The sequence below is a fragment of the Haematobia irritans genome, chromosome 2 (assembly GCF_050003625.1).
Source record: "Haematobia irritans isolate KBUSLIRL chromosome 2, ASM5000362v1, whole genome shotgun sequence".
Classification (NCBI taxonomy): Eukaryota; Metazoa; Arthropoda; class Insecta; order Diptera; family Muscidae; genus Haematobia; species Haematobia irritans.
The window spans coordinates 153,449,315-153,521,163 of NC_134398.1; the positions used below are offsets into that span (position 1 = coordinate 153,449,315).

The 71,849-nt window shown below is 33.4% G+C and overlaps 1 protein-coding gene across 1 annotated transcript; it reads left to right on the top strand.

The window, feature by feature from the left end:
• Positions 1–18,699: 18,699 nt before the first annotated feature.
• Positions 18,700–23,999, top strand: LOC142225121 (uncharacterized). Its single transcript, XM_075294895.1, has 2 exons — positions 18,700–23,901; positions 23,955–23,999. The coding sequence occupies exons 1-2, from the start codon at positions 18,700–18,702 to the stop codon at positions 23,997–23,999; spliced, it is 5,247 nt and encodes a 1,748-aa protein (XP_075151010.1).
• Positions 24,000–71,849: the final 47,850 nt, after the last annotated feature.

The following is a 71,849-nucleotide window of genomic DNA, read 5'->3' on the forward strand; positions in this document are numbered from 1 at the left end:
TTTTCATATAAAAATTTCAATAATTTTAGATTTGGGTGGATTTTTCAATTTTTTTGAGGTGGTCACGAATTAAAGTCCTTTTCGCTCTAGGACGCATATTTAAGGAGATATGGGCAAAAGAAGTTTTTCATATAAAAATTTCAATTTTTTTGGTTTTTGGGTGGATTTTTCAATTTTTTGGGGGTGGTCACGAATTAAAGTCCTTTTCGCTCTAGGACGCTTAGTTTAGGAGATATGGGCAAAAGAAGTTTTTCATATAAAAATTTCAATAATTTTAGGTTTTGGGTGGATTTTTCAATTTTTTGGAGGTGGTCACGAATTAAAGTCCCTTTCGCTCTAGGACGCATATTTAAGGAGATATGGGCAAAAGAAGTTTTTCATATAAAAATTTAAATTTTTTGGGTTTTGGGTGGATTTTTCAATTTTTTGGGGGTAGTCACGAATTAAAGTCCTTTTCGCTCTAGGACGCTTAGTTTAGGAGATATGGGCAAAAGAAGTTTTTCATATAAAAATTTAAATTTTTTTAGGTTTTGGGTGGATTTTTCAATTTTTTGGGGGTGGTCACGAATTAAAGTCCTTTTCGCTCTAGGACGCTTAGTTTAGGAGATATGGGCAAAAGAAGTTTTTCATATAAAAATTTCACTTTTTTTGGTTTTGGGTGGATTTTTAAATTTTTTGGGGGTGGTCACGAATTAAAGTCCTTTTCGCTCTAGGACGCATATTTAAAGAGATATGGGCAAAAGAAGTTTTTCATATAAAAATTTCAATTTTTTTAGGTTTTTGGTGGATTTTTCAATTTTTTGGGGGTAGTCACGAATTAAAGTCCTTTTCGCTCTAGGACGCTTAGTTTAGGAGATATGGGCAAAAGAAATTTTTCATATAAAAATTTAATTTTTTTTAGGTTTTGGGTGCATTTTTAAATTTTGTGAGGGTGGTCACGAATTAAAGTCCTTTTCGCTCTAGGACGCTTAGTTGAGGAGATATGGGCAAAAGAAGTTTTTCATATAAAAATTTAAATTTTTTTAGGTTTTGGGTGGATTTTTCAATTTTTTTGGGGTGGTCATGAATTAACGTCCTTTTCGCTCTAGGACGTATATTTAAGGAGATATTGGCAAAAGACGTTTTTCGTATAAAAATTTCAATTTTTTTAGCTTTTGGGTGGATTTTTCAATTTTTTGGGGGTGGTCACGAATTAAAGTCCTTTTCGCTCTAGGACGCATATTTAAGGAGATATGGGCAAAAGAAGTTTTTCATTTAAAAATTTAAATTTTTTTAGGTTTTGGGTGGATTTTTCAATTTTTTGGGGGTAGTCACGAATTAAAGTCCTTTTCGCTCTAGGACGCTTAGTTTAGGAGATATGGGCAAAAGAAGTTTTTCATCTAAAAATTTAAATTTTTTTAGGTTTTGGGTGGATTTTTCAATTTTTTGGGGGTGGTCACGAATTAAAGTCCTTTTCGCTCTAGGACGCTTAGTTTAGGAGATATGGGCAAAAGAAGTTTTTCATATAAAAATTTAAATTTTTTTTAGGTTTTGGGTGGATTTTTCAATTTTTTGGGGGTAGTCACGAATTAAAGTCCTTTTCGCTCTAGGACGCATATTTAAGGAGATATGGGCAAAAGAAGTTTTTCATATAAAAATTTAAATTTTTTTAGGTTTTGGGTGGATTTTTAAATTTTTTGGGGGTGGTCACGAATCAAAGTCCTTTTCGCTCTAGGGCGCATATTTAAGGAGATATGGGCAAAAGAAGTTTTTCATATAAAAATTTCAATATTTTTAGGTTTTGGGTGGATTTTTCAATTTTTTTGGGGTGGTCATGAATTAACGTCCTTTTCGCTCTAGGACGCATATTTAAGGAGATATTGGCAAAAGACGTTTTTCGTATGAAAATTTCAATTTTTTTAGGTTTTGGGTGGATTTTTCAATTTTTTTGGGGTGGTCACGAATTAAAGTCCTTTTCGCTCTAGGACGCATATTTAAGGAGATATGGGTAAAAGAAGTTTTTCATATAAAAATTTCAATATTTTTAGGTTTTGGGTGGATTTTTCAATTTTTTGGGGGTAGTCACGAATTATAGTCCTTTTCGCTCTAGGACGCATATTTAAGGAGATATGGGCAAAAGAAGTTTTTCATATAAAAATTTCAATTTTTTTAGGTTTTGGGTGGATTTTTAAATTTTTTGAGGGTGGTCACGAATTAAAGTCCTTTTCGCTCTAGGACGCATATTTAAGGAGATATGGACAAAAGAAGTTTTTCATATAAAAATTAAAATTTTTTTAGGTGTTGGGTGGATTTTTCAATTTTTTGGGGGTGGTCACGAATTAAAGTCCTTTTCGCTCTAGGACGCATATTTAAGGAGATATGGGCAAAAGAAGTTTTTCATATAAAAATTTCAATATTTTTAGGTTTTGAGTGGATTTTTCAGTTTTTTGGGGGTGGTCACGAATTAAAGTCCTTTTCGCTCTAGGACGCTTAGTTTAGGAGATATGGGCAAAAGAAGTTTTTCATATAAAAATTTCAATAATTTTAGGTTTTGGGTGGATTTTTAAATTTTTTGGGGGTGGTCACGAATTAAAGTCCTTTTCGCTCTAGGACGCATATTTAAGGAGATATGGGCAAAAGAAGTTTTTCATATAAAAATTTAAACTTTTTTAGGTTTTGGGTGGATTTTTCAATTTTTTGGGGGTAGTCACGAATTAAAGTCCTTCTCGCTCTAGGAGGCATATTTAAGGAGATATGGGCAAAAGAAGTTTTTCATATAAAAATTTCAATAATTTTAGGTTTTGGGTGGATTTTTCAATTTTTTGGGGGTGGTCACGAATTAAAGTCCTTTTCGCTCTAGGACGCATATTTAAGGAGATATGGGCAAAAGAAGTTTTTCATATAAAAATTTCAATAATTTTAGGTTTTGGGTGGATTTTTCAATTTTTTGGGGGTGGTCACGAATTAAAGTCCTTTTCGCTCTAGGACGTATATTTAAGGAGATATGGGCAAAAGAAGTTTTTCATATAAAAATTTCAATTTTTTTAGGTTTTGGGTGGATTTTTCAATTTTTTGGGGGTGGTCACGAATTAAAGTCCTTTTCGCTCTAGGACGCATATTTAAGGAGATATGGGCAAAAGAAGTTTTTCATATAAAAATTTCAATAATTTTAGGTTTTGGGTGGATTTTTCAATTTTTTGGGGGTGGTCACGAATTAAAGTCCTTTTCGCTCTAGGACGCATATTTAAGGAGATATGGGCAAAAGAAGTTTTTCATATAAAAATTTAAATTTTTTTAGGTTTTGGGTGGATTTTTCAATTTTTTGGGGGTAGTCACGAATTAAAGTCCTTTTCGCTCTAGGACGCTTAGTTTAGGAGATATGGGCAAAAGAAGTTTTTCATATAAAAATTTCAATAATTTTAGGTTTTGGGTGGATTTTTCAATTTTTTGGGGGTGGTCACGAATTAAAGTCCTTTTCGCTCTAGGACGCATATTTAAGGAGATATGGGCAAAAGAAGTTTTTCATATAAAAATTTCAATAATTTTAGGTTTTGGGTGGATTTTTCAATTTTTTGGGGGTGGTCACGAATTAAAGTCCTTTTCGCTCTAGGACGTATATTTAAGGAGATATGGGCAAAAGAAGTTTTTCATATAAAAATTTCAATTTTTTTAGGTTTTGGGTGGATTTTTCAATTTTTTGGGGGTGGTCACGAATTAAAGTCCCTTTCGCTCTAGGACGCATATTTAAGGAGATATGGGCAAAAGAAGTTTTTCATATAAAAATTTAAATTTTTTGGGTTTTGGGTGGATTTTTCAATTTTTTGTGGGTAGTCACGAATTAAAGTCCTTTTCGCTCTAGGACGCTTAGTTTAGGAGATATGGGCAAAAGAAGTTTTTCATATAAAAATTTAAATTTTTTTAGGTTTTGGGTGGATTTTTCAATTTTTTGGGGGTGGTCACGAATTAAAGTCCTTTTCGCTCTAGGACGCTTAGTTTAGGAGATATGGGCAAAAGAAGTTTTTCATATAAAAATTTCACTTTTTTTGGTTTTGGGTGGATTTTTAAATTTTTTGGGGGTGGTCACGAATTAAAGTCCTTTTCGCTCTAGGACGCATATTTAAAGAGATATGGGCAAAAGAAGTTTTTCATATAAAAATTTACATTTTTTTAGGTTTTGGGTGGATTTTTCAATTTTTTGGGGGTAGTCACGAATTAAAGTCCTTTTCGCTCTAGGACGCTTAGTTTAGGAGATATGGGCAAAAGAAATTTTTCATATAAAAATTTAATTTTTTTTAGGTTTTGGGTGCATTTTTAAATTTTGTGAGGGTGGTCACGAATTAAAGTCCTTTTCGCTCTAGGACGCTTAGTTGAGGAGATATGGGCAAAAGAAGTTTTTCATATAAAAATTTAAATTTTTTTAGGTTTTGGGTGGATTTTTCAATTTTTTTGGGGTGGTCATGAATTAACGTCCTTTTCGCTCTAGGACGCATATTTAAGGAGATATTGGCAAAAGACGTTTTTCGTATAAAAATTTCAATTTTTTTAGCTTGTGGGTGGATTTTTCAATTTTTTGGGGGTGGTCACGAATTAAAGTCCTTTTCGCTCTAGGACGCATATTTAAGGAGATATGGGCAAAAGAAGTTTTTCATTTAAAAATTTAAATTTTTTTAGGTTTTGGGTGGATTTTTCAATTTTTTGGGGGTAGTCACGAATTAAAGTCCTTTTCGCTCTAGGACGCTTAGTTTAGGAGATATGGGCAAAAGAAGTTTTTCATCTAAAAATTTAAATTTTTTTAGGTTTTGGGTGGATTTTTCAATTTTTTGGGGGTGGTCACGAATTAAAGTCCTTTTCGCTCTAGGACGCTTAGTTTAGGAGATATGGGCAAAAGAAGTTTTTCATATAAAAATTTAAATTTTTTTTAGGTTTTGGGTGGATTTTTCAATTTTTTGGGGGTAGTCACGAATTAAAGTCCTTTTCGCTCTAGGACGCATATTTAAGGAGATATGGGCAAAAGAAGTTTTTCATATAAAAATTTAAATTTTTTTAGGTTTTGGGTGGATTTTTAAATTTTTTGGGGGTGGTCACGAATCAAAGTCCTTTTCGCTCTAGGGCGCATATTTAAGGAGATATGGGCAAAAGAAGTTTTTCATATAAAAATTTCAATATTTTTAGGTTTTGGGTGGATTTTTCAATTTTTTTGGGGTGGTCATGAATTAACGTCCTTTTCGCTCTAGGACGCATATTTAAGGAGATATTGGCAAAAGACGTTTTTCGTATGAAAATTTCAATTTTTTTAGGTTTTGGGTGGATTTTTCAATTTTTTTGGGGTGGTCACGAATTAAAGTCCTTTTCGCTCTAGGACGCATATTTAAGGAGATATGGGTAAAAGAAGTTTTTCATATAAAAATTTCAATATTTTTAGGTTTTGGGTGGATTTTTCAATTTTTTGGGGGTAGTCACGAATTATAGTCCTTTTCGCTCTAGGACGCATATTTAAGGAGATATGGGCAAAAGAAGTTTTTCATATAAAAATTTCAATTTTTTTAGGTTTTGGGTGGATTTTTAAATTTTTTGAGGGTGGTCACGAATTAAAGTCCTTTTCGCTCTAGGACGCATATTTAAGGAGATATGGGCAAAAGAAGTTTTTCATATAAAAATTTAAATTTTTTTAGGTGTTGGGTGGATTTTTCAATTTTTTGGGGGTGGTCACGAATTAAAGTCCTTTTCGCTCTAGGACGCATATTTAAGGAGATATGGGCAAAAGAAGTTTTTCATATAAAAATTTCAATATTTTTAGGTTTTGAGTGGATTTTTCAGTTTTTTGGGGGTGGTCACGAATTAAAGTCCTTTTCGCTCTAGGACGCTTAGTTTAGGAGATATGGGCAAAAGAAGTTTTTCATATAAAAATTTCAATAATTTTAGGTTTTGGGTGGATTTTTAAATTTTTTGGGGGTGGTCACGAATTAAAGTCCTTTTCGCTCTAGGACGCATATTTAAGGAGATATGGGCAAAAGAAGTTTTTCATATAAAAATTTAAACTTTTTTAGGTTTTGGGTGGATTTTTCAATTTTTTGGGGGTAGTCACGAATTAAAGTCCTTCTCGCTCTAGGACGCATATTTAAGGAGATATGGGCAAAAGAAGTTTTTCATATAAAAATTTCAATAATTTTAGGTTTTGGGTGGATTTTTCAATTTTTTGGGGGTGGTCACGAATTAAAGTCCTTTTCGCTCTAGGACGCATATTTAAGGAGATATGGGCAAAAGAAGTTTTTCATATAAAAATTTCAATAATTTTAGGTTTTGGGTGGATTTTTCAATTTTTTGGGGGTGGTCACGAATTAAAGTCCTTTTCGCTCTAGGACGTATATTTAAGGAGATATGGGCAAAAGAAGTTTTTCATATAAAAATTTCAATTTTTTTAGGTTTTGGGTGGATTTTTCAATTTTTTGGGGGTGGTCACGAATTAAAGTCCTTTTCGCTCTAGGACGCATATTTAAGGAGATATGGGCAAAAGAAGTTTTTCATATAAAAATTTCAATAATTTTAGGTTTTGGGTGGATTTTTCAATTTTTTGGGGGTGGTCACGAATTAAAGTCCTTTTCGCTCTAGGACGCATATTTAAGGAGATATGGGCAAAAGAAGTTTTTCATATAAAAATTTCAATAATTTTAGGTTTTGGGTGGATTTTTCAATTTTTTGGGGGTGGTCACGAATTAAAGTCCTTTTCGCTCTAGGACGTATATTTAAGGAGATATGGGCAAAAGAAGTTTTTCATATAAAAATTTCAATTTTTTTAGGTTTTGGGTGGATTTTTCAATTTTTTGGGGGTGGTCACGAATTAAAGTACTTTTCGCTCTAGGACGCATATTTAAGGAGATATGGGCAAAAGAAGTTTTTCATATAAAAATTTCAATTTTTTTAGGTTTTGGGTGGATTTTTCAATTTTTTGTGGGTAGTCACGAATTAAAGTCCTTTTCGCTCTAGGACGCATATTTAAGGAGATATGGGCAAAAGAAGTTTTTCATATAAAAATTTCAATTTTTTTTAGGTTTTGGGTGGATTTTTCAATTTTTTGGGGGTGGTCACGAATTAAAGTCCTTTTCGCTCTAGGACGCATATTTAAGGAGATATGGGCAAAAGAAGTTTTTCATATAAAAATTTAAATTGTTTTAGGTTTTGGGTGGATTTTTCAATTTTTTGGGGGTGGTCACGAATTAAAGTCCTTTTCGCTCTAGGACGCATATTTAAGGAGATATGGGCAAAAGAAGTTTTTCATATAAAAATTTCAATATTTTTAGGTTTTGGGTGGATTTTTCAATTTTTTGGGGGTGGTCACGAATCAAAGTCCTTTTCGCTCTAGGGCGCATATTTAAGGAGATATGGGCAAAATAAGTTTTTCATATAAAAATTTCAATAATTTTAGGTTTTGGGTGGATTTTTCAATTTTTTGGGGGTAGTCACGAATTAAAGTCCTTTTCGCTCTAGGACGCATATTTAAGGAGATATGGCAAAAGAAGTTTTTCATATAAAAATTTAAATTTTTTTAGGTTTTGGGTGGATTTTTCAATTTTTTGGGGTGGTCACGAATTAAAGTCCTTTTCGCTCTAGGACGCTTAGTTTAGGAGATATGGGCAAAAGAAGTTTTTCATATAAAAATTTAAATTTTTTTAGGTTTTGGGTGGATTTTTCAATTTTTTTGGGGTAGTCACGAATTAAAGTCCTTTTCGCTCTAGGACGCATATTTAAGGAGATATGGGCAAAATAAGTTTTTCATATAAAAATTTAAATTTTTTTAGGTTTTGGGTGGATTTTTAAATTTTTTGGGGGTGGTCACGAATCAAAGTCCTTTTCGCTCTAGGGCGCATATATAAGGAGATATGGGCAAAAGAAGTTTTTCATATAAAAATTTCAATTTTTTTAGGTTTTGGGTGGATTTTTCAATGTTTTGGGGGTGGTCACGAATTAAAGTCCTTTTCGCTCTAGGACGCATATTTAAGGAGATATGGGCAAAAGAAGTTTTTCATATAAAAATTTCAATAATTTTAGATTTGGGTGGATTTTTCAATTTTTTGGAGGTGGTCACGAATTAAAGTCCTTTTCGCTCTAGGACGCATATTTAAGGAGATATGGGCAAAAGAAGTTTTTCATATAAAAATTTCAATTTTTTTAGGTTTTGGGTGGATTTTTCAATTTTTTGGGGGTGGTCACGAATTAAAGTCCTTTTCGCTCTAGGACGCTTAGTTTAGGAGATATGGGCAAAAGAAGTTTTTCATATAAAAATTTCAATAATTTTAGGTTTTGGGTGGATTTTTCAATTTTTTGGAGGTGGTCACGAATTAAAGTCCCTTTCGCTCTAGGACGCATATTTAAGGAGATATGGGCAAAAGAAGTTTTTCATATAAAAATTTAAATTTTTTTAGGTTTTGGGTGGATTTTTCAATTTTTTGGGGGTAGTCACGAATTAAAGTCCTTTTCGCTCTAGGACGCTTAGTTTAGGAGATATGGGCAAAAGAAGTTTTTCATATAAAAATTTAAATTTTTTTAGGTTTTGGGTGGATTTTTCAATTTTTTGGGGGTGGTCACGAATTAAAGTCCTTTTCGCTCTAGGACGCTTAGTTTAGGAGATATGGGCAAAAGAAGTTTTTCATATAAAAATTTCACTTTTTTAGGTTTTGGGTGGATTTTTCAATTTTTTGGGGGTGGTCACGAATTAAAGTCCTTTTCGCTCTAGGACGCATATTTAAGGAGATATGGGCAAAATAAGTTTTTCATATAAAAATTTACAGTTTTTTAGGTTTTTGGTGGATTTTTCAATCTTTTGGGGGTAGTCACGAATTAAAGTCCTTTTCGCTCTAGGACGCTTAGTTTAGGAGATATGGGCAAAAGAAATTTTTCATATAAAAATTTAAATTTTTTTAGGTTTTGGGTGGAATTTTAAATTTTGTGAGGGTGGTCACGAATTAAAGTCCTTTTCGCTCTAGGACGCTTAGTTGAGGAGATATCTGCAAAAGAAGTTTTTCATATAAAAATTTAAATTTTTTTAGGTTTTGGGTGGATTTTTCAATTTTTTTGGGGTGGTCATGAATTAACGTCCTTTTCGCTCTAGGACGCATATTTAAGGAGATATGGGCAAAAGAAGTTTTTCATCTAAAAATTTAAATTTTTTTAGGTTTTGGGTGGATTTTTCAATTTTTTGGGTGTGGTCACGAATTAAAGTCCTTTTCGCTCTAGGACGCTTAGTTTAGGAGATATTGGCAAAAGAAGTTTTTCATATAAAAATTAAATTTTTTTTTAGGTTTTTGGTGGATTTTTCAATTTTTTGGGGGTAGTCACGAATTAAAGTCCTTTTCGCTCTAGGACGCATATTTAAGGAGATATGGGCAAAAGAAGTTTTTCATATAAAAATTGATTTTTTTTTAGGTTTTGGGTGGATTTTTTAATTTTTTTGGGGTGGTCACGAATCAAAGTCCTTTTCGCTCTAGGGCGCATATTTAAGGAGATATGGGCAAAAGAAGTTTTTCATAAAAAATTTCAATATTTTTAGGTTTTGGGTGGATTTTTCAATTTTTTTGGGGTGGTCACGAATCAAAGTCCTTTTCGCTCTGGGGCGCATATTTAAGGAGATATGGGCAAAAGAAGTTTTTCATATAAAAATTTCAATATTTTTAGGTTTTGGGTGGATTTTTCAATTTTTTGGGGGTGGTCACGAATTAAAGTCCTTTTCGCTCTAGGACGCTTAGTTTAGGAGATATGGGCAAAAGAAGTTTTTCATATAAAAATTTCAATTTTTTTAGGTTTTGGGTGGATTTTTCAATTTTTTTGGGGTGGTCACGAATTAAAGTCCTTTTCGCTCTAGGACGCATATTTAAGGAGATATGGGTAAAAGAAGTTTTTCATATAAAAATTTCAATATTTTTAGGTTTTGGGTGGATTTTTCAATTTTTTGGGGGTAGTCACGAATTATAGTCCTTATCGTTCTAGGACGCATATTTAAGGAGATATGGGCAAAAGAAGTTTTTCATATAAAAATTTCAATTTTTTTAGGTTTTGGGTGGATTTTTCAATTTTTTGGGGGTGGTCACGAATTAAAGTCCTTTTCGCTCTAGGACGCATATTTAAGGAGATATGGGCAAAAGAAGTTTTTCATATAAAAATTTAATTTTTTTTAGGTTTTGGGTGGATTTTTCAATTTTTTGGGGGTGGTCACGAATGAAAGTCCTTTTCGCTCTAGGACGCATATTTAAGGAGATATGGGCAAAAGAAGTTTTTCATATAAAAATTTCAATATTTTTAGGTTTTGAGTGGATTTTTCAGTTTTTGGGGGGTGGTCACGAATTAAAGTCCTTTTCGCTCTAGGACGCTTAGTTTAGGAGATATGGGCAAAAGAAGTTTTTCATATAAAAATTTCAATAATTTTAGGTTTTGGGTGGATTTTTCAATTTTTTGGGGGTGGTCACGAATTAAAGTCCTTTTCGCTCTAGGACGCATATTTAAGGAGATATGGGCAAAAGAAGTTTTTCATATAAAAATTTAATTTTTTTTAGGTTTTGGGTGGATTTTTCAATTTTTTGGGGGTAGTCACGAATTAAAGTTCTTTTCGCTCTAGCACGCTTAGTTTAGGAGATATGGGCAAAAGAAGTTTTTCATATAAAAATTTCAATAATTTTAGGTTTTGGGTGGATTTTTCAATTTTTTGGGGGTGGTCACGAATTAAAGTCTTTTTCGCTCTAGGACGTATACTTAAGGAGATATGGGCAAAAGAAGTTTTTCATATAAAAATTTCAATTTTTTTAGGTGTTGGGTGGATTTTTCAATTTTTTGGGGGTAGTCACGAATTAAAGTCCTTTTCGCTCTAGGACGCTTAGTTTAGGAGATATGGGCAAAAGAAGTTTTTCATATAAAAATTTCAATTTTTTTAGGTTTTGGGTGGATTTTTCAATTTTTTTGGGGTGGTCACGAATTAAAGTCCTTTTCGCTCTAGGACGCATATTTAAGGAGATATGGGTAAAAGAAGTTTTTCATATAAAAATTTCAATATTTTTAGGTTTTGGGTGGATTTTTCAATTTTTTGGGGGTAGTCACGAATTATAGTCCTTTTCGCTCTAGGACGCATATTTAAGGAGATATGGGCAAAAGAAGTTTTTCATATAAAAATTTCAATTTTTTTAGGTTTTGGGTGGATTTTTAAATTTTTTGAGGGTGGACACGAATTAAAGTCCTTTTCGCTCTAGGACGCATATTTAAGGAGATATGGGCAAAAGAAGTTTTTTATATAAAAATTTAAATTTTTTTAGATTTTGGGTGGATTTTTAAATTTTTTGGGGGTGGTCACGAATCAAAGTCCTTTTCGCTCTAGGGCGCATATTTAAGGAGATATGGGCAAAAGAAGTTTTTCATATAAAAATTTAAATTTTTTTAGGTTTTGAGTGGATTTTTCAGTTTTTGGGGGGTGGTCACGAATTAAAGTCCTTTTCGCTCTAGGACGCTTAGTTTAGGAGATATGGGCAAAAGAAGTTTTTCATATAAAAATTTCAATAATTTTAGGTTTTGGGTGGATTTTTCAATTTTTTGGGGGTGGTCACGAATTAAAGTCCTTTTCGCTCTAGGACGCATATTTAAGGAGATATGGGCAAAAGAAGTTTTTCATATAAAAATTTAAATTTTTTTAGGTTTTGGGTGGATTTTTCAATTTTTTGGGGGTAGTCTCGAATTAAAGTCCTTTTCGCTCTAGCACGCTTAGTTTAGGAGATATGGGCAAAAGAAGTTTTTCATATAAAAATTTCAATAATTTTAGGTTTTGGGTGGATTTTTCAATTTTTTGGGGGTGGTCACGAATTAAAGTCCTTTTCGCTCTAGGACGTATACTTAAGGAGATATGGGCAAAAGAAGTTTTTCATATAAAAATTTCAATTTTTTTAGGTTTTGGGTGGATTTTTCAATTTTTTGGGGGTAGTCACGAATTAAAGTCCTTTTCGCTCTAGGACGCTTAGTTTAGGAGATATGGGCAAAAGAAGTTTTTCATATAAAAATTTCAATTTTTTTAGGTTTTGGGTGGATTTTTCAATTTTTTTGGGGTGGTCACGAATTAACGTCCTTTTCGCTCTAGGACGCATATTTAAGGAGATATGGGCAAAAGAAGTTTTTCATATAAAAATTTCAATTTTTTTAGGTTTTGGGTGGATTTTTAAATTTTTTGAGGGTGGTCACGAATTAAAGTCCTTTTCGCTCTAGGACGCATATTTAAGGAGATATGGGCAAAAGAAGTTTTTCATATAAAAATTTTAATTTTTTTAGGTTTTGGGTGGATTTTTCAATTTTTTGGGGGTGGTCACGAATTAAAGTCCTTTTCGCTCTAGGACGCATATTTAAGGAGATATGGGCAAAAGAAGTTTTTCATATAAAAATTTCATTTTTTTTAGGTTTTGGGTGGATTTTTAAATTTTTTGAGGGTGGTCACGAATTAAAGTCCTTTTCGCTCTAGGACGCATATTTAAGGAGATATGGGCAAAAGAAGTTTTTCATATAAAAATTTAAATTTTTTTAGGTTTTGGGTGGATTTTTCAATTTTTTGGGGGTGGTCACGAATTAAAGTCCTTTTCGCTCTAGGACGCATATTTAAGGAGATATGGGCAAAAGAAGTTTTTCATATAAAAATTTCAATATTTTTAGGTTTTGAGTGGATTTTTCAGTTTTTGGGGGGTGGTCACGAATTAAAGTCCTTTTCGCTCTAGGACGCTTAGTTTAGGAGATATGGGCAAAAGAAGTTTTTCATATAAAAATTTCAATAATTTTAGGTTTTGGGTGGATTTTTCAATTTTTTGGGGGTAGTCACGAATTAAAGTCCTTTTCGCTCTAGGACGCTTAGTTTAGGAGATATGGGCAAAAGAAGTTTTTCATATAAAAATTTCAATATTTTTAGGTTTTGAGTGGATTTTTCAATTTTTTGGGGGTGGTCACGAATTAAAGTCCTTTTCGCTCTAGGACGCATATTTAAGGAGATATGGGCAAAATAAGTTTTTCATATAAAAATTTAAATTTTTTTAGGTTTTGGGTGGATTTTTCAATTTTTTGGGGGTGGTCACGAATCAAAGTCCTTTTCGCTCTAGGGCGCATATTTAAGGAGATATGGGCAAAAGAAGTTTTTCATATAAAAATTTCAATTTTTTTAGGTTTTGGGTGGATTTTTCAATTTTTTGTGGGTAGTCACGAATTAAAGTCCTTTTCGCTCTAGGACGCATATTTAAGGAGATATGGGCAAAAGAAGTTTTTCATATAAAAATTTCAATTTTTTTAGATTTTGGGTGGATTTTTCAATTTTTTGGGGGTGGTCACGAATTAAAGTCCTTTTCGCTCTAGGACGCATATTTAAGGAGATATGGGCAAAAGAAGTTTTTCATATAAAAATTTAAATTTTTTTAGGTTTTGGGTGGATTTTTCAATTTTTTGGGGGTGGTCACGAATTAAAGTCCTTTTCGCTCTAGGACGCCTATTTAAGGAGATATGGGCAAAAGAAGTTTTTCATATAAAAATTTCAATTTTTTTAGGTTTTGGGTGGTGGATTTTTCAATTTTTTGGGGGTGGTCACGAATTAAAGTCCTTTTCCCTCTAGGACGCATATTTAAGGAGATATGGGCAAAAGAAGTTTTTCATATAAAAATTTCAATTTTTTTAGGTTTTGGGTGGATTTTTCAATTTTTTGGGGGTGGTCACGAATTAAAGTCCTTTTCGCTCTAGGACGCCTATTTAAGGAGATATGGGCAAAAGAAGTTTTTCATATAAAAATTTCAATTTTTTTAGGTTTTGGGTGGATTTTTCAATTTTTTGGGGGTAGTCACGAATTAAAGTCCTTTTCGCTCTAGGACGCTTAGTTTAGGAGATATGGGCAAAAGAAGTTTTTCATATAAAAATTTCAATATTTTTAGGTTTTGGGTGGATTTTTCAATTTTTTGGGGGTAGTCACGAATCAAAGTCCTTTTCGTTCTAGGACGCATATTTAAGGAGATATGGGGAAAAGAAGTTTTTCATATAAAAATTTCAATAATTTTAGGTTTTTGGGTGGATTTTTCAATTTTTTGGGGGTAGTCACGAATTAAAGTCCTTTTCGCTCTAGGACGCATATTTAAGGAGATATGGGCAAAAGAAGTTTTTCATATAAAAATTTAAATTTTTTTAGGTTTTGGGTGGATTTTTCAATTTTTTGGGGGTGGTCACGAATCAAAGTCCTTTTCGCTCTAGGGCGCATATTTAAGGAGATATGGGCAAAAGAAGTTTTTCATATAAAAATTTAAATTTTTTTAGGTTTTGGGTGGATTTTTCAATTTTTTGGGGGTGGTCACGAATTAAAGTCCTTTTCGCTCTAGGACGCCTATTTAAGGAGATATGGGCAAAAGAAGTTTTTCATATAAAAATTTCAATTTTTTTAGGTTTTGGGTGGATTTTTCAATTTTTTGGGGGTAGTCACGAATTAAAGTCCTTTTCGCTCTAGGACGCCTATTTAAGGAGATATGGGCAAAAGAAGTTTTTCATATAAAAATTTCAATTTTTTTAGGTTTTGGGTGGATTTTTCAATTTTTTGGGGGTAGTCACGAATTAAAGTCCTTTTCGCTCTAGGACGCTTAGTTTAGGAGATATGGGCAAAAGAAGTTTTTCATATAAAAATTTCAATATTTTTAGGTTTTGGGTGGATTTTTCAATTTTTTGGGGGTGGTCATGAATCAAAGTCCTTTTCGCTCTAGGGCGCATATTTAAGGAGATATGGGCAAAAGAAGTTTTTCATATAAAAATTTAAATTTTTTTAGGTTTTGGGTGGATTTTTCCATTTTTTGGGGGTAGTCACGAATTAAAGTCCTTTTCGGGACCCACCGTGGTGCAATGGTTAGCATGCCCGCCTTGCATACACAAGGTCATGGGTTCGATTCCTGCTTCGACCGAACACCAAAAAGTTTTTCAGCGGTGGATTATCCCACCTCAGTAATGCTGGTGACATTTCTGAGGGGTTCAAAGCTTCTCTAAGTGGTTTCACTGCAATGTGGAACGCCGTTCGGACTCGGCTATAAAAAGGAGGTCCCTTGTCATTGAGCTTAACATGGAATCGGGCAGCACTCAGTGATAAGAGAGAAGTTCACCAATGTGGTATCACAATGGACTGACTAGTCTAAGTGAGCCTGAAATATCGGGCTGCCACCTAACCTAACCTAACCTAACCTTTTCGCTCTAGGACGCTTAGTTTAGGAGATATGGGCTGTTCATGTGAAAAACGTTTCCCATCTCTGTAAAAAACCTCACCTGCAGAGGTCGTTTAGTTCGTAAGAAAAAACTTATCTACTTCGTTAAATTACCTATGTACAATACATTGAAATGGCGTACTGAAGTATCACTAAATCAATCTTGTTAACACCTTCAAACAATAAAGTTGAATTCCGTCTTGCTGAAAAAACCTTCGCTTTTATCCGTCTTTCACTACAACACTGGTAAGAAATCCTAGAACCGCTCAACTACTATATCGAGAATTTGCTTCCCGTGCTAATCCTGCCTTTATTCGATTACATTTTTTCCGTTCCATATTTCGACCATTGGATTGGATTTTGCTGAGTTATACCTTTGGGTACAATCTTTTGGGGAACCAGATTCACCAGCTTCCATTTTCCATTTCTCTAGAACCCTTACCAATCCTGCAGATTTACAAGGTCCTTCGAGCCGGATTTGGATATCCTGAAAGAAAACTAAATAATCCTGTCCAATTTGATTCCATTGCTGTAAAGGTAAAATTCGCCCAAACGAAAGAGAAGGAAAATTTCCGTGAGTACCATACCATTTTGTGTGTTAAAGGAAAAGTGCTCTTTAAAATTTTCATAAGGAAAATCAATAAAAAAAAAGTCCGTCAGAAACTCAAACCTATTTCCCAACTTTCTATTGTTGTCCATTATTTAATTCCGTGTTTCGATAAGGATTCAATCTTCGTTTCAATAAGTGCTTTGTGTCAGAAATCCAAGACTTAGGTTATCCACACTTAAATTTCTCCTCCGTTAAAGTTCACCTTGAAAAAGGTGAGGTTTGTCATACAAATATTAAATAAGGGAAAATAAAACCAAAACGATCATTAGAAATCACATGTAAAATTGCTCAAGTTTTTTTTCGTTACTTCATTAATCTATATATACATATAGATCATATTGTCCGCTCTCACTAAATTTCAAATTTCCCTAACTCAAATTCTAGCAATTCCCCTTTTTGATTTTTTTTTTTTTTTTTTAGTTTTCTCCACTGATCGCGCAGTGTTCGTTTCGAATTCCCCACATGCATTTCCCCTTCGATACCTTTTGGTGTTAAAACTGCTATATAAACATGCAGTAGGTATAACATTCTCCGCAAACCATTGCCCAATCAGTGAGAAACAAAGGTGTCATACCATTGCTACTCCCCTACGCGTATGCTAGCTACAGCTTCAAGCGAGAAGCGTCATACGGTATCACTACACAGCAATAGACTTCCCCTCCACAGAGAACATATGTATCACAGTTTATTCGTTGCCCCTTAATTTGTTGCTCACTGGGATATTTATGTTATAAGTAGCTCTCTTGATCCGTATAACACTTCAACCTCTCGCAAGTTCCCCTTCCATACTTCTGGTAGCAAATATAGCAGCGTAGTTAATCTCATTAAGTAATACCGAGAGACCGATAATGTCACGTTTTTTGTGAAGGTGATGGAAGAAATTAATTTTTGTATTTATTAAAAGAGAAATAACAATAAGATAAATATTCTACAAAAATCCGGAGAAATTCGTGATAATCGCCCAAAAGTGAATAGAGCAGAAATACGACAAATTCGACGGTTTGTGAATAATTTGCAGTGAAATTGGGAACACGAGCTGAATTTACAGCATAACTGGATCATAAGGCACGAATTGTCAGTGAGAGAAAAAAAACTGCATTATATGTTGTTTGGTCTTTTTCTTTAAGTTTATTTATTATAAAAAACATTGGTCCCGAATTCTAACATAAATTATCTGCTTTAAAAGGGTCCCAGTGAAGGTGAAGTGAATGTATAAGGAGTGAGTTTTTTGAACAAATCTGCGAATTTAATTCCCAATATATTTGTCTGACTAGAAAGATCGTGCTATGAAAATTTAATTTGCCAATATACAGAATAGTTTTTTAAAAGCAGTGGTTCCCAAATTGTTATTACGAGGGGCCTCCTTGTCGGCACCTAAAGAGAAACTATCAAGTTACATCCAGCTTCATGTATGGTAGTTTGCTCCCTTCCTACACTGTGTAATTCCGAGAAGTGAAAGTAAATTTGGTAATGAAACCTAGTGACAATTTCTAATATTGTTATTTCTTTCGGTTTTGGTTTGCTTCGAAACCCTAATACGGAACAGTTTCTAGCCAAAAAAAAGGGGAAATATATTTCGAAATTTGTTTACATAATACCTAATTCCGACTTGGATGTAAATTGTTTTTATTGTATGTGGCATACATGAACTTCTAATGGACTATTCAACTGAAATTTAAAATTTTTGAAATTTGCTAAAATTTGAGTTTTGAAACTCAAAGAAAAACTATTTCGAAAAAGCTAATGATGATTTAAAATTCGTGTGGAAGATTTGATACCTAATCTTTTTTTACTCCTAACCCACAATTGCTTATGTTATTATTGTTCATTCTCGAATTTTTTTTCTGCGAATGAAATTTCATATTTAATACCTGACCTACTCCAAAACGTCCGTCCCATATTAAGGGTTTACTCCGCCAAATGGAATAACATTTCCACATCAGGAAAATTTCCAACCCAAGTTCGAGTGAAACATTTAAATTTCCAAAGTTCTACTAAGCTGTTATTGGCTTGTGCCATAAAATTAATTCCGTGTGTGACACTCAAAGGAAAAGAGTCTAGAATTTTCGATAGAGGTTTCGATATTTGTTTGTTTTTTTTTTTTTTTCGTCTCTCATATCCTATTGCCTATGCAAACGTTTCTTTTCCCAATTAAAATTGATATTCAACATATAGGAAATAGAAATATTCCAATACGTACGTCCGGCGTTGAGTTTTTATTTCATTTTTTATTCAAAAATGAAAAAATATTTCCAGAATTAATTCCTTCATCGTGAAATGCGATTCAAAATTTCAGCAAAATTTTCCAGATATCACGTGAGGAAAAGAAACCAATGTAATTCGTACCCGTTGTGGGAGTTCAATCTACTAAAATTGATTGGAAAAAAAATAACAAATCCTTAATAATTAAAAAACAAAAAAATTGACTATTTTTTGTGAAATTAATATAAAATCGTCGGATCAAACAAATCAAATATTTTTCGGGAAATTGAAATTAAAATCTTCTGATCAAAAAAAGAGAATTTAATTTTTTTTTTTTTTTTTTTGATCGGGGGATAAAAAGTTTATATTGGATTTCTTTCGCCTGTTCATACACAATAGTCAATTATTATTTTAAAAAATACTTTCGGATTATTTCATAATTGTCATCGAACATCAAAAATACCCTTGAAGTCCTTCAACTCTGTTAAACTTTGTCACAGTTATCGTTTTGGAAAGGTGCTCAATTGTAACTTTCGATTTTATATAAAAGAAACGGGTTCTTATCCACTCTTCGTATATATTTTCCATAATTTTTGTTTTTTTTTTTTAATTCTGTTCTAAATTTTCCCTCATATTTCTTTATTTGTGAGGTTCCATTTTCGTATTACTTGTTTCTGATTAGAAATGTCCGCTATAACCAAATTCACCCAAATTTCGGACGCCTTGATTATATTCAATGCTGAAATTTGTGGTGAATCTCTTAACACATCTTCGATCCACACCTTAGAAGTTCACAGGGAGGAACTTCGGGACATTTGGCGACAAGTTAAGCCTCAATACGAAGAAAGTGTTCAAGAACTGATGGCTTCTAAAGACGAGGATGCCAGAGCCGATCTTGAGACTATTAGAGCACGACAGCGGACTACTTATATGACTTATGTGGAATGTATGTCCAAAATAGGGGAGGCAATTGAATCTCAGCAATCCTTGCAATCACTTTCCAAATCATCTTCAGTCCGACATGAGACATCCACTTTACATCTTCCTCCGTGCGATACAGAATTATTTCACGGTGATTACCTCTCTTGGCCATCTTTTAGAGACCTCTTTACGGCCATATATATCCGAAATTCACGATTATCTCCTGTTGAAAAGCTTTTTCACCTAAACAATAAAACAAGGAATGAGGCTCGAGAAGTTGTTCGGAAGGCTCCGTTGACCAATGAGGGGTTTGACATCGCATGGAAGGCTCTCCAAGTCCGTTATGAAAACAAAAGGTTATTAATTAATAGTCAGCTAAGGGTCCTATTCAATTTAAAGAAAATTCCCCTCGAGTCCGGAGATTCCATAAAGTCAATCCAAAATACAATTAATGGGATTATATCGGCCTTAAAGTTGTACAATATAGACATTCAGACTTGGGATCCGATATTCGTTTATCTGTGTTGTACAAAACTTCCAGAAACCACATTATCCTTATGGGAACAATCTGTGGTTAATAAGACAGAATGCCCGTTTTGGAGAGAGCTCGATGAATTCCTAACTCGTCGTTATCAAACATTGGAGACGGTGCTCGATCTAAGTGATCATCCATCTAATTCGCAGCCAAACGATTTTCCCAAAAATGTGCCGAAAGTGACAGCCCCAAAGGTTTCCGCTCCAAAACGAGTGAATTCGTATCAAAATAGCCTTGCAGTTCCTTTATGCAAACTTTGTCCAAATCAATCACACTCCATCCGACTTTGTCCGAAATTCGTAAACATGTGTTACAACGACAGAATGGGCTTAATAAAAAAATACAAACTTTGTTTGAACTGCTTTGCAAAGAATCATGCGGTGAAGGATTGCAAAAGCGCTTTTAACTGTCTTAAGTGTAAGCGACGACATCATACGTTATTGTGTACATCCTCAACTAATCCTCAAACCGACTCCGTTTCCGCTTCGACATCCGGTTCTTCCGTTCAAGCTATACAGTCCACTTCCGAATCCTCTTACCAAAACGGAGAAGAATCTGTTCAGTCGTTCGCGGCTACAAGTTCTAGACAAGTGTTGCTAGGGACTGCTATTATTCATGTTCTACACAAAGGCGATATTTTCAAGGCAAGAGCATTATTCGATTCGGGCTCTGAGGCCTCCTTCATTTCCGAGCATTTCTTCCAACTTCTCAAGCTCAATGCCAACAAAATATCGGCCCATATTTCTGGACTCAATGGTTCTATTTCAGCACGTTCTCAAAAAATATGCAATCTGTGTATAAGTTCTCCAATTAACTCCCAAATTTCTATTAACACTACTGCCATTGTACTTCCACAACTCACCTCATCGTTACCAACCTTTTCGACAAACATGGAAATGTTTTCCCATCTGCCAAATATCGAATTAGCTGATCCGGAGTTTTTCAAAACATCTTATATCGATGTTCTAATTGGCGCCGATCTCATTCCACAAGTCATGCTTGACGGAATAAAGCGGCAAGTTTGTGGGTCCCTTATGGCCCAAGAAACGATATTTGGTTGGATTTTGACTGGTCCAATGCCAATTCAATCCGAAAACATTTCGTCTTTTCGCACAATCGTTTCCTATTTCAATGAATTGGCTTTGGATAAACAAATTTCTAAATTTTTTGAGGTGGAAGACCTTCCTAAAAGGAAGTATATGTCCGAAGCAGATAGGTTTTGCGAAAACTTATATTCCCAAACAACAGAAAGGGATCCGTCTGGGCGCTATATCGTTCAATTACCATTCAAGGAAGAATTTCAAAAGACTTTAAAACTGGGATACTCGAAGAAAAATGCAATTGCACAGTATTTCCGTAATGAGAATCGTTTGCTTCGTACCCCTGAACTCAAAAATCAATATGACGAAGTTGTTAGTGAATATTTGCAACTAGGTCATATGAAAGAAATTCTCTCCCATCCTTTTGAAAATGTCGATCGATACTATTTGCCTCACCATGCCGTAATCCGTCCCGACAGAGTTACAACGAAGCTTCGAGTGGTTTTTAACGCTTCAAATCCGACTTCAAATGGAATCAGTCTGAATGACGTCCTTCATTGTGGCCCTTCCTTGCAACTTGACTTAACGAGTCTTTTGCTTCAATGGCGATTTTTCAAAATCGTTTTTAACAGCGATATTGAAAAAATGTATCGTCAAATTTCCGTGGCTCCAAAACACACTCCCTTTCAAAGAATTATTTATCGAAATAATCCGACCGAAGATTTACGTGAGTACGAATTGAAAACGGTAACATTCGGCTTGAATTGTGCTCCGTACTTGGCACTTCGCACTTTACAGCAGCTGGCTACTGATGTGAAAAATACTTTTCCATTGGCCAGTCAAATCCTTATGTCTTCCATGTACGTGGACGATATCCTAGCCGGAAGTCATGATATTTCTTCGGCCATTCGGGCACAGACAGAACTGACATCCGCTTTAAATTCCGCTGGATTTTCGTTGAGGAAATGGACTTCAAATTCCACAGAATTCCTCCGCACTATACCAAAGGAATATTTGCTTAACGAAGACTTCCTTCAGTTTGACGATAGTAGTTTGGCGAAAACTTTAGGTGTAAGGTGGAACGCCAAGAACGACTACTTTTATTTCCACGCTCAGGCAATTAAATCCTCCAAATCCCCGACGAAAAGACAAATATTATCCGAGATATCGAAATTGTTCGATCCTGCAGGGTGGTTGTGTCCCTATATCGTTACAGCCAAACTGTTGATGCGAGATATATGGTCGTCCAAGGTCGACTGGGACCATCCTATACCATGTGAATTACTAGCGACATGGAAAAATTTCTTAGAAAACTATCCGTCCATTGAGAGAATAAGAATTCCTCGTTGGGTTCAATACCAACCCGGTTGCGAGGTGCAGTTGCATGGTTTTTGCGACGCATCCGAGAAAGCTTATGCCGCTGCAATCTACATTCGATCTGAAACACCTGATGGTGTCGTTCAAATACACTTGCTCACGGCAAAATCAAAAGTTGCTCCTCTCAAGACTATTTCCATTCCACGTCTTGAGCTGTGCGGAGCAGTTTTGCTTGCTGATGCTATTGAGTCCTTGATGGAGATTTTTCCCTTCCCTAATATTAAAATCTTTTGCTGGACCGATTCTATGATTGTTCTGGCCTGGTTAAAAAAGCCTGCTTTTTCTTGGAAGACATTCGTAGCAAACCGTGTTTCTAGAATATCCGAAATAGTCAATGTTGACAATTGGTTTCATGTCGAATCCAAGCACAATCCGGCTGATATAGCATCCCGTGGAGCATATCCGTCTGAAATGTTCGAGAACGAATTATGGTGGCGTGGTCCCTCCTGGTTACAACTTTCCGCAAGCCTATGGCCGAATTCAATAACCGAAGAAATCGATGAAAATCTTCTGGAGAAAAAGATTTCTTCTCATTTCGCCTACTTTCGTGAATACGATGATCCTCTAGCTCGATTTTCTTCTTTCGGACGAGCGCTAAGAGTATTATCATACGTTTACAAATTTATTTCCAAAATTCGCAAAATTTCTCCCTCATCCGACCCCATTCAATTGAAAAGAGAAGACATTGAAAAAACTAGGAATAGTTTAATCATGCTGGCACAAAAATATGCATATCCGAATGAGTATAAAAATCTAACACAATCAAAAGTCATTCCTCCGTCCAGTTCGATTTCGAATCTCAATCCGTTCCTAGACTCCACTGGCCTTATGCGAGTTTGTAGTCGAATTGCTGGATCTGAAAGTCTAACATACAACGAGCAGTATCCAATAATATTACCATATAATTCCAATTTTTCGAGATTGTTGCTCAAATTCATTCATCAGATCACATTACATGGAGGAAATAATTTAATGCTCCGAATGCTAAGGCTTCAGTTCTGGATTCCAAAAGCTAAGAACCTTATAAAGTCCACAATCCATAACTGCAAAATATGTGTCATTTCGAAACACAAACTCCAGAAGCAGTTAATGGGCACTCTACCCCCTGAGCGAACAACGCTTTCCAGGCCGTTTACAAATACAGGACTAGATTTTGCTGGTCCTTTCGACATCAAGGCATATGCTGGCCGTTCACGTCTCATTTCAAAAGGGTACGTTTGCATTTTCGTGTGCTTCGCAACTCGAGCCATTCATCTAGAAATTACTTCCACCCTTTCGACTCCAGACTTCCTGGCAGCATTTCATCGTTTTGTTTCACGCCGTGGTTGTCCGAAAAATCTTTACTCAGACAATGGCAAAAATTTTGTGGGTGCGTCCAGAGAACTTGCACAAAATGTAATCCGATGTTCGCGAGAATCTATTTCTTCTCATTTCTCTCATCAAGAAATTTCATGGCACTTTATTCCACCTGGAGCTCCGCATATGGGCGGTCTTTGGGAAGCTGGGGTAAAAAGTTTTAAACAGCATTTCCGAAAGATAGCGGGGGATCATCGATTTACATTTGAAGAATTCTCGACAATTTTAGCCCGAATAGAAGCGTGCCTGAATTCTAGACCGATTTCCCCAATGTCTGAAAATCCAAACGATATGCTCTCCTTAACACCAGGACATTTCCTAACTGGTGGTCCGATCCTTTCCGTATGTGAGCCATCTGAATCTGAAACTAATCTATCCGTTATGAACCGGTGGCGTAAAGTAAAAGCTTTGTGCCAACAATTCAGTATTCGATGGAAGCATGAGTACTTAAAGGAAATGCATAAACGCATGAAATGGCAAACACCTCAGAAAAATATCGAAGTAGGTTCCATGGTTGTTATCCGCGACGACTGCCTACCTCCGACTGAATGGAAATTGGGAAGAGTTTCGAAAATATATCCAGGGAAAGATAATTTAGTTCGAGTAGTAGATATTCTGACGGCAAAAGGAATAATTACTCGTCCCCTTGTGAAAATTGTACTTCTTCCTCCATGTTAAAATTCGTATAATATCAATCCCTATCATTACAGAATGTCTTCCGTCCAAAGCAGAGTTACGAAGATCCACCATGTTAAGAGGCAATATTCATGTAGGATTTGCAAGGGTGTCCATGGTCTAAGCAAATGCCAAAAGTTCCAGAAGATGTCGGTTGAGAAACGATTGCAAGTTGTCATTTCACACAATTATTGCACCAATTGCCTTGCCCATAAACATTCTTCCGTATCCTGTTTTTCATCACTTGGATGCAAACACTGTGGTGGCAATCATCATTCCTCGTTGCATATCCATCAAAAAGGCCATACTCAGATTCCCCTCCATAGTGAAAAACAGTTACGTGTTGACCGATCTACATCAAGAAGGAAGTCATCTTCAACTATTCCGAAAACTCTCAGTCTTGAGTCTATAACTAGCCCCAACTCAACAACGCTTTTTCCTACCGCAATAGTCGAAGTTTTACATGGCACCAAACGGCACCCAGTCAGGGCAGTTATAGACCAATGTACTTCCGTTAGCAAAATTTCATACCGCCTAGTTGAAGATCTCAATCTTCCGAAGACGACACTCGGTGAGGAAACTATATGTCCCGTAACCATTCGATCTCGGCAACCTCCTTACATATCCGTGGAAGCAATGATGATTGTCAACAATCGAATTTCTATGGACACCCCAAAGAAATCTCTGCCAAAATCGACCGCATCTAAATTTCCCAACTTGACATTAGCCGACCCTCAATTCTACAAAAGTGGACCCTTTGCGCTGGTCTTTGGCGCAGATATATATTCTAAAATAATTCAGCCTGGATTAATCACCAGTAACTCGGGTCTACCCGTTGCGTTAAACACCATTTTTGGATGGGTCCTTTCCGGTTCCTGTTCCGCTTAGATCAATTTATTTACCATTTCTCACATGTCTCATAAGTTACCAAATTTGCAAATTGAATTTCATTAACGCATAAATCAATTTTTTTAAGTTTTTTTTTTTTAATTTCAACTATTGAAGTAAAGTAATATATCCTAATTTTTGTTTTAAGAATTGCATTACTGCAAGAGGAGGCGGAAATGTTCATGTGAAAAACGTTTCCCATCTCTGTAAAAAACCTCACCTGCAGAGGTCGTTTAGTTCGTAAGAAAAAACTTATCTACTTCGTTAAATTACCTATGTACAATACATTGAAATGGCGTACTGAAGTATCACTAAATCAATCTTGTTAACACCTTCAAACAATAAAGTTGAATTCCGTCTTGCTGAAAAAACCTTCGCTTTTATCCGTCTTTCACTACAACACTGGTAAGAAATCCTAGAACCGCTCAACTACTATATCGAGAATTTGCTTCCCGTGCTAATCCTGCCTTTATTCGATTACATTTTTTCCGTTCCATATTTCGACCATTGGATTGGATTTTGCTGAGTTATACCTTTGGGTACAATCTTTTGGGGAACCAGATTCACCAGCTTCCATTTTCCATTTCTCTAGAACCCTTACCAATCCTGCAGATTTACATGGGCAAAATAAGTTTTTCATATAAAAATTTAAATTTTTTTAGGTTTTGGGTGGATTTTTCAATTTTTTGGGGGTAGTCACGAATTAAAGTCCTTTTCGCTCTAGGACGCATATTTAAGGAGATATGGGCAAAAGAAGTTTTTCATATAAAAATTTAAATTTTTTTAGGTTTTGGGTGGATTTTTCAATTTTTTGGGGTTAGTCACGAATTAAAGTCCTTTTCGCTCTAGGACGCTTAGTTTTGGAGATATGGGCAAAAGAAGTTTTTCATATAAAAATTTAAATTTTTTTAGGTTTTGGGTGGATTTTTCAATTTTTTTGGGGGTAGTCACGAATTAAAGTCCTTTTCGCTCTAGGACGCATATTTAGGGAGATATGGGCAAAAGAAGTTTTTCATATAAAAATTTCAATAATTTTAGGTTTTGGGTGGATTTTTCAATTTTTTGGAGGTGGTCACGAATTAAAGTCCTTTTCGCTCTAGGACGCATATTTAAGGAGATATGGGCAAAAGAAGTTTTTCATATAAAAATTTCAATAATTTTAGGTTTTGGGCGGATTTTTCAATTTTTTGGAGGTGGTCACGAATTAAAGTCCCTTTCGCTCTAGGACGTATATTTAAGGAGATATGGGCAAAAGAAGTTTTTCATATAAAAATTTAAATTTTTTTAGGTTTTGGGTGGATTTTCAATTTTTTGGGGGTAGTCACGAATTAAAGTCCTTTTCGCTCTAGGACGCCTATTTAAGGAGATATGGGCAAAAGAAGTTTTTCATATAAAAATTTCAATTTTTTTAGGTTTTGGGTGGATTTTTCAATTTTTTGGGGGTAGTCACGAATTAAAGTCCTTTTCGCTCTAGGACGCTTAGTTTAGGAGATATGGGCAAAAGAAGTTTTTCATATAAAAATTTCAATATTTTTAGGTTTTGGGTGGATTTTTCAATTTTTTGGGGGTGGTCACGAATCAAAGTCCTTTTCGCTCTAGGGCGCATATTTAAGGAGATATGGGCAAAAGAAGTTTTTCATATAAAAATTTAAATTTTTTTAGGTTTTGGGTGGATTTTTCCATTTTTTGGGGGTAGTCACGAATTAAAGTCCTTTTCGCTCTAGGACGCATATTTAAGGAGATATGGGCAAAAGAAGTTTTTCATATAAAAATTTAAATTTTTTTAGGTTTTGGGTGGATTTTTCAATTTTTTTGGGGTGGTCACGAATTAAAGTCCTTTTCGCTCTAGGACGCTTAGTTTAGGAGATATGGGCAAAATAAGTTTTTCATATAAAAATTTAAATTTTTTTAGGTTTTGGGTGGATTTTTCAATTTTTTGGGGGTAGTCACGAATTAAAGTCCTTTTCGCTCTAGGACGCATATTTAAGGAGATATGGGCAAAAGAAGTTTTTCATATAAAAATTTAAATTTTTTTAGGTTTTGGGTGGATTTTTCAATTTTTTGGGGTTAGTCACGAATTAAAGTCCTTTTCGCTCTAGGACGCTTAGTTTTGGAGATATGGGCAAAAGAAGTTTTTCATATAAAAATTTAAATTTTTTTAGGTTTTGGGTGGATTTTTCAATTTTTTGGGGGTAGTCACGAATTAAAGTCCTTTTCGCTCTAGGACGCATATTTAAGGAGATATGGGCAAAAGAAGTTTTTCATATAAAAATTTCAATAATTTTAGGTTTTGGGTGGATTTTTCAATTTTTTGGAGGTGGTCACGAATTAAAGTCCTTTTCGCTCTAGGACGCATATTTAAGGAGATATGGGCAAAAGAAGTTTTTCATATAAAAATTTAAATTTTTTTAGGTTTTGGTGGATTTTTCAATTCTTTGGGGGTAGTCACGAATTAAAGTCCTTTTCGCTCTAGGACGCATATTTAAGGAGATATGGGCAAAAGAAGTTTTTCATATAAAAATTTCAATAATTTTAGGTTTTGGGTGGATTTTTCAATTTTTTGGAGGTGGTCACGAATTAAAGTCCTTTTTGCACTAGGACGCATATTTAAGGAGATATGGGCAAAAGAAGTTTTTCGTATAAAAATTTTAATTTTTTTAGGTTTTGTGTGGATTTTTCAATTTTTTGGAGGTGGTCACAAATTAAAGTCCTTTTCGCTCTAGGACGCATATTTATGGAGATATGGGCAAAAGAAGTTTTTCATATAAAAATTTAAATTTTTTTAGGTTTTGGGTGGATTTTTCAATTTTTTTGGGGTGGTCACGAATTAAAGTCCTTTTCGCTCTAGGACGCATATTTAAAGAGATATGGGCAAAAGAAGTTTTTCATATAAAAATTTCAATTTTTTAAGGTTTTGGGTGGATTTTTCAATTTTTTGGGGATAGTCACGAATTAAAGTCCTTTTCGCTCTAGGACGCATATTTAAGGAGATATGGGCAAAAGAAGTTTTTCATATAAAAATTTCAATAATTTTAGGTTTTGGGTGGATTTTTCAATTTTTTGGGGGTGGTCAGAATTAAAGTCCTTTTCGCTCTAGGACGTATACTTAAGGAGATATGGGCAAAAGAAGTTTTTCATATAAAAATTTCAATTTTTTTAGGTTTTGGGTGGATTTTTCAATTTTTTGGGGGTAGTCACGAATTAAAGTCCTTTTCGCTCTAGGACGCTTAGTTTAGGAGATATGGGCAAAAGAAGTTTTTCATATAAAAATTTCAATTTTTTTAGGTTTTGGGTGGATTTTTCAATTTTTTTGGGGTGGTCACGAATTAACGTCCTTTTCGCTCTAGGACGCATATTTAAGGAGATATGGGCAAAAGAAGTTTTTCATATAAAAATTTAATTTTTTTTAGGTTTTGGGTGGATTTTTCAATTTTTTGGGGGTGGTCACGAATCAAAGTCCTTTTCGCTCTAGGGCGCATATTTAAGGAGATATGGGCAAAAGAAGTTTTTCATATAAAAATTTCAATTTTTTTAGGTTTTGGGTGGATTTTTCAATTTTTTGGGGATAGTCACGAATTAAAGTCCTTTTCGCTCTAGGACGCATATTTAAGGAGATATGGGCAAAAGAAGTTTTTCATATAAAAATTTCAATAATTTTAGGTTTTGGGTGGATTTTTCAATTTTTTGGGGGTAGTCACGAATTAAAGTCCTTTTCGCTCTAGGACGCTTAGTTTAGGAGATATGGGCAAAAGAAGTTTTTCATATAAAAATTTAAATTTTTTTAGGTTTTGGGTGGATTTTTCAATTTTTTGGGGGTGGTCACGAATCAAAGTCTTTTTCGCTCTAGGGCGCATATTTAAGGAGATATGGGCAACAGAAGTTTTTCATATAAAAATTTCAATTTTTTTAGGTTTTGGGTGGATTTTTCAATTTTTTGGGGGTAGTCACGAATTAAAGTCCTTTTCGCTCTAGGACGCATATTTAAGGAGATATGGGCAAAAGAAGTTTTTCATATAAAAATTTCAATAATTTTAGGTTTTGGGTGGATTTTTCAATTTTTTGGAGGTGGTCACGAATTAAAGTCCTTTTCGCTCTAGGACGCATATTTAAGGAGATATGGGCAAAAGAAGTTTTTCATATAAAAATTTAAATTTTTTTAGGTTTTGGTGGATTTTTCAATTCTTTGGGGGTAGTCACGAATTAAAGTCCTTTTCGCTCTAGGACGCATATTTAAGGAGATATGGGCAAAAGAAGTTTTTCATATAAAAATTTCAATAATTTTAGGTTTTGGGTGGATTTTTCAATTTTTTGGAGGTGGTCACGAATTAAAGTCCTTTTTGCACTAGGACGCATATTTAAGGAGATATGGGCAAAAGAAGTTTTTCGTATAAAAATTTTAATTTTTTTAGGTTTTGTGTGGATTTTTCAATTTTTTGGAGGTGGTCACAAATTAAAGTCCTTTTCGCTCTAGGACGCATATTTATGGAGATATGGGCAAAAGAAGTTTTTCATATAAAAATTTAAATTTTTTTAGGTTTTGGGTGGATTTTTCAATTTTTTTGGGGTGGTCACGAATTAAAGTCCTTTTCGCTCTAGGACGCATATTTAAAGAGATATGGGCAAAAGAAGTTTTTCATATAAAAATTTAATTTTTTTTAGGTTTTGGGTGGATTTTTCAATTTTTTGGGGGTAGTCACGAATTAAAGTCCTTTTCGCTCTAGGACGCTTAGTTTAGGAGATATGGGCAAAAGAAGTTTTTCATATAAAAATTTCAATAATTTTAGGTTTTGGGTGGATTTTTCAATTTTTTGGGGGTGGTCAGAATTAAAGTCCTTTTCGCTCTAGGACGCATATTTAAGGAGATATGGGCAAAAGAAGTTTTTCATATAAAAATTTAAATTTTTTTAGGTTTTGGGTGGATTTTTCAATTTTTTGGGGGTGGTCACGAATCAAAGTCCTTTTCGCTCTAGGGCGCATATTTAAGGAGATATGGGCAAAAGAAGTTTTTCATATAAAAATTTAAATTTTTTTAGGTTTTGGGTGGATTTTTCCATTTTTTGGGGGTAGTCACGAATTAAAGTCCTTTTCGGGACCCACCGTGGTGCAATGGTTAGCATGCCCGCCTTGCATACACAAGGTCATGGGTTCGATTCCTGCTTCGACCGAACACCAAAAAGTTTTTCAGCGGTGGATTATCCCACCTCAGTAATGCTGGTGACATTTCTGAGGGTTTCAAAGCTTCTCTAAGTGGTTTCACTGCAATGTGGAACGCCGTTCGGACTCGGCTATAAAAAGGAGGTCCCTTGTCATTGAGCTTAACATGGAATCGGGCAGCACTCAGTGATAAGAGAGAAGTTCACCAATGTGGTATCACAATGGACTGACTAGTCTAAGTGAGCCTGAAATATCGGGCTGCCACCTAACCTAACCTAACCTAACCTTCTCGCTCTAGGACGCTTAGTTTAGGAGATATGGGCAAAATAAGTTTTTCATATAAAAATTTAAATTTTTTTAGGTTTTGGGTGGATTTTTCAATTTTTTGGGGGTAGTCACGAATTAAAGTCCTTTTCGCTCTAGGACGCATATTTAAGGAGATATGGGCAAAAGAAGTTTTTCATATAAAAATTTAAATTTTTTTAGGTTTTGGGTGGATTTTTCAATTTTTTGGGGTTAGTCACGAATTAAAGTCCTTTTCGCTCTAGGACGCTTAGTTTTGGAGATATGGGCAAAAGAAGTTTTTCATATAAAAATTTAAATTTTTTTAGGTTTTGGGTGGATTTTTCAATTTTTTTGGGGGTAGTCACGAATTAAAGTCCTTTTCGCTCTAGGACGCATATTTAAGGAGATATGGGCAAAAGAAGTTTTTCATATAAAAATTTCAATAATTTTAGGTTTTGGGTGGATTTTTCAATTTTTTGGAGGTGGTCACGAATTAAAGTCCTTTTCGCTCTAGGACGCATATTTAAGGAGATATGGGCAAAAGAAGTTTTTCATATAAAAATTTCAATAATTTTAGGTTTTGGGCGGATTTTTCAATTTTTCGGAGGTGGTCACGAATTAAAGTCCCTTTCGCTCTAGGACGTATATTTAAGGAGATATGGGCAAAAGAAGTTTTTCATATAAAAATTTAAATTTTTTTAGGTTTTGGGTGGATTTTCAATTTTTTGGGGGTAGTCACGAATTAAAGTCCTTTTCGCTCTAGGACGCCTATTTAAGGAGATATGGGCAAAAGAAGTTTTTCATATAAAAATTTCAATATTTTTAGGTTTTGGGTGGATTTTTCAATTTTTTGGGGGTGGTCACGAATCAAAGTCCTTTTCGCTCTAGGGCGCATATTTAAGGAGATATGGGCAAAAGAAGTTTTTCATATAAAAATTTAAATTTTTTTAGGTTTTGGGTGGATTTTTCCATTTTTTGGGGGTAGTCACGAATTAAAGTCCTTTTCGCTCTAGGACGCATATTTAAGGAGATATGGGCAAAAGAAGTTTTTCATATAAAAATTTAAATTTTTTTAGGTTTTGGGTGGATTTTTCAATTTTTTTGGGGTGGTCACGAATTAAAGTCCTTTTCGCTCTAGGACGCTTAGTTTAGGAGATATGGGCAAAATAAGTTTTTCATATAAAAATTTAAATTTTTTTAGGTTTTGGGTGGATTTTTCAATTTTTTGGGGGTAGTCACGAATTAAAGTCCTTTTCGCTCTAGGACGCATATTTAAGGAGATATGGGCAAAAGAAGTTTTTCATATAAAAATTTAAATTTTTTTAGGTTTTGGGTGGATTTTTCAATTTTTTGGGGTTAGTCACGAATTAAAGTCCTTTTCGCTCTAGGACGCTTAGTTTTGGAGATATGGGCAAAAGAAGTTTTTCATATAAAAATTTAAATTTTTTTAGGTTTTGGGTGGATTTTTCAATTTTTTGGGGGTAGTCACGAATTAAAGTCCTTTTCGCTCTAGGACGCATATTTAAGGAGATATGGGCAAAAGAAGTTTTTCATATAAAAATTTCAATAATTTTAGGTTTTGGGTGGATTTTTCAATTTTTTGGAGGTGGTCACGAATTAAAGTCCTTTTCGCTCTAGGACGCATATTTAAGGAGATATGGGCAAAAGAAGTTTTTCATATAAAAATTTAAATTTTTTTAGGTTTTGGTGGATTTTTCAATTCTTTGGGGGTAGTCACGAATTAAAGTCCTTTTCGCTCTAGGACGCATATTTAAGGAGATATGGGCAAAAGAAGTTTTTCATATAAAAATTTCAATAATTTTAGGTTTTGGGTGGATTTTTCAATTTTTTGGAGGTGGTCACGAATTAAAGTCCTTTTTGCACTAGGACGCATATTTAAGGAGATATGGGCAAAAGAAGTTTTTCGTATAAAAATTTTAATTTTTTTAGGTTTTGTGTGGATTTTTCAATTTTTTGGAGGTGGTCACAAATTAAAGTCCTTTTCGCTCTAGGACGCATATTTATGGAGATATGGGCAAAAGAAGTTTTTCATATAAAAATTTAAATTTTTTTAGGTTTTGGGTGGATTTTTCAATTTTTTTGAAGTGGTCACGAATTAAAGTCCTTTTCGCTCTAGGACGCATATTTAAAGAGATATGGGCAAAAGAAGTTTTTCATATAAAAATTTAATTTTTTTTAGGTTTTGGGTGGATTTTTCAATTTTTTGGGGGTAGTCACGAATTAAAGTCCTTTTCGCTCTAGGACGCTTAGTTTAGGAGATATGGGCAAAAGAAGTTTTTCATATAAAAATTTCAATAATTTTAGGTTTTGGGTGGATTTTTCAATTTTTTGGGGGTGGTCAGAATTAAATTCCTTTTCGCTCTAGGACGTATACTTAAGGAGATATGGGCAAAAGAAGTTTTTCATATAAAAATTTCAATTTTTTTAGGTTTTGGGTGGATTTTTCAATTTTTTGGGGGTAGTCACGAATTAAAGTCCTTTTCGCTCTAGGACGCTTAGTTTAGGAGATATGGGCAAAAGAAGTTTTTCATATAAAAATTTCAATTTTTTTAGGTTTTGGGTGGATTTTTCAATTTTTTTGGGGTGGTCACGAATTAACGTCCTTTTCGCTCTAGGACGCATATTTAAGGAGATATGGGCAAAAGAAGTTTTTCATATAAAAATTTAATTTTTTTTAGGTTTTGGGTGGATTTTTCAATTTTTTGGGGGTGGTCACGAATCAAAGTCCTTTTCGCTCTAGGGCGCATATTTAAGGAGATATGGGCAAAAGAAGTTTTTCATATAAAAATTTCAATTTTTTTAGGTTTTGGGTGGATTTTTCAATTTTTTGGGGATAGTCACGAATTAAAGTCCTTTTCGCTCTAGGACGCATATTTAAGGAGATATGGGCAAAAGAAGTTTTTCATATAAAAATTTCAATAATTTTAGGTTTTGGGTGGATTTTTCAATTTTTTGGGGGTAGTCACGAATTAAAGTCCTTTTCGTTCTAGGACGCTTAGTTTAGGAGATATGGGCAAAAGAAGTTTTTCATATAAAAATTTAAATTTTTTTAGGTTTTGGGTGGATTTTTCAATTTTTTGGGGGTGGTCACGAATCAAAGTCTTTTTCGCTCTAGGGCGCATATTTAAGGAGATATGGGCAACAGAAGTTTTTCATATAAAAATTTCAATTTTTTTAGGTTTTGGGTGGATTTTTCAATTTTTTGGGGGTAGTCACGAATTAAAGTCCTTTTCGCTCTAGGACGCATATTTAAGGAGATATGGGCAAAAGAAGTTTTTCATATAAAAATTTCAATTTTTTTAGGTTTTGGGTGGATTTTGAAATTTTTTGAGGGTGGTCACGAATTAAAGTCCTTTTCGCTCTAGGACGCATATTTAAGGAGATATGGGCAAAAGAAGTTTTTCATATAAAAATTTAATTTTTTTTAAGGTTTTGGGTGGATTTTTCAATTTTTTGGGGGTGGTCACGAATTAAAGTCTTTTTCGCTCTAGGACGCATATTTAAGGAGATATGGGCAAAAGAAGTTTTTCATATAAAAATTTAAATATTTTTAGGTTTTGGGTGGATTTTTCATTTTTTTGGGGGTAGTCACGAATTAAAGTCCTTTTCGCTCTAGGACGCTTAGTTTAGGAGATATGGGCAAAAGAAGTTTTTCATATAAAAATTTCAATATTTTTAGGTTTTGAGTGGATTTTTCAGTTTTTTGGGGGTGGTCACGAATTAAAGTCCTTTTCGCTCTAGGACGCTTAGTTTAGGATATATGGGCAAAAGAAGTTTTTCATATAAAAATTTCAATAATTTTAGGTTTTGGGTGGATTTTTCAATTTTTTGGGGGTAGTCACGAATTAAAGTCCTTTTCGCTCTAGGACGCTTAGTTTAGGAGATATGGGCAAAAGAAGTTTTTCATATAAAAATTTCAATTTTTTTAGGTTTTGAGTGGATTTTTCAATTTTTTGGGGGTGGTCACGAATTAAAGTCCTTTTCGCTCTAGGACGCATATTTAAGGAGATATGGGCAAAATAAGTTTTTCATATAAAAATTTAAATTTTTTTAGGTTTTGGGTGGATTTTTCAATTTTTTGGGGGTGGTCACGAATCAAAGTCCTTTTCGCTCTAGGGCGCATATTTAAGGAGATATGGGCAAAAGAAGTTTTTCATATAAAAATTTCAATTTTTTTAGGTTCTGGGTGGATTTTTCAATTTTTTGTGGGTAGTCACGAATTAAAGTCCTTTTCGCTCTAGGACGCATATTTAAGGAGATATGGGCAAAAGAAGTTTTTCATATAAAAATTTAAATTTTTTTAGGTTTTGGGTGGATTTTTCAATTTTTTGGGGGTGGTCACGAATTAAAGTCCTTTTCGCTCTAGGACGCATATTTAAGGAGATATGGGCAAAAGAAGTTTTTCATATAAAAATTTCAATTTTTTTTTGGGTTTTGGGTGGATTTTTCAATTTTTTGGGGGTGGTCACGAATTAAAGTCCTTTTCGCTCTAGGACGCCTATTTAAGGAGATATGGGCAAAAGAAGTTTTTCATATAAAAATTTCAATTTTTTTAGGTTTTGGGTGGATTTTTCAATTTTTTGGGGGTAGTCACGAATTAAAGTCCTTTTCGCTCTAGGACGCTTAGTTTTGGAGATATGGGCAAAAGAAGTTTTTCATATAAAAATTTAAATTTTTTTAGGTTTTGGGTGGATTTTTCAATTTTTTGGGGGGTAGTCACGAATTAAAGTCCTTTTCGCTCTAGGACGCATATTTAAGGAGATATGGGCAAAAGAAGTTTTTCATATAAAAATTTCAATAATTTTAGGTTTTGGGTGGATTTTTCAATTTTTTGGAGGTGGTCACGAATTAAAGTCCTTTTCGCTCTAGGACGCATATTTAAGGAGATATGGGCAAAAGAAGTTTTTCATATAAAAATTTCAATAATTTTAGGTTTTGGGTGGATTTTTCAATTTTTTGGAGGTGGTCACGAATTAAAGTCCCTTTCGCTCTAGGACGCTTAGTTTAGGAGATATGGGCAAAAGAAGTTTTTCATATAAAAATTTAAATTTTTTTAGGTTTTGGGTGGATTTTTCAATTTTTTGGGGGTAGTCACGAATTAAAGTCCTTTTCGCTCTAGGACGCTTAGTTTAGGAGATATGGGCAAAAGAAGTTTTTCATATAAAAATTTCAATTTTTTTAGGTTTTGGGTGGATTTTTCAATTTTTTGGGGGTGGTCACGAATTAAAGTCCTTTTCGCTCTAGGACGCATATTTAAGGAGATATGGGCAAAAGAAGTTTTTCATATAAAAATTTAAAATTTTTTAGGTTTTGGGTGGATTTTTCAATTTTTTGGGGGTGGTCACGAATTAAAGTCCTTTTCGCTCTAGGACGCATATTTAAGGAGATATGGGCAAAAGAAGTTTTTCATATAAAAATTTCAATTTTTTTAGGTTTTGGGTGGATTTTTCAATATTTTGGGGGTAGTCACGAATTAAAGTCCTTTTCGCTCTAGGACGCTTAGTTTAGGAGATATGGGCAAAAGAAGTTTTTCATATAAAAATTTCAATATTTTTAGGTTTTGGGTGGATTTTTCAATTTTTTGGGGGTGGTCACGAATCAAAGTCCTTTTCGCTCTAGGGCGCATATTTAAGGAGATATGGGCAAAAGAAGTTTTTCATATAAAAATTTAAATTTTTTTAGGTTTTGGGTGGATTTTTCCATTTTTTGGGGGTAGTCACGAATTAAAGTCCTTTTCGCTCTAGGACGCATATTTAAGGAGATATGGGCAAAAGAAGTTTTTCATATAAAAATTTAAATTTTTTTAGGTTTTGGGTGGATTTTTCAATTTTTTTGGGGTGGTCACGAATTAAAGTCCTTTTCGCTCTAGGACGCTTAGTTTAGGAGATATGGGCAAAATAAGTTTTTCATATAAAAATTTAAATTTTTTTAGGTTTTGGGTGGATTTTTCAATTTTTTGGGGGTAGTCACGAATTAAAGTCCTTTTCGCTCTAGGACGCATATTTAAGGAGATATGGGCAAAAGAAGTTTTTCATATAAAAATTTAAATTTTTTTAGGTTTTGGGTGGATTTTTCAATTTTTTGGGGTTAGTCACGAATTAAAGTCCTTTTCGCTCTAGGACGCTTAGTTTTGGAGATATGGGCAAAAGAAGTTTTTCATATAAAAATTTAAATTTTTTTAGGTTTTGGGTGGATTTTTCAATTTTTTGGGGGTAGTCACGAATTAAAGTCCTTTTCGCTCTAGGACGCATATTTAAGGAGATATGGGCAAAAGAAGTTTTTCATATAAAAATTTCAATAATTTTAGGTTTTGGGTGGATTTTTCAATTTTTTGGAGGTGGTCACGAATTAAAGTCCTTTTCGCTCTAGGACGCATATTTAAGGAGATATGGGCAAAAGAAGTTTTTCATATAAAAATTTAAATTTTTTTAGGTTTTGGTGGATTTTTCAATTCTTTGGGGGTAGTCACGAATTAAAGTCCTTTTCGCTCTAGGACGCATATTTAAGGAGATATGGGCAAAAGTAGTTTTTCATATAAAAATTTCAATAATTTTAGGTTTTGGGTGGATTTTTCAATTTTTTGGAGGTGGTCACGAATTAAAGTCCTTTTTGCACTAGGACGCATATTTAAGGAGATATGGGCAAAAGAAGTTTTTCGTATAAAAATTTTAATTTTTTTAGGTTTTGTGTGGATTTTTCAATTTTTTGGAGGTGGTCACAAATTAAAGTCCTTTTCGCTCTAGGACGCATATTTATGGAGATATGGGCAAAAGAAGTTTTTCATATAAAAATTTAAATTTTTTTAGGTTTTGGGTGGATTTTTCAATTTTTTGGGGGTGGTCACGAATTAAAGTCCTTTTCGCTCTAGGACGCATATTTAAGGAGATATGGGCAAAAGAAGTTTTTCATATAAAAATTTAATTTTTTTTAGGTTTTGGGTGGATTTTTCAATTTTTTGGGGGTAGTCACGAATTAAAGTCCTTTTCGCTCTAGGACGCTTAGTTTAGGAGATATGGGCAAAAGAAGTTTTTCATATAAAAATTTCAATAATTTTAGGTTTTGGGTGGATTTTTCAATTTTTTGGGGGTGGTCAGAATTAAAGTCCTTTTCGCTCTAGGACGTATACTTAAGGAGATATGGGCAAAAGAAGTTTTTCATATAAAAATTTCAATTTTTTTAGGTTTTGGGTGGATTTTTCAATTTTTTGGGGGTAGTCACGAATTAAAGTCCTTTTCGCTCTAGGACGCTTAGTTTAGGAGATATGGGCAAAAGAAGTTTTTCATATAAAAATTTCAATTTTTTTAGGTTTTGGGTGGATTTTTCAATTTTTTGGGGGTGGTCACGAATCAAAGTCCTTTTCGCTCTAGGGCGCATATTTAAGGAGATATGGGCAAAAGAAGTTTTTCATATAAAAATTTCAATAATTTTAGGTTTTGGGTGGATTTTTCAATTTTTTGGGGGTAGTCACGAATTAAAGTCCTTTTCGCTCTAGGACGCTTAGTTTAGGAGATATGGGCAAAAGAAGTTTTTCATATAAAAATTTCAATTTTTTTAGGTTTTGAGTGGATTTTTCAATTTTTTGGGGGTGGTCACGAATTAAAGTCCTTTTCGCTCTAGGACGCATATTTAAGGAGATATGGGCAAAATAAGTTTTTCATATAAAAATTTAAATTTTTTTAGGTTTTGGGTGGATTTTTCAATTTTTTGGGGGTGGTCACGAATCAAAGTCCTTTTCGCTCTAGGGCGCATATTTAAGGAGATATGGGCAAAAGAAGTTTTTCATATAAAAATTTCAATTTTTTTAGGTTCTGGGTGGATTTTTCAATTTTTTGTGGGTAGTCACGAATTAAAGTCCTTTTCGCTCTAGGACGCATATTTAAGGAGATATGGGCAAAAGAAGTTTTTCATATAAAAATTTAAATTTTTTTAGGTTTTGGGTGGATTTTTCAATTTTTTGGGGGTGGTCACGAATTAAAGTCCTTTTCGCTCTAGGACGCATATTTAAGGAGATATGGGCAAAAGAAGTTTTTCATATAAAAATTTCAATTTTTTTAGGTTTTGGGTGGATTTTTCAATTTTTTGGGGGTGGTCACGAATTAAAGTCCTTTTCGCTCTAGGACGCCTATTTAAGGAGATATGGGCAAAAGAAGTTTTTCATATAAAAATTTCAATAATTTTAGGTTTTGGGTGGATTTTTCAATTTTTTGGAGGTGGTCACGAATTAAAGTCCCTTTCGCTCTAGGACGTATATTTAAGGAGATATGGGCGAAAGAAGTTTTTCATATAAAAATTTAAATTTTTTTAGGTTTTGGGTGGATTTTTCAATTTTTTGGGGGTAGTCACGAATTAAAGTCCTTTTCGCTCTAGGACGCTTAGTTTAGGAGATATGGGCAAAAGAAGTTTTTCATATAAAAATTTCAATTTTTTTAGGTTTTGGGTGGATTTTTCAATTTTTTGGGGGTGGTCACGAATTAAAGTCCTTTTCGCTCTAGGACGCATATTTAAGGAGATATGGGCAAAAGAAGTTTTTCATATAAAAATTTAATTTTTTTTAGGTTTTGGGTGGATTTTTCAATTTTTTGGGGGTAGTCACGAATTAAAGTCCTTTTCGCTCTAGGACGCTTAGTTTAGGAGATATGGGCAAAAGAAGTTTTTCATATAAAAATTTCAATAATTTTAGGTTTTGGGTGGATTTTTCAATTTTTTGGGGGTGGTCAGAATTAAAGTCCTTTTCGCTCTAGGACGTATACTTAAGGAGATATGGGCAAAAGAAGTTTTTCATATAAAAATTTCAATTTTTTTAGGTTTTGGGTGGATTTTTCAATTTTTTGGGGGTAGTCACGAATTAAAGTCCTTTTCGCTCTAGGACGCTTAGTTTAGGAGATATGGGCAAAAGAAGTTTTTCATATAAAAATTTCAATTTTTTTAGGTTTTGGGTGGATTTTTCAATTTTTTTGGGGTGGTCACGAATTAACGTCCTTTTCGCTCTAGGACGCATATTTAAGGAGATATTGGCAAAAGAAGTTTTTAATATAAAAATTTAATTTTTTTTAGGTTTTGGGTGGATTTTTCAATTTTTTGGGGGTGGTCACGAATCAAAGTCCTTTTCGCTCTAGGGCGCATATTTAAGGAGATATGGGCAAAAGAAGTTTTTCATATAAAAATTTCAATTTTTTTAGGTTTTGGGTGGATTTTTCAATTTTTTGAGGATAGTCACGAATTAAAGTCCTTTTCGCTCTAGGACGCATATTTAAGGAGATATGGGCAAAAGAAGTTTTTCATATAAAAATTTCAATAATTTTAGGTTTTGGGTGGATTTTTAAATTTTTTGGGGGTGGTCAGAATTAAAGTCCTTTTCGCTCTAGGACGTATACTTAAGGAGATATGGGCAAAAGAAGTTTTTCATATAAAAATTTCAATTTTTTTAGGTTTTGGGTGGATTTTTCAATTTTTTGGGGGTAGTCACGAATTAAAGTCCTTTTCGCTCTAGGACGCTTAGTTTAGGAGATATGGGCAAAAGAAGTTTTTCATATAAAAATTTCAATTTTTTTAGGTTTTGGGTGGATTTTTCAATTTTTTTGGGGTGGTCACGAATTAACGTCCTTTTCGCTCTAGGACGCATATTTAAGGAGATATGGGCAAAAGAAGTTTTTCATATAAAAATTTAATTTTTTTAGGTTTTGGGTGGATTTTTCAATTTTTTGGGGGTGGTCACGAATCAAAGTCCTTTTCGCTCTAGGGCGCATATTTAAGGAGATATGGGCAAAAGAAGTTTTTCATATAAAAATTTCAATAATTTTAGGTTTTGGGTGGATTTTTCAATTTTTTGGGGGTAGTCACGAATTAAAGTCCTTTTCGCTCTAGGACGCTTAGTTTAGGAGATATGGGCAAAAGAAGTTTTTCATATAAAAATTTCAATTTTTTTAGGTTTTGAGTGGATTTTTCAATTTTTTGGGGGTGGTCACGAATTAAAGTCCTTTTCGCTCTAGGACGCATATTTAAGGAGATATGGGCAAAATAAGTTTTTCATATAAAAATTTAAATTTTTTTAGGTTTTGGGTGGATTTTTCAATTTTTTGGGGGTGGTCACGAATCAAAGTCCTTTTCGCTCTAGGGCGCATATTTAAGGAGATATGGGCAAAAGAAGTTTTTCATATAAAAATTTCAATTTTTTTAGGTTCTGGGTGGATTTTTCAATTTTTTGTGGGTAGTCACGAATTAAAGTCCTTTTCGCTCTAGGACGCATATTTAAGGAGATATGGGCAAAAGAAGTTTTTCATATAAAAATTTAAATTTTTTTAGGTTTTGGGTGGATTTTTCAATTTTTTGGGGGTGGTCACGAATTAAAGTCCTTTTCGCTCTAGGACGCATATTTAAGGAGATATGGGCAAAAGAAGTTTTTCATATAAAAATTTCAATTTTTTTAGGTTTTGGGTGGATTTTTCAATTTTTTGGGGGTGGTCACGAATTAAAGTCCTTTTCGCTCTAGGACGCCTATTTAAGGAGATATGGGCAAAAGAAGTTTTTCATATAAAAATTTCAATAATTTTAGGTTTTGGGTGGATTTTTCAATTTTTTGGAGGTGGTCACGAATTAAAGTCCCTTTCGCTCTAGGACGTATATTTAAGGAGATATGGGCGAAAGAAGTTTTTCATATAAAAATTTAAATTTTTTTAGGTTTTGGGTGGATTTTTCAATTTTTTGGGGGTAGTCACGAATTAAAGTCCTTTTCGCTCTAGGACGCTTAGTTTAGGAGATATGGGCAAAAGAAGTTTTTCATATAAAAATTTCAATTTTTTTAGGTTTTGGGTGGATTTTTCAATTTTTTGGGGGTGGTCACGAATTAAAGTCCTTTTCGCTCTAGGACGCATATTTAAGGAGATATGGGCAAAAGAAGTTTTTCATATAAAAATTTCAATTTTTTTAGGTTTTGGGTGGATTTTTCAATTTTTTGGGGGTGGTCACGAATTAAAGTCCTTTTCGCTCTAGGACGCATATTTAAGGAGATATGGGCAAAAGAAGTTTTTCATATAAAAATTTCAATTTTTTTAGGTTTTGGGTGGATTTTTCAATTTTTTGGGGGTAGTCACGAATTAAAGTCCTTTTAGCTCTAGGACGCTTAGTTTAGGAGATATGGGCAAAAGAAGTTTTTCATATAAAAATTTCAATATTTTTAGGTTTTGGGTGGATTTTTCAATTTTTTGGGGGTGGTCACGAATCAAAGTCCTTTTCGCTCTAGGGCGCATATTTAAGGAGATATGGGCAAAAGAAGTTTTTCATATAAAAATTTAAATTTTTTTAGGTTTTGGGTGGATTTTTCCATTTTTTGGGGGTAGTCACGAATTAAAGTCCTTTTCGCTCTAGGACGCATATTTAAGGAGATATGGGCAAAAGAAGTTTTTCATATAAAAATTTAAATTTTTTTAGGTTTTGGGTGGATTTTTCAATTTTTTTGGGGTGGTCACGAATTAAAGTCCTTTTCGCTCTAGGACGCTTAGTTTAGGAGATATGGGCAAAATAAGTTTTTCATATAAAAATTTAAATTTTTTTAGGTTTTGGGTGGATTTTTCAATTTTTTGGGGGTAGTCACGAATTAAAGTCCTTTTCGCTCTAGGACGCATATTTAAGGAGATATGGGCAAAAGAAGTTTTTCATATAAAAATTTAAATTTTTTTAGGTTTTGGGTGGATTTTTCAATTTTTTGGGGTTAGTCACGAATTAAAGTCCTTTTCGCTCTAGGACGCATATTTAAGGAGATATGGGCAAAAGAAGTTTTTCATATAAAAATTTAAATTTTTTTAGGTTTTGGGTGGATTTTTCAATTTTTTGGGGGTAGTCACGAATTAAAGTCCTTTTCGCTCTAGGACGCATATTTAAGGAGATATGGGCAAAAGAAGTTTTTCATATAAAAATTTCAATAATTTTAGGTTTTGGGTGGATTTTTCAATCTTTTGGAGGTGGTCACGAATTAAAGTCCTTTTCGCTCTAGGACGCATATTTAAGGAGATATGGGCAAAAGAAGTTTTTCATATAAAAATTTAAATTTTTTTAGGTTTTGGTGGATTTTTCAATTCTTTGGGGGTAGTCACGAATTAAAGTCCTTTTCGCTCTAGGACGCATATTTAAGGAGATATGGGCAAAAGTAGTTTTTCATATAAAAATTTCAATAATTTTAGGTTTTGGGTGGATTTTTCAATTTTTTGGAGGTGGTCACGAATTAAAGTCCTTTTTGCACTAGGACGCATATTTAAGGAGATATGGGCAAAAGAAGTTTTTCGTATAAAAATTTTAATTTTTTTAGGTTTTGTGTGGATTTTTCAATTTTTTGGAGGTGGTCACAAATTAAAGTCCTTTTCGCTCTAGGACGCATATTTATGGAGATATGGGCAAAAGAAGTTTTTCATATAAAAATTTAAATTTTTTTAGGTTTTGGGTGGATTTTTCAATTTTTTGGGGGTGGTCACGAATTAAAGTCCTTTTCGCTCTAGGACGCATATTTAAGGAGATATGGGCAAAAGAAGTTTTTCATATAAAAATTTAATTTTTTTTAGGTTTTGGGTGGATTTTTCAATTTTTTGGGGGTAGTCACGAATTAAAGTCCTTTTCGCTCTAGGACGCTTAGTTTAGGAGATATGGGCAAAAGAAGTTTTTCATATAAAAATTTCAATAATTTTAGGTTTTGGGTGGATTTTTCAATTTTTTGGGGGTGGTCAGAATTAAAGTCCTTTTCGCTCTAGGACGTATACTTAAGGAGATATGGGCAAAAGAAGTTTTTCATATAAAAATTTCAATTTTTTTAGGTTTTGGGTGGATTTTTCAATTTTTTGGGGGTAGTCACGAATTAAAGTCCTTTTCGCTCTAGGACGCTTAGTTTAGGAGATATGGGCAAAAGAAGTTTTTCATATAAAAATTTCAATTTTTTTAGGTTTTGGGTGGATTTTTCAATTTTTTTGGGGTGGTCACGAATTAACGTCCTTTTCGCTCTAGGACGCATATTTAAGGAGATATGGGCAAAAGAAGTTTTTCATATAAAAATTTAATTTTTTTTAGGTTTTGGGTGGATTTTTCAATTTTTTGGGGGTGGTCACGAATCAAAGTCCTTTTCGCTCTAGGGCGCATATTTAAGGAGATATGGGCAAAAGAAGTTTTTCATATAAAAATTTCAATTTTTTTAGGTTTTGGGTGGATTTTTCAATTTTTTGAGGATAGTCACGAATTAAAGTCCTTTTCGCTCTAGGACGCATATTTAAGGAGATATGGGCAAAAGAAGTTTTTCATATAAAAATTTCAATAATTTTAGGTTTTGGGTGGATTTTTCAATTTTTTGGGGGTAGTCACGAATCAAAGTCTTTTTCGCTCTAGGGCGCATATTTAAGGAGATATGGGCAACAGAAGTTTTTCATATAAAAATTTCAATTTTTTTAGGTTTTGGGTGGATTTTTCAATTTTTTGGGGGTAGTCACGAATTAAAGTCCTTTTCGCTCTAGGACGCATATTTAAGGAGATATGGGCAAAAGAAGTTTTTCATATAAAAATTTCAATTTTTTTAGGTTTTGGGTGGATTTTTCAATTTTTTGGGGGTGGTCACGAATTAAAGTCCTTTTCGCTCTAGGACGCATATTTAAGGAGATATGGGCAAAAGAAGTTTTTCATATAAAAATTTAAATATTTTTAGGTTTTGGGTGGATTTTTCATTTTTTTTGGGGTAGTCACGAATTAAAGTCCTTTTCGCTCTAGGACGCTTAGTTTAGGAGATATGGGCAAAAGAAGTTTTTCATATAAAAATTTCAATATTTTTAGGTTTTGAGTGGATTTTTCAGTTTTTTGGGGGTGGTCACGAATTAAAGTCCTTTTCGCTCTAGGACGCTTAGTTTAGGAGATATGGGCAAAAGAAGTTTTTCATATAAAAATTTCAATAATTTTAGGTTTTCGGTGGATTTTTCAATTTTTTGGGGGTAGTCACGAATTAAAGTCCTTTTCGCTCTAGGACGCTTAGTTTAGGAGATATGGGCAAAAGAAGTTTTTCATATAAAAATTTCAATTTTTTTAGGTTTTGAGTGGATTTTTCAATTTTTTGGGGGTGGTCACGAATTAAAGTCCTTTTCGCTCTAGGACGCATATTTAAGGAGATATGGGCAAAATAAGTTTTTCATATAAAAATTTAAATTTTTTTAGATTTTGGGTGGATTTTTCAATTTTTTGGGGGTGGTCACGAATCAAAGTCCTTTTCGCTCTAGGGCGCATATTTAAGGAGATATGGGCAAAAGAAGTTTTTCATATAAAAATTTCAATTTTTTTAGGTTTTGGGTGGATTTTTCAATTTTTTGTGGGTAGTCACGAATTAAAGTCCTTTTCGCTCTAGGACGCATATTTAAGGAGATATGGGCAAAAGAAGTTTTTCATATAAAAACTTAAATTTGTTTAGGTTTTGGGTGGATTTTTCAATTTTTTGGGGGTGGTCACGAATTAAAGTCCTTTTCGCTCTAGGACGCATATTTAAGGAGATATGGGCAAAAGAAGTTTTTCATATAAAAATTTCAATTTTTTTAGGTTTTGGGTGGATTTTTCAATTTTTTGGGGGTGGTCACGAATTAAAGTCCTTTTCGCTCTAGGACGCCTATTTAAGGAGATATGGGCAAAATAAGTTTTTCGTATAAAAATTTTAATTTTTTTAGGTTTTGTGTGGATTTTTCAATTTTTTGGAGGTGGTCACAAATTAAAGTCCTTTTCGCTCTAGGACGCATATTTATGGAGATATGGGCAAAAGAAGTTTTTCATATAAAAATTTAAATTTTTTTAGGTTTTGGGTGGATTTTTCAATTTTTTGGGGGTGGTCACGAATTAAAGTCCTTTTCGCTCTAGGACGCATATTTAAGGAGATATGGGCAAAAGAAGTTTTTCATATAAAAATTTAATTTTTTTTAGGTTTTGGGTGGATTTTTCAATTTTTTGGGGGTAGTCACGAATTAAAGTCCTTTTCGCTCTAGGACGCTTAGTTTAGGAGATATGGGCAAAAGAAGTTTTTCATATAAAAATTTCAATAATTTTAGGTTTTGGGTGGATTTTTCAATTTTTTGGGGGTGGTCAGAATTAAAGTCCTTTTCGCTCTAGGACGTATACTTAAGGAGATATGGGCAAAAGAAGTTTTTCATATAAAAATTTCATTTTTTTTAGGTTTTGGGTGGATTTTTCAATTTTTTGGGGGTAGTCACGAATTAAAGTCCTTTTCGCTCTAGGACGCTTAGTTTAGGAGATATGGGCAAAAGAAGTTTTTCATATAAAAATTTCAATTTTTTTAGGTTTTGGGTGGATTTTTCAATTTTTTTGGGGTGGTCACGAATTAACGTCCTTTTCGCTCTAGGACGCATATTTAAGGAGATATGGGCAAAAGAAGTTTTTCATATAAAAATTTAATTTTTTTTAGGTTTTGGGTGGATTTTTCAATTTTTTGGGGGTGGTCACGAATCAAAGTCCTTTTCGCTCTAGGGCGCATATTTAAGGAGATATGGGCAAAAGAAGTTTTTCATATAAAAATTTCAATTTTTTTAGGTTTTGGGTGGATTTTTCAATTTTTTGGGGGTAGTCACGAATTAAAGTCCTTTTCGCTCTAGGACGCATATTTAAGGAGATATGGGCAAAAGAAGTTTTTCATATAAAAATTTCAATATTTTTAGGTTTTGAGTGGATTTTTCAGTTTTTTGGGGGTGGTCACGAATTAAAGTCCTTTTCGCTCTAGGACGCATATTTAAGGAGATATGGGCAAAATAAGTTTTTCATATAAAAATTTAAATTTTTTTAGGTTTTGGGTGGATTTTTCAATTTTTTGGGGGTGGTCACGAATCAAAGTCCTTTTCGCTCTAGGGCGCATATTTAAGGAGATATGGGCAAAAGAAGTTTTTCATATAAAAATTTCAATTTTTTTAGGTTTTGGGTGGATTTTTCAATTTTTGGGGGGTAGTCACGAATTAAAGTCCTTTTCGCTCTAGGACGCATATTTAAGGAGATATGGGCAAAAGAAGTTTTTCATATAAAAATTTAAATTTGTTTAGGTTTTGGGTGGATTTTTCAATTTTTTGGGGGTGGTCACGAATTAAAGTCCTTTTCGCTCTAGGACGCATATTTAAGGAGATATGGGCAAAAGAAGTTTTTCATATAAAAATTTCAATTTTTTTAGGTTTTGGGTGGATTTTTCAATTTTTTGGGGGTGGTCACGAATTAAAGTCCTTTTCGCTCTAGGACGCCTATTTAAGGAGATATGGGCAAAAGAAGTTTTTCATATAAAAATTTCAATTTTTTTAGGTTTTGGGTGGATTTTTCAATTTTTTGGGGGTAGTCACGAATTAAAGTCCTTTTCGCTCTAGGACGCTTAGTTTAGGAGATATGGGCAAAAGAAGTTTTTCATATAAAAATTTCAATATTTTTAGGTTTTGGGTGGATTTTTCAATTTTTTGGGGGTGGTCACGAATCAAAGTCCTTTTCGCTCTAGGGCGCATATTTAAGGAGATATGGGCAAAAGAAGTTTTTCATATAAAAATTTCAATATTTTTAGGTTTTGGGTGGATTTTTCAATTTTTTGGGGGTAGTCACGAATTAAAGTCCTTTTCGCTCTAGGACGAATATTTAAGGAGATATGGGCAAAAGAAGTTTTTCATATAAAAATTTAAATTTTTTTAGGTTTTGGGTGGATTTTTCAATTTTTTTGGGGTGGTCACGAATTAAAGTCCTTTTCGCTCTAGGACGCTTAGTTTAGGAGATATGGCAAAATAAGTTTTTCATATAAAAATTTAAATTTTTTTAGGTTTTGGGTGGATTTTTCAATTTTTTGGGGGTAGTCACGAATTAAAGTCCTTTTCGCTCTAGGACGCATATTTAAGGAGATATGGGCAAAAGAAGTTTTTCATATAAAAATTTAAATTTTTTTAGGTTTTGGGTGGATTTTTCAATTTTTTGGGGTTAGTCACGAATTAAAGTCCTTTTCGCTCTAGGACGCTTAGTTTTGGAGATATGGGCAAAAGAAGTTTTTCATATAAAAATTTAAATTTTTTTAGGTTTTGGGTGGATTTTTCAATTTTTTGGGGTTAGTCACGAATTAAAGTCCTTTTCGCTCTAGGACGCATATTTAAGGAGATATGGGCAAAAGAAGTTTTTCATATAAAAATTTCAATAATTTTAGGTTTTGGGTGGATTTTTCAATTTTTTGGACGTGGTCACGAATTAAAGTCCTTTTCGATCTAGGACGCATATTTAAGGAGATATGGGCAAAAGGAGTTTTTCATATAAAAATTAAAATTTTTTTAGGTTTTGGGTGGATTTTTCAATTTTTTGGGGGTGGTCACGAATTAAAGTCCTTTTCGCTCTAGGACGCTTAGTTTAGGAGATATGGGCAAAAGAAGTTTTTCATATAAAAATTTCAATAATTTTAGGTTTTGGGTGGATTTTTCAATTTTTTGGAGGTGGTCACGAATTAAAGTCCCTTTCGCTCTAGGACGCATATTTAAGGAGATATGGGCAAAAGAAGTTTTTCATATAAAAATTTAAATTTTTTTAGGTTTTGGGTGGATTTTTCAATTTTTTTGGGGGTGGTCACGAATTAAAGTCCTTTTCGCTCTAGGACGCTTAGTTTAGGAGATATGGGCAAAAGAAGTTTTTCATATAAAAATTTCACTTTTTTAGGTTTTGGGTGGATTTTTCAATTTTTGGGGGTGGTCACGAATTAAAGTCCTTTTCGCTCTAGGACGCATATTTAAGGAGATATGGGCAAAAGAAGTTTTTCATATAAAAATTTCAATAATTTTAGGTTTTGGGTGGATTTTTCAATTTTTTGGAGGTGGTCACGAATTAAAGTCCTTTTCGCTCTAGGACGCATATTTAAGGAGATATGGGCAAAAGAAGTTTTTCATATAAAAAATTACATTTTTTTAGGTTTTGGGTGGATTTTTCAATTTTTTGGGGGTAGTCGAATTAAAGTCCTTTTCGCTCTAGGACGCTTAGTTTAGGAGATATGGGCAAAAGAAGTTTTTCATATAAAAATTTAAATTTTTTTAGGTTTTGGGTGGATTTTTCAATTTTTTGGGGGTGGTCACGAATCAAAGTCTTTTTCGCTCTAGGGCGCATATTTAAGGAGATATGGGCAAAAGAAGTTTTTCATATAAAAATTTCAATTTTTTTAGGTTTTGGGTGGATTTTTCAATTTTTTGGGGGTAGTCACGAATTAAAGTCCTTTTCGCTCTAGGACGCATATTTAAGGAGATATGGACAAAAGAAGTTTTTCATATAAAAATTTCAATTTTTTTAGGTTTTGGGTGGATTTTTAAATTTTTTGAGGGTGGTCACGAATTAAAGTCCTTTTCGCTCTAGGACGCATATTTAAGGAGATATGGGCAAAAGAAGTTTTTCATATAAAAATTTAATTTTTTTTAGGTTTTGGGTGGATTTTTCAATTTTTTGGGGTGGTCACGAATTAAAGTCCTTTTCGCTCTAGGACGCATATTTAAGGAGATATGGGCAAAAGAAGTTTTTCATATAAAAATTTCAATATTTTTAGGTTTTGGGTGGATTTTTCATTTTTTTGGGGGTAGTCACGAATTAAAGTCCTTTTCGCTCTAGGACGCTTAGTTTAGGAGATATGGGCAAAAGAAGTTTTTCATATAAAAATTTCAATATTTTTAGGTTTTGAGTGGATTTTTCAGTTTTTTGGGGGTGGTCACGAATTAAAGTCCTTTTCGCTCTAGGACGCTTAGTTTAGGAGATATGGGCAAAAGAAGTTTTTCATATAAAAATTTCAATATTTTTAGGTTTTGAGTGGATTTTTCAATTTTTTGGGGGTGGTCACGAATTAAAGTCCTTTTCGCTCTAGGACGCATATTTAAGGAGATATGGGCAAAATAAGTTTTTCATATAAAAATTTAAATTTTTTTAGGTTTTGGGTGGATTTTTCAATTTTTTGGGTGTGGTCACGAATCAAAGTCCTTTTCGCTCTAGGGCGCATATTTAAGGAGATATGGGCAAAAGAAGTTTTTCATATAAAAATTTCAATTTTTTTAGGTTTTGGGTGGATTTTTCAATTTTTTGTGGGTAGTCACGAATTAAAGTCCTTTTCGCTCTAGGACGCATATTTAAGGAGATATGGGCAAAAGAAGTTTTTCATATAAAAATTTCAATTTTTTTAGGTTTTGGGTGGATTTTTCAATTTTTTGGGGGTGGTCACGAATTAAAGTCCTTTTCGCTCTAGGACGCATATTTAAGGAGATATGGGCAAAAGAAGTTTTTCATATAAAAATTTCAATTTTTTAGGTTTTGGGTGGATTTTTCAATTTTTTGGGGGTGGTCACGAATTAAAGTCCTTTTCGCTCTAGGACGCCTATTTAAGGAGATATGGGCAAAAGAAGTTTTTCATATAAAAATTTCAATTTTTTTAGGTTTTGGGTGGATTTTTCAATTTTTTGGGGGTAGTCACGAATTAAAGTCCTTTTCGCTCTAGGACGCTTAGTTTAGGAGATATGGGCAAAAGAAGTTTTTCATATAAAAATTTCAATATTTTTAGGTTTTGGGTGGATTTTTCAATTTTTTGGGGGTGGTCACGAATCAAAGTCCTTTTCGCTCTAGGGCGCATATTTAAGGAGATATGGGCAAAAGAAGTTTTTCATATAAAAATTTCAATAATTTTAGGTTTTGGGTGGATTTTTCAATTTTTTGGGGGTAGTCACGAATTAAAGTCCTTTTCGCTCTAGGACGCATATTTAAGGAGATATGGGCAAAAGAAGTTTTTCATATAAAAATTTAAATTTTTTTAGGTTTTGGGTGGATTTTTCAATTTTTTTGGGGTGGTCACGAATTAAAGTCCTTTTCGCTCTAGGACGCTTAGTTTAGGAGATATGGGCAAAATAAGTTTTTCATATAAAAATTTAAATTTTTTTAGGTTTTGGGTGGATTTTTCAATTTTTTGGGGGTAGTCACGAATTAAAGTCCTTTTCGCTTTAGGACGCATATTTAAGGAGATATGGGCAAAAGAAGTTTTTCATATAAAAATTTAAATTTTTTTAGGTTTTGGGTGGATTTTTCAATTTTTTGGGGTTAGTCACGAATTAAAGTCCTTTTCGCTCTAGGACGCTTAGTTTTGGAGATATGGGCAAAAGAAGTTTTTCATATAAAAATTTAAATTTTTTTAGGTTTTGGGTGGATTTTTCAATTTTTTGGGGGTAGTCACGAATTAAAGTCCTTTTCGCTCTAGGACGCATATTTAAGGAGATATGGACAAAAGAAGTTTTTCATATAAAAATTTCAATAATTTTAGGTTTTGGGTGGATTTTTCAATTTTTTGGAGGTGGTCACGAATTAAAGTCCTTTTCGCTCTAGGACGCATATTTAAGGAGATATGGGCAAAAGAAGTTTTTCATATAAAAAATTACATTTTTTTAGGTTTTGGGTGGATTTTTCAATTTTTTGGGGGTAGTCGAATTAAAGTCCTTTTCGCTCTAGGACGCTTAGTTTAGGAGATATGGGCAAAAGAAGTTTTTCATATAAAAATTTAAATTTTTTTAGGTTTTGGGTGGATTTTTCAATTTTTTGGGGGTGGTCACGAATCAAAGTCTTTTTCGCTCTAGGGCGCATATTTAAGGAGATATGGGCAAAAGAAGTTTTTCATATAAAAATTTCAATTTTTTTAGGTTTTGGGTGGATTTTTCAATTTTTTGGGGGTAGTCACGAATTAAAGTCCTTTTCGCTCTAGGACGCATATTTAAGGAGATATGGACAAAAGAAGTTTTTCATATAAAAATTTCAATTTTTTTAGGTTTTGGGTGGATTTTTAAATTTTTTGAGGGTGGTCACGAATTAAAGTCCTTTTCGCTCTAGGACGCATATTTAAGGAGATATGGGCAAAAGAAGTTTTTCATATAAAAATTTAATTTTTTTTAGGTTTTGGGTGGATTTTTCAATTTTTTGGGGTGGTCACGAATTAAAGTCCTTTTCGCTCTAGGACGCATATTTAAGGAGATATGGGCAAAAGAAGTTTTTCATATAAAAATTTCAATATTTTTAGGTTTTGGGTGGATTTTTCATTTTTTTGGGGGTAGTCACGAATTAAAGTCCTTTTCGCTCTAGGACGCTTAGTTTAGGAGATATGGGCAAAAGAAGTTTTTCATATAAAAATTTCAATATTTTTAGGTTTTGAGTGGATTTTTCAGTTTTTTGGGGGTGGTCACGAATTAAAGTCCTTTTCGCTCTAGGACGCTTAGTTTAGGAGATATGGGCAAAAGAAGTTTTTCATATAAAAATTTCAATAATTTTAGGTTTTGGGTGGATTTTTCAATTTTTTGGGGGTAGTCACGAATTAAAGTCCTTTTCGCTCTAGGACGCTTAGTTTAGGAGATATGGGCAAAAGAAGTTTTTCATATAAAAATTTCAATATTTTTAGGTTTTGAGTGGATTTTTCAGTTTTTTGGGGGTGGTCACGAATTAAAGTCCTTTTCGCTCTAGGACGCTTAGTTTAGGAGATATGGGCAAAAGAAGTTTTTCATATAAAAATTTCAATAATTTTAGGTTTTGGGTGGATTTTTCAATTTTTTGGGGGTAGTCACGAATTAAAGTCCTTTTCGCTCTAGGACGCTTAGTTTAGGAGATATGGGCAAAAGAAGTTTTTCATATAAAAATTTCAATATTTTTAGGTTTTGAGTGGATTTTTCAATTTTTTGGGGGTGGTCACGAATTAAAGTCCTTTTCGCTCTAGGACGCATATTTAAGGAGATATGGGCAAAATAAGTTTTTCATATAAAAATTTAAATTTTTTTAGGTTTTGGGTGGATTTTTCAATTTTTTGGGTGTGGTCACGAATCAAAGTCCTTTTCGCTCTAGGGCGCATATTTAAGGAGATATGGGCAAAAGAAGTTTTTCATATAAAAATTTCAATTTTTTTAGGTTTTGGGTGGATTTTTCAATTTTTTGTGGGTAGTCACGAATTAAAGTCCTTTTCGCTCTAGGACGCATATTTAAGGAGATATGGGCAAAAGAAGTTTTTCATATAAAAATTTCAATTTTTTTAGGTTTTGGGTGGATTTTTCAATTTTTTGGGGGTGGTCACGAATTAAAGTCCTTTTCGCTCTAGGACGCATATTTAAGGAGATATGGGCAAAAGAAGTTTTTCATATAAAAATTTCAATTTTTTAGGTTTTGGGTGGATTTTTCAATTTTTTGGGGGTGGTCACGAATTAAAGTCCTTTTCGCTCTAGGACGCCTATTTAAGGAGATATGGGCAAAAGAAGTTTTTCATATAAAAATTTCAATTTTTTTAGGTTTTGGGTGGATTTTTCAATTTTTTGGGGGTAGTCACGAATTAAAGTCCTTTTCGCTCTAGGACGCTTAGTTTAGGAGATATGGGCAAAAGAAGTTTTTCATATAAAAATTTCAATATTTTTAGGTTTTGGGTGGATTTTTCAATTTTTTGGGGGTGGTCACGAATCAAAGTCCTTTTCGCTCTAGGGCGCATATTTAAGGAGATATGGGCAAAAGAAGTTTTTCATATAAAAATTTCAATAATTTTAGGTTTTGGGTGGATTTTTCAATTTTTTGGGGGTAGTCACGAATTAAAGTCCTTTTCGCTCTAGGACGCATATTTAAGGAGATATGGGCAAAAGAAGTTTTTCATATAAAAATTTAAATTTTTTTAGGTTTTGGGTGGATTTTTCAATTTTTTTGGGGTGGTCACGAATTAAAGTCCTTTTCGCTCTAGGACGCTTAGTTTAGGAGATATGGGCAAAATAAGTTTTTCATATAAAAATTTAAATTTTTTTAGGTTTTGGGTGGATTTTTCAATTTTTTGGGGGTAGTCACGAATTAAAGTCCTTTTCGCTTTAGGACGCATATTTAAGGAGATATGGGCAAAAGAAGTTTTTCATATAAAAATTTAAATTTCGCTCTAGGACGCATATTTAAGGAGATATGGGCAAAAGAAGTTTTTCATATAAAAATTTCAATAATTTTAGGTTTTGGGTGGATTTTTCAATTTTTTGGTGGTGGTCACGAATTAAAGTCCTTTTCGCTCTAGGACGCATATTTAAGGAGATATGGGCAAAAGGAGTTTTTCATATAAAAATTTAAATTTTTTCAGGTTTTGGGTGGATTTTTCAATTTTTTGGGGGTGGTCACGAATTAAAGTCCTTTTCGCTCTAGGACGCTTAGTTTAGGAGATATGGGCAAAAGAAGTTTTTCATATAAAAATTTCAATAATTTTAGGTTTTGGGTGGATTTTTCAATTTTTTGGAGGTGGTCACGAATTAAAGTCCCTTTCGCTCTAGGACGCATATTTAAGGAGATATGGGCAAAAGAAGTTTTTCATATAAAAATTTAAATTTTTTTAGGTTTTGGGTGGATTTTTCAATTTTTTGGGGGTAGTCACGAATTAAAGTCCTTTTCGCTCTAGGACGCTTAGTTTAGGAGATATGGGCAAAAGAAGTTTTTCATATAAAAATTTCAATTTTTTTAGGTTTTGGGTGGATTTTTCAATTTTTTGGGGGTGGTCACGAATTAAAGTCCTTTTCGCTCTAGGACGCATATTTAAGGAGATATTGGCAAAAGACGTTTTTCGTATGAAAATTTCAATTTTTTTAGGTTTTGGGTGGATTTTTCAATTTTTTTGGGGTGGTCACGAATTAAAGTCCTTTTCGCTCTAGGACGCATATTTAAGGAGATATGGGTAAAAGAAGTTTTTCATATAAAAATTTCAATATTTTTAGGTTTTGGGTGGATTTTTCAATTTTTTGGGGGTAGTCACGAATTATAGTCCTTTTCGCTCTAGGACGCATATTTAAGGAGATATGGGCAAAAGAAGTTTTTCATATAAAAATTTCAATTTTTTTAGGTTTTGGGTGGATTTTTAAATTTTTTGAGGGTGGTCACGAATTAAAGTCCTTTTCGCTCTAGGACGCATATTTAAGGAGATATGGGCAAAAGAAGTTTTTCATATAAAAATTAAAATTTTTTTAGGTGTTGGGTGGATTTTTCAATTTTTTGGGGGTGGTCACGAATTAAAGTCCTTTTCGCTCTAGGACGCATATTTAAGGAGATATGGGCAAAAGAAGTTTTTCATATAAAAATTTCAATATTTTTAGGTTTTGGGTGGATTTTTCAGTTTTTTGGGGGTGGTCACGAATTAAAGTCATTTTCGCTCTAGGACGCTTAGTTTAGGAGATATGGGCAAAAGAAGTTTTTCATATAAAAATTTCAATAATTTTAGGTTTTGGGTGGATTTTTAAATTTTTTGGGGGTGGTCACGAATTAAAGTCCTTTTCGCTCTAGGACGCATATTTAAGGAGATATGGGCAAAAGAAGTTTTTCATATAAAAATTTAAACTTTTTTAGGTTTTGGGTGGATTTTTCAATTTTTTGGGGGTAGTCACGAATTAAAGTCCTTCTCGCTCTAGGACGCATATTTAAGGAGATATGGGCAAAAGAAGTTTTTCATATAAAAATTTCAATAATTTTAGGTTTTGGGTGGATTTTTCAATTTTTTGGGGGTGGTCACGAATTAAAGTCCTTTTCGCTCTAGGACGCATATTTAAGGAGATATGGGCAAAAGAAGTTTTTCATATAAAAATTTCAATAATTTTAGGTTTTGGGTGGATTTTTCAATTTTTTGGGGGTGGTCACGAATTAAAGTCCTTTTCGCTCTAGGACGTATATTTAAGGAGATATGGGCAAAAGAAGTTTTTCATATAAAAATTTCAATTTTTTTAGGTTTTGGGTGGATTTTTCAATTTTTTGGGGGTGGTCACGAATTAAAGTCCTTTTCGCTCTAGGACGCATATTTAAGGAGATATGGGCAAAAGAAGTTTTTCATATAAAAATTTCAATAATTTTAGGTTTTGGGTGGATTTCTCAATTTTTTGGGGGTGGTCACGAATTAAAGTCCTTTTCGCTCTAGGACGCATATTTAAGGAGATATGGGCAAAAGAAGTTTTTCATATAAAAATTTAAATTTTTTTAGGTTTTGGGTGGATTTTTCAATTTTTTGGGGGTAGTCACGAATTAAAGTCCTTTTCGCTCTAGGACGCTTAGTTTAGGAGATATGGGCAAAAGAAGTTTTTCATATAAAAATTTCAATAATTTTAGGTTTTGGGTGGATTTTTCAATTTTTTGGGGGTGGTCACGAATTAAAGTCCTTTTCGCTCTAGGACGTATACTTAAGGAGATATGGGCAATAGAAGTTTTTCATATAAAAATTTCAATTTTTTTAGGTTTTGGGTGGATTTTTAAATTTTTTGGGGGTAGTCACGAATTAAAGTCCTTTTCGCTCTAGGACGCTTAGTTTAGGAGATATGGGCAAAAGAAGTTTTTCATATAAAAATTTCAATTTTTTTAGGTTTTGGGTGGATTTTTCAATTTTTTGGGAGTGGTCACGAATCAAAGTCCTTTTCGCTCTAGGGCGCATATTTAAGGAGATATGGGCAAAAGAAGTTTTTCATATAAAAATTTCAATTTTTTTAGGTTTTGGTTGGATTTTTCAATTTTTTGGGGATAGTCACGAATTAAAGTCCTTTTCGCTCTAGGACGCATATTTAAGGAGATATGGGCAAAAGAAGTTTTTCATATAAAAATTTCAATAATTTTAGGTTTTGGGTGGATTTTTCAATTTTTTGGGGGTAGTCACGAATTAAAGTTCTTTTCGCTCTAGGACGCATATTTAAGGAGATATGGGCAAAAGAAGTTTTTCATATAAAAATTTCAATTTTTTTAGGTTTTGGGTGGATTTTTAAATTTTTTGAGGGTGGTCACGAATTAAAGTCCTTTTCGCTCTAGGACGCATATTTAAGGAGATATGGGCAAAAGAAGTTTTTCATATAAAAATTTAATTTTTTTTAGGTTTTGGGTGGATTTTTCAATTTTTTGGGGGTGGTCACGAATTAAAGTCCTTTTCGCTCTAGGACGCATATTTAAGGAGATATGGGCAAAAGAAGTTTTTCATATAAAAATTTCAATATTTTTAGGTTTTGGGTGGATTTTTCATTTTTTTGGGGGTAGTCACGAATTAAAGTCCTTTTCGCTCTAGGACGCTTAGTTTAGGAGATATGGGCAAAAGAAGTTTTTCATATAAAAATTTCAATAATTTTAGGTTTTGGGTGGATTTTTCAATTTTTTGGGGGTAGTCACGAATTAAAGTCCTTTTCGCTCTAGGACGCTTAGTTTAGGAGATATGGGCAAAAGAAGTTTTTCATATAAAAATTTCAATATTTTTAGGTTTTGAGTGGATTTTTCAGTTTTTTGGGGGTGGTCACGAATTAAAGTCCTTTTCGCTCTAGGACGCTTAGTTTAGGAGATATGGGCAAAAGAAGTTTTTCATATAAAAATTTCAATAATTTTAGGTTTTGGGTGGATTTTTCAATTTTTTGGGGGTAGTCACGAATTAAAGTCCTTTTCGCTCTAGGACGCTTAGTTTAGGAGATATGGGCAAAAGAAGTTTTTCATATAAAAATTTCAATATTTTTAGGTTTTGAGGGGATTTTTCAATTTTTTGGGGGTGGTCACGAATTAAAGTCCTTTTCGCTCTAGGACGCATATTTAAGGAGATATGGGCAAAATAAGTTTTTCATATAAAAATTTCAATAATTTTAGGTTTTGGGTGGATTTTTCAATTTTTTGGGGGTAGTCACGAATTAAAGTCCTTTTCGCTCTAGGACGAATATTTAAGGAGATATGGGCAAAAGAAGTTTTTCATATAAAACTTTAAATTTTTTTAGGTTTTGAGTGGATTTTTCAATTTTTTTGGGGTAGTCACGAATTAAAGTCCTTTTCGCTCTAGGACGCATATTTAAGGAGATATGGGCAAAAGAAGTTTTTCATATAAAAATTTAAATTTTTTTAGGTTTTGGGTGGATTTTTCAATTTTTTGGGGTTAGTCACGAATTAAAGTCCTTTTCGCTCTAGGACGCTTAGTTTTGGAGATATGGGCAAAAGAAGTGTTTCATATAAAAATTTAAATTTTTTTAGGTTTTGGGTGGATTTTTCAATTTTTTGGGGTTAGTCACGAATTAAAGTCCTTTTCGCTCTAGGACGCATATTTAAGGAGATATGGGCAAAAGAAGTTTTTCATATAAAAATTTCAATAATTTTAGGTTTTGGGTGGATTTTTCAATTTTTTGGAGGTGGTCACGAATTAAAGTCCTTTTCGCTCTAGGACGCATATTTAAGGAGATATGGGCAAAAGGAGTTTTTCATATAAAAATTTAAATTTTTTTAGGTTTTGGGTGGATTTTTCAATTTTTTGGGGGTGGTCACGAATTAAAGTCCTTTTCGCTCTAGGACGCTTAGTTTAGGAGATATGGGCAAAAGAAGTTTTTCATATAAAAATTTCAATAATTTTAGGTTTTGGGTGGATTTTTCAATTTTTTGGAGGTGGTCACGAATTAAAGTCCCTTTCGCTCTAGGACGCATATTTAAGGAGATATGGGCAAAAGAAGTTTTTCATATAAAAATTTCAATTTTTTTAGGTTTTGGGTGGATTTTTCAATTTTTTGGGGGTGGTCAGGAATTAAAGTCCTTTTCGCTCTAGGACGCTTAGTTTAGGAGATATGGGCAAAAGAAGTTTTTCATATAAAAATTTCACTTTTTTAGGTTTTGGGTGGATTTTTCAATTTTTGGGGGTGGTCACGAATTAAAGTCCTTTTCGCTCTAGGACGCATATTTAAGGAGATATGGGCAAAAGAAGTTTTTCATATAAAAATTTCAATAATTTTAGGTTTTGGGTGGATTTTTCAATTTTTTGGAGGTGGTCACGAATTAAAGTCCTTTTCGCTCTAGGACGCATATTTAAGGAGATATGGGCAAAAGAAGTTTTTCATATAAAAATTTACATTTTTTTAGGTTTTGGGTGGATTTTTCAATCTTTTGGGGGTAGTCGAATTAAAGTCCTTTTCGCTCTAGGACGCTTAGTTTAGGAGATATGGGCAAAAGAAGTTTTTCATATAAAAATTTCAATTTTTTTTAGGTTTGGGGTGGATTTTTCAATTTTTTGGGGGTAGTCACGAATTAAAGTCCTTTTCGCTCTAGGACGCATATTTAAGGAGATATGGGCAAAAGAAGTTTTTCGTATAAAAATTTAATTTTTTTTAGGTTTTGGGTGGATTTTTAAATTTTTTGGGGGTAGTCACGAATTAAAGTCCTTTTCGCTCTAGGACGCATATTTAAGGAGATATGGGCAAAAGAAGTTTTTCATATAAAAATTTCAATAATTTTAGGTTTTGGGTGGATTTAATTTTTCGAATTAAAGTCCTTTTCGCTCTAGGACGCTTAGTTTAGGAGATATGGGCAAAAGAAGTTTTTCATATAAAAATTTCAATTTTTTTAGGTTTGGGGTGGATTTTTCAATTTTTTGGGGGTAGTCACGAATTAAAGTCCTTTTCGCTCTAGGACGCATATTTAAGGAGATATGGGCAAAAGAAGTTTTTCGTATAAAAATTTAATTTTTTTTAGGTTTTGGGTGGATTTTTAAATTTTTTGGGGGTAGTCACGAATTAAAGTCCTTTTCGCTCTAGGACGCATATTTAAGGAGATATGGGCAAAAGAAGTTTTTCATATAAAAATTTCAATAATTTTAGGTTTTGGGTGGATTTAATTTTTCGAATTAAAGTCCTTTTCGCTCTAGGACGCTTAGTTTAGGAGATATGGACAAAAGAAGTTTTTCATATAAAAATTTCAATATTTTTAGGTTTTGGGTGGATTTTTCAATTTTTTGGGGGTGGTCACGAATTAAAGTCCTTTTCGCTCTAGGACGCATATCTAAGGAGATATGGGCAAAAGAAGTTTTTCATATAAAAATTTAAATTTTTTTAGGTTTTGGGTGGATTTTTCAATTTTTTGGGGGTGGTCACGAATCAAAGTCCTTTTCGCTCTAGGGCGCACATTTAAGGAGATATGGGCAAAAGAAGTTTTTCATATAAAAATTTCAATTTTTATAGGTTTTGGGTGGATTTTTCAATTTTTTGGGGGTAGTCACGAATTAAAGTCCTTTTCGCTCTAGGACGCTTAGTTTAGGAGATATGGGCAAAAGAAGTTTTTCATATAAAAATTTCAGTTTTTTTAGGTTTTGGGTGGATTTTTCAATTTTTTGGGGGTGGTCACGAATTAAAGTCCTTTTCGCTCTAGGACGCATATTTAAGGAGATATGGGCAAAAGAAGTTTTTCATATAAAAATTTCAATAATTTTAGGTTTTGGGTGGATTTTTCAATTTTTTGGAGGTGGTCACGAATTAAAGTCCTTTTCGCTCTAGGACGCATATTTAAGGAGATATGGGCAAAAGAAGTTTTTCATATAAAAATTTACATTTTTTTAGGTTTTGGGTGGATTTTTCAATCTTTTGGGGGTAGTCGAATTAAAGTCCTTTTCGCTCTAGGACGCTTAGTTTAGGAGATATGGGCAAAAGAAGTTTTTCATATAAAAATTTCAATTTTTATAGGTTTTGGGTGGATTTTTCAATTTTTTGGGGGTAGTCACGAATTAAAGTCCTTTTCGCTCTAGGACGCATATTTAAGGAGATATGGGCAAAAGATGTTTTTCGTATAAAAATTTAATTTTTTTTAGGTTTTGGGTGGATTTTTAAATTTTTTGGGGGTAGTCACGAATTAAAGTCCTTTTCGCTCTAGGACGCATATTTAAGGAGATATGGGCAAAAGAAGTTTTTCATATAAAAATTTCAATAATTTTAGGTTTTGGGTGGATTTTTCAATTTTTTGGGGGTAGTCACGAATTAAAGTCCTTTTCGCTCTAGGACGCTTAGTTTAGGAGATATGGACAAAAGAAGTTTTTCATATAAAAATTTCAATATTTTTAGGTTTTGGGTGGATTTTTCAATTTTTTGGGGGTGGTCACGAATTAAAGTCCTTTTCGCTCTAGGACGCATATTTAAGGAGATATGGGCAAAAGAAGTTTTTCATATAAAAATTTAAATTTTTTTAGGTTTTGGGTGGATTTTTCAATTTTTTGGGGGTGGTCACGAATCAAAGTCCTTTTCGCTCTAGGGCGCATATTTAAGGAGATATGGGCAAAAGAAGTTTTTCATATAAAAATTTCAATTTTTATAGGTTTTGGGTGGATTTTTCAATTTTTTGGGGGTAGTCACGAATTAAAGTCCTTTTCGCTCTAGGACGCATATTTAAGGAGATATGGGCAAAAGAAGTTTTTCATATAAAAATTTAAATTTTTTTAGGTTTTGGGTGGATTTTTCAATTTTTTGGGGGTGGTCACGAATTAAAGTCCTTTTCGCTCTAGGACGCATATTTAAGGAGATATGGGCAAAAGAAGTTTTTCATATAAAAATTTAAATTTTTTTAGGTTTTGGGTGGATTTTTCAATTTTTTGGGGGTGGTCACGAATCAAAGTCCTTTTCGCTCTAGGGCGCATATTTAAGGAGATATGGGCAAAAGAAGTTTTTCATATAAAAATTTCAATTTTTTTAGGTTTTGGGTGGATTTTCCAATTTTTTGGGGGTAGTCACGAATTAAAGTCCTTTTCGCTCTAGGACGCATATTTAAGGAGATATGGGCAAAAGAAGTTTTTCATATAATGATTTCAATTTTTTTAGGTTTTGGGTGGATTTTTCAATTTTTTTGGGGGTAGTCACGAATTAAAGTCCTTTTCGCTCTAGGACGCTTAGTTTAGGAGATATGGACAAAAGAAGTTTTTCATATAAAAATTTAAATTTTTTTAGGTTTTGGGTGGATTTTTCAATTTTTTTGGGGTGGTCACGAATTAAAGTCCTTTTCGCTCTAGGACGCTTAGTTTAGGAGATATGGGCAAAAGAAGTTTTTCATATAAAAATTTAAATTTTTTTAGGTTTTGGGTGGGTTTTTCAATTTTTTGGAGGTAGTCACGAATTAAAGTCCTTTTCGCTCTAGGACGCATATTTAAGGAGATATGGGCAAAAGATGTTTTTCATATAAAAATTTAAATTTTTTTAGGTTTTGGGTGGATTTTTCAATTTTTTTGGGGTGGTCACGAATTAAAGTCCTTTTCGCTCTAGGACGCTTAGTTTAGGAGATATGGGCAAAAGAAGTTTTTCATATAAAAATTTAAATTTTTTTAGGTTTTGGGTGGGTTTTTCAATTTTTTGGAGGTAGTCACGAATTAAAGTCCTTTTCGCTCTAGGACGCATATTTAAGGAGATATGGGCAAAAGAAGTTTTTCATATAATGATTTCAATTTTTTTAGGTTTTGGGTGGATTTTTCAATTTTTTGGGGGTAGTCACGAATTAAAGTCCATTTCGCTCTAGGACGCATATTTAAGGAGATATGGGCAAAAGAAGTTTTTCATATAAAAATTTAAATTTTTTTAGGTTTTGGGTGGATTTTTCAATTTTTTGGGGGTGGTCACGAATCAAAGTCCTTTTCGCTCTAGGGCGCATATTTAAGGAGATATGGGCAACAGAAGTTTTTCATATAAAAATTTAAATTTTTTTAGGTTTTGGGTGGATTTTTCAATTTTTTGGGGGTAGTCACGAATTAAAGTCCTTTTCGCTCTAGGACGCTTAGTTTAGGAGATATGGGCAAAAGAAGTTTTTCATATAAAAATTTAAATTTTTTTAGGTTTTGGGTGGGTTTTTCAATTTTTTGGAGGTAGTCACGAATTAAAGTCCTTTTCGCTCTAGGACGCATATTTAAGGAGATATGGGCAAAAGAAGTTTTTCATATAAAAATTTAATTTTTTTTAGGTTTTGGGTGGGTTTTTCAATTTTTTGGAGGTAGTCACGAATTAAAGTCCTTTTCGCTCTAGGACGCTTAGTTTAGGAGATATGGGCAAAAGAAGTTTTTCATATAAAAATTTAAATTTTTTTAGGTTTTGGGTGGGTTTTTCAATTTTTTGGAGGTAGTCACGAATTAAAGTCCTTTTCGCTCTAGGACGCATATTTAAGGAGATATGGGCAAAAGAAGTTTTTCATATAAAAATTTAAATTTTTTTAGGTTTTGGGTGGATTTTTCAATTTTTTTGGGGTGGTCACGAATTAAAGTCCTTTTCGCTCTAGGACGCTTAGTTTAGGAGATATGGGCAAAAGAAGTTTTTCATATAAAAATTTCAATTTTTTTAGGTTTTGGGTGGATTTTTCAATTTTTTGGGGGTAGTCACGAATTAAAGTCCTTTTCGCTCTAGGGCGCATATTTAAGGAGATATGGGCAAAAGAAGTTTTTCATATAAAAATTTCAATATTTTTAGGTTTTGGGTGGATTTTTCAAATTTTTGGGGGTGGTCACGAATCAAAGTCCTTTTCGCTCTAGGGCGCATATTTAAGGAGATATGGGCAAAAGAAGTTTTTCATATAAAAATTTCAATAATTTTAGGTTTTGGGTGGATTTTTCAATTTTTTGGGGTGGTCACGAATTAAAGTCGTTTTCGCTCTAGGACGCATATTTAAGGAGATATGGGCAAAAGAAGTTTTTCATATAAAAATTTAAATTTTTTTAGGTTTTGGGTGGATTTTTCAATTTTTTGGGGGTAGTCACGAATTAAAGTCCTTTTCGCTCTAGGACGCATATTTAAGGAGATATGGGCAAAAGAAGTTTTTCATATAAAAATTTAAATTTTTTTAGGTTTTGGGTGGATTTTTAAATTTTTTGGGGGTGGTCACGAATCAAAGTCCTTTTCGCTCTAGGGCGCATATTTAAGGAGATATGGGCAAAAGAAGTTTTTCATATAAAAATTTCAATATTTTTAGGTTTTGGGTGGATTTTTCAATTTTTTGGGGGTGGTCACGAATTAAAGTCCTTTTCGCTCTAGGACGCTTAGTTTAGGAGATATGGGCAAAATAAGTTTTTCATATAAAAATTTAAATTTTTTTAGGTTTTGGGTGGATTTTTCAATTTTTTGGGGGTAGTCACGAATTAAAGTCCTTTTCGCTCTAGGACGCATATTTAAGGAGATATGGGCAAAAGAAGTTTTTCATATAAAAATTTAAATTTTTTTAGGTTTTGGGTGGATTTTTAAATTTTTTGGGGTGGTCACGAATTAAAGTCCTTTTCGCTCTAGGACGCTTAGTTTAGGAGATATGGGCAAAATAAGTTTTTCATATAAAAATTTAAATTTTTTTAGGTTTTGGGTGGATTTTTCAATTTTTTGGGGGTAGTCACGAATTAAAGTCCTTTTCGCTCTAGGACGCTTAGTTTAGGAGATATGGGCAAAAGAAGTTTTTCATATAAAAATTTTAATTTTTTTAGGTTTTGGGTGGGTTTTTCAATTTTTTGCGGGTAGTCACGAATTAAAGTCCTTTTCGCTCTAGGACGCATATTTAAGGAGATATGGGCAAAAGAAGTTTTTCATATAATGATTTCAATTTTTTTAGGTTTTGGGTGGATTTTTCAATTTTTTGGGGGTAGTCACGAATTAAAGTCCTTTTCGCTCTAGGACGCTTAGTTTAGGAGATATGGGCAAAAGAAGTTTTTCATATAAAAATTTAAATTTTTTTAGGTTTTGGGTGGATTTTTCAATTTTTTTGGGGTAGTCACGAATTAAAGTCCTTTTCGCTCTAGGACGCTTAGTTTAGGAGATATGGGCAAAAGAAGTTTTTCATATAAAAATTTCAATAATTTTAGGTTTTGAGTGGATTTTTCAATTTTTTGGGGGTAGTCACGAATTAAAGTCCTTTTCGCTCTAGGACGCATATTTAAGGAGATATGGGCAAAAGAAGTTTTTCATATAAAAATTTAAATTTTTTTAGGTTTTGGGTGGATTTTTCAATTTTTTTGGGGTAGTCACGAATTAAAGTCCTTTTCGCTCTAGGACGCTTAGTTTAGGAGATATGGGCAAAAGAAGTTTTTCATATAAAAATTTCAATTTTTTTAGGTTTTGGGTGGATTTTTCAATTTTTTGGGGGTAGTCACGAATTAAAGTCCTTTTCGCTCTAGGACGCTTAGTTTAGGAGATATGGGCAAAAGAAGTTTTTCATATAAAAATTTCAATATTTTTAGGTTTTGGGTGGATTTTTCAAATTTTTGGGGGTGGTCACGAATTAAAGTCCTTTTCGCTCTAGGACGCTTAGTTTAGGAGATATGGACAAAAGAAGTTTTTCATATAAAAATTTAAATTTTTTTAGGTTTCGGGTGGATTTTTCAATTTTTTTGGGGTGGTCACGAATTAAAGTCCTTTTCGCTCTAGGACGCTTAGTTTAGGAGATATGGGCAAAAGAAGTTTTTCATATAAAAATTTCAATATTTTTAGGTTTTGGGTGGATTTTTCAATTTTTTGGGGGTGGTCACGAATCAAAGTCCTTTTCGCTCTAGGGCGCATATTTAAGGAGATATGGGCAAAAGAAGTTTTTCATATAAAAATTTCAATAATTTTAGGTTTTGAGTAGATTTTTCAATTTTTTGGGGGTAGTCACGAATTAAAGCCCTTTTCGCTCTAGGACGCATATTTAAGGAGATATGGGCAAAAGAAGTTTTTCATATAATGATTTCAATTTTTTTTAGGTTTTGGGTGGATTTTTCAATTTTTTGGGGGTAGTCACGAATTAAAGCCCTTTTCGCTCTAGGACGCATATTTAAGGAGATATGGGCAAAAGAAGTTTTTCATATAATGATTTCAATTTTTTTTAGGTTTTGGGTGGATTTTTCAATTTTTTGGGGGTAGTCACGAATTAAAGTCCTTTTCGCTCTAGGACGCATATTTAAGGAGATATGGGCAAAATAAGTTTTTCATATAAAAATTTTAATTTTTTTAGGTTTTGGGTGGGTTTTTCAATTTTTTGCGGGTAGTCACGAATTAAAGTCCTTTTCGCTCTAGGACGCATATTTAAGGAGATATGGGCAAAAGAAGTTTTTCATATAATGATTTCAATTTTTTTAGGTTTTGGGTGGATTTTTCAATTTTTTGGGGGTAGTCACGAATTAAAGTCCTTTTCGCTCTAGGACGCTTAGTTTAGGAGATATGGGCAAAAGAAGTTTTTCATATAAAAATTTAAATTTTTTTAGGTTTTGGGTGGATTTTTCAATTTGTTTGGGGTAGTCACGAATTAAAGTCCTTTTCGCTCTAGGACGCTTAGTTTAGGAGATATGGGCAAAAGAAGTTTTTCATATAAAAATTTCAATAATTTTAGGTTTTGAGTGGATTTTTCAATTTTTTGGGGGTAGTCACGAATTAAAGTCCTTTTCGCTCTAGGACGCATATTTAAGGAGATATGGGCAAAAGAAGTTTTTCATATAAAAATTTAAATTTTTTTAGGTTTTGGGTGGATTTTTCAATTTTTTTGGGGTAGTCACGAATTAAAGTCCTTTTCGCTCTAGGACGCTTAGTTTAGGAGATATGGGCAAAAGAAGTTTTTCATATAAAAATTTAAATTTTTTTAGGTTTTGGGTGGATTTTTCAATTTTTTGGGGGTAGTCACGAATTAAAGTCCTTTTCGCTCTAGGACGCTTAGTTTAGGAGATATGGGCAAAAGAAGTTTTTCATATAAAAATTTCAATATTTTTAGGTTTTGGGTGGATTTTTCAAATTTTTGGGGGTGGTCACGAATCAAAGTCCTTTTCGCTCTAGGGCGCATATTTAAGGAGATATGGGCAAAAGAAGTTTTTCATATAAAAATTTAAATTTTTTTAGGTTTTGGGTGGATTTTTCAATTTTTTGGGGGTAGTCACGAATTAAAGTCCTTTTCGCTCTAGGACGCATATTTAAGGAGATATGGGCAAAAGAAGTTTTTCATATAAAAATTTAAATTTTTTTAGGTTTCGGGTGGATTTTTCAATTTTTTGGGGTGGTCACGAATTAAAGTCCTTTTCGCTCTAGGACGCTTAGTTTAGGAGATATGGGCAAAAGAAGTTTTTCATATAAAAATTTCAATTTTTTTAGGTTTTGGGTGGATTTTTCAATTTTTTGGGGGTAGTCACGAATCAAAGTCCTTTTCGCTCTAGGGCGCATATTTAAGGAGATATGGGCAAAAGAAGTTTTTCATATAAAAATTTAAATTTTTTTAGGTTTTGGGTGGATTTTTCAATTTTTTGGGGGTAGTCACGAATTAAAGTCCTTTTCGCTCTAGGACGCTTAGTTTAGGAGATATGGGCAAAAGAAGTTTTTCATATAAAAATTTCAATATTTTTAGGTTTTGGGTGGATTTTTCAAATTTTTGGGGGTGGTCACGAATCAAAGTCCTTTTCGCTCTAGGGCGCATATTTAAGGAGATATGGGCAAAAGAAGTTTTTCATATAAAAATTTAAATTTTTTTAGGTTTTGGGTGGATTTTTCAATTTTTTGGGGGTAGTCACGAATTAAAGTCCTTTTCGCTCTAGGACGCATATTTAAGGAGATATGGGCAAAAGAAGTTTTTCATATAAAAATTTAAATTTTTTTAGGTTTCGGGTGGATTTTTCAATTTTTTGGGGTGGTCACGAATTAAAGTCCTTTTCGCTCTAGGACGCTTAGTTTAGGAGATATGGGCAAAAGAAGTTTTTCATATAAAAATTTAATTATACCCTCCACCATAGGATGGGGGTATATTAACTTTGTCATTCCGTTTGTAACACATCGAAATATTGCTCTAAGACCCCATAAAGTATATATATTCTGGGTCGTGGTGAAATTCTGAGTCGATCTAAGCATGTCCGTCCGTCCGTCCGTCTGTCCGTCTGTCCGTCTGTCCGTCTGTCCGGCTGTCCGTCCGTCTGTGGAAATCACGCTAACTTCCGAAAGAAACAAGCTATCGACTTGAAACTTGGCACAAGTAGTTGTTATTGATGTAGGTCGGATGGTATTGAAAATCGGCCATATCGGACCACGTTTACGTATAGCCCCCATATAAACCGATCCGCAAATTTGGCTTGGGGAGCCTCCCGGAGCAGCAAAATTCATCCGATCCGGTTGGAATTTGGTACCTGATGTTAGTATACGGCCTCTAACAACCATGCAAAAATTGGTCCATATCGGTCCATAATTATATATAGCTCCCATATAAACCGATCCCCAGATTTGACCTCCGGAGCCTCTTGGAGGAGCAAAATTCATCCGATCCGGTTGAAATTTAGTACGTGGTCTTAGTATACGGTCTCTAACACCCATGCAAAAATTGGTCCATGTCGGTCCATAATTATATATAGCCCCCATATAAACCGATCCCCAGATTTGACCTCCGGAGCCTCTTGGAGGGGCAAGATTCATCCGATCCTGTTGAAATTTGGTACCTGATGTTAGTATACGGCCTCTAACAACCATGCAAAAATTGGTCCATATCGGTTCATAATTATATATAGCTCCCATATAAACCGATCCCCAGATTTGAACTCCGGAGCCTCTTGGAGGAGCAAAATTCATCCGATCCAATTGAAATTTAGTACGTGGTGTTAGTATATAGTCTCTAACAACCATGCAAAAATTGGTCCATATCGGTTCATAATTATATATAGCTCCCATATAAACCGATCCCCAGATTTGACCTCAGGAGCCTCTTGGAGGAGCGAAATTCATCCGATCCAGTTGAAATTTGGTACATGGTGTTAGTATATGGTATCTAACAACCATGCAAAAATTGGTCCATATCGGTCCATAATTATATATAGCCCCCATATAAACCGATCCCCAGATTTGACCTCCGGAGCCTCTTGGAGGGGCAAGATTCATCCGATCCTGTTGAAATTTGGTACCTGATGTTAGTATACGGCCTCTAACAACCATGCAAAAATTGGTCCATATCGGTTCATAATTATATATAGCTCCCATATAAACCGATCCCCAGATTTGAACTCCGGAGCCTCTTGGAGGAGCAAAATTCATCCGATCCAATTGAAATTTAGTACGTGGTGTTAGTATATAGTCTCTAACAACCATGCAAAAATTGGTCCATATCGGTTCATAATTATATATAGCTCCCATATAAACCGATCCCCAGATTTGACCTCAGGAGCCTCTTGGAGGAGCGAAATTCATCCGATCCAGTTGAAATTTGGTACATGGTGTTAGTATATGGTATCTAACAACCATGCAAAAATTGGTCCATATCGGTCCATAATTATATATAGCAAAAGTCATCCGATGCGGTTGAAATTTGGTACATTTTGTCAATATATGGCCTCTAACAGCCATGTAAAAATTGGTCAATATCGGTCTTTAGTTATATATAGCCGATGACTTATTACACAAAAATTGGTCCATATCGCCAAAAATAATCTACCAAAACATTATTTCCATAGAAAATTTTGTCAAATTTTATTACTATAGAAAGTTGTGTCAAAATTTCATTTCTATAGAAAGTTTTGTCAAACGTTTATTTCTATAGAAATGTTTGTCAAAATTTTATTTCCATAGAAAGTTTTGTCACAATTTTATTTTTATAGAAAATTTTGTAAAAAATTTATTTCTGTAGAAAATTTTGTCAACATTTTATTTCTATACAAAATTTTGTCAACATTTTACTTCCATAGAAAATTTTGTCAACATTTTATTTCTATAGAAAATTTTGTCAAGTTTTTATTTCTATAGAAAATTTTGTCAAAATTTTATTTCTATAGAAAATTTTGTCAAGTTTTCATTTCTATAGAAAATTTTGTCAAACTATATTATATACGTATTTAATCGGCCTTTTTTTGTTTAATATATACCCCGTATGGGCTAACTTACAATTTAGAAGACAGTGTTAAAAAGTTTTACGATACATTGCCATCGGCAAGTGTTATCGCAACCCAAGTAATTCGATTGTGGATGACAGCCTTTAATAGAAGTTCCTACGCAATCCATGGTGGAGGGTACATAAGATTCGGCCTGGCCGAACTTACGGCCGTATATACTTGTTTTTTTTTTAGGTTTTGGGTGGATTTTTCAATTTTTTTGGGGCGGTCACGAATTAACGTCCTTTTCGCTCTAGGACGCATATTTAAGGAGATATGGGTAAAAGAAGTTTTTCATATAAAAATTTAAATTTTTTTAGGTTTTGGGTGGATTTTTCAATTTTTTGGGGGTAGTCACGAATTAAAGTCCTTTTCGCTCTAGGACGCATATTTAAGGAGATATAGGCAAAAGAAGTTTTTCATATAAAAATTTAAATTTTTTTAGGTTTTGGGTGGATTTTTCAATTTTTTGGGGGTGGTCACGAATCAAAGTCCTTTTCGCTCTAGGGCGCATATTTAAGGAGATATGGGCAAAAGAAGTTTTTCATATAAAAATTTCAATAATTTTAGGTTTTGGGTGGATTTTTCAATTTGTGGAGGTGGTCACGAATTAAAGTCCTTTTCGCTCTAGGACGCATATTTAAGGAGATATGGGCAAAAGAAGTTTTTCATATAAAAATTTAAATTTTTTTAGGTTTTGGGTGGATTTTTCAATTTTTTGGGGGTAGTCACGAATTAAAGTCCTTTTCGCTCTAGGACGCTTAGTTTAGGAGATATGGGCAAAAGAAGTTTTTCATATAAAAATTTCAATTTTTTTAGGTTTTGGGTGGATTTTTCAATTTTTTGGGGGTGGTCACGAATTAAAGTCCTTTTCGCTCTAGGACGCTTAGTTTAGGAGATATGGGCAAAAGAAGTTTTTCATATAAAAATTTCAATATTTTTAGGTTTTGGGTGGATTTTTCAATTTTTTGGGGGTGGTCACGAATCAAAGTCCTTTTCGCTCTAGGGCGCATATTTAAGGAGATATGGGCAAAAGAAGTTTTTCATATAAAAATTTCAATAATTTTAGGTTTTGAGTAGATTTTTCAATTTTTTGGGGGTAGTCACGAATTAAAGTCCTTTTCGCTCTAGGACGCATATTTAAGGAGATATGGGCAAAAGAAGTTTTTCATATAATGATTTCAATTTTTTAGGTTTTGGGAGGATTTTTCAATTTTTTTGGGGTGGTCACGAATTAAAGTCCTTTTCGCTCTAGGACGCTTAGTTTAGGAGATATGGGCAAAAGAAGTTTTTCATATAAAAATTTAAATTTTTTTAGGTTTTGGGTGGGTTTTCAATTTTTTGGGGGTAGTCACGAATTAAAGTCCTTTTCGCTCTAGGACGCATATTTAAGGAGATATGGGCAAAAGAAGTTTTTCATATAATGATTTCAATTTTTTTAGGTTTTGGGTGGATTTTTCAATTTTTTGGGGGTAGTCACGAATTAAAGTCCTTTTCGCTCTAGGACGCTTAGTTTAGGAGATATGGGCAAAAGAAGTTTTTCATATAAAAATTTCAATATTTTTAGGTTTTGGGTGGATTTTTCAATTTTTTGGGGGTGGTCACGAATCAAAGTCCTTTTCGCTCTAGGGCGCATATTTAAGGAGATATGGGCAAAAGAAGTTTTTCATATAAAAATTTCAATAATTTTAGGTTTTGAGTGGATTTTTCAATTTTTTGGGGGTAGTCACGAATTAAAGTCCTTTTCGCTCTAGGACGCATATTTAAGGAGATATGGGCAAAATAAGTTTTTCATATAAAAATTTCAATAATTTTAGGTTTTGGGTGGATTTTTCAATTTTTTGGGGGTGGTCACGAATCAAAGTCCTTTTCGCTCTAGGGCGCATATTTAAGGAGATATGGGCAAAAGAAGTTTTTCATATAAAAATTTAAATTTTTTTAGGTTTTGGGTGGATTTTTCAATTTTTTGGGGGTAGTCACGAATTAAAGTCCTTTTCGCTCTAGGACGCATATTTAAGGAGATATGGGCAAAATAAGTTTTTTATATAAAAATTTAAATTTTTTTAGGTTTTGGGTGGATTTTTAAATTTTTTGGGGGTGGTCGCGAATCAAAGTCCTTTTCGCTCTAGGGCGCATATTTAAGGAGATATGGGCAAAAGAAGTTTTTCATATAAAAATTTAAATTTTTTTAGGTTTTGGGTGGATTTTTCAATTTTTTTGGGGTGGTCACGAATTAAAGTCCTTTTCGCTCTAGGACGCTTAGTTTAGGAGATATGGGCAAAAGAAGTTTTTCATATAAAAATTTAAATTTTTTTAGGTTTTGGGTGGATTTTTCAATTTTTTGGGGGTAGTCACGAATTAAAGTCCTTTTCGCTCTAGGACGCTTAGTTTAGGAGATATGGGCAAAATAAAAATTTCATATAAAAATTTAAATTTTTTTTTGGTTTTGGGTGGATTTTTCAATTTTTTTGGGGTGGTCACGAATTAACGTCCTTTTCGCTCTAGGACGCATATTTAAGGAGATATGGGTAAAAGAAGTTTTTCATATAAAAATTTAAATTTTTTTAGGTTTTGGGTGGATTTTTCAATTTTTTGGGGGTGGTCGCGAATCAAAGTCCTTTTTGCTCTAGGGCGCATATTTAAGGAGATATGGGCAAAAGAAGTTTTTCATATAAAAATTTCAATATTTTTAGGTTTTGGGTGGATTTTTCAATTTTTTGGGGGTGGTCACGAATTAAAGTCCTTTTCGCTCTAGGACGCATATTTAAGAAGATATGGGCAAAAGAAGTTTTTCATATAAAAATTTCAATAATTTTAGGTTTTGGGTGGATTTTTCAATTTTCTGGAGGTGGTCACGAATTAAAGTCCTTTTCGCTCTAGGACGCATATTTAAGGAGATATGGGCAAAAGAAGTTTTTCATATAAAAATTTCAATTTTTTTTAGGTTTTGGGTGGATTTTTCAATTTTTTGGGGGTGGTCACGAATTAAAGTCCTTTTCGCTCTAGGACGCTTAGTTTA

Bases quoted from the DNA above. Each gene is read 5' to 3' on its own strand.
- LOC142225121 (XM_075294895.1), top strand. From the start codon at position 18,700: ATGTCCGCTATAACCAAATTCACCCAAATTTCGGACGCCTTGATTATA. The intron at 23,902-23,954 runs GTACTTCTTCCT...CTATCATTACAG, and splicing joins CTCGTCCCCTTGTGAAAATT to AATGTCTTCCGTCCAAAGCA.